General features: G+C 36.7%; 3 protein-coding genes across 3 annotated transcripts; all 3 read right to left on the reverse strand.

Annotated features, from left to right (window-relative positions):
- Window positions 1–23,131: 23,131 nt before the first annotated feature.
- LOC132101312 (anti-apoptotic protein NR13-like) lies at window positions 23,132–27,843 on the reverse strand. The gene is made up of 3 exons (XM_059506175.1): window positions 27,690–27,843; window positions 26,310–26,720; window positions 23,132–23,990 (listed from the first exon to the last, which is right to left on the reverse strand). The coding sequence occupies exons 1-3, from the start codon at window positions 27,750–27,752 to the stop codon at window positions 23,868–23,870; spliced, it is 597 nt and encodes a 198-aa protein (XP_059362158.1). The 5' UTR covers window positions 27,753–27,843; the 3' UTR covers window positions 23,132–23,867.
- A 478-nt stretch (window positions 27,844–28,321) lies between these two features.
- Window positions 28,322–46,300, reverse strand: LOC132101313 (guanine nucleotide-binding protein subunit beta-5b-like). The gene is made up of 13 exons (XM_059506176.1): window positions 46,153–46,300; window positions 45,364–45,513; window positions 43,816–43,927; window positions 42,623–42,759; window positions 41,578–41,619; window positions 40,981–41,057; window positions 40,701–40,833; window positions 39,058–39,201; window positions 38,636–38,727; window positions 33,789–33,837; window positions 33,193–33,289; window positions 29,042–29,208; window positions 28,322–28,724 (listed from the first exon to the last, which is right to left on the reverse strand). The coding sequence occupies exons 2-13, from the start codon at window positions 45,487–45,489 to the stop codon at window positions 28,713–28,715; spliced, it is 1,188 nt and encodes a 395-aa protein (XP_059362159.1). The 5' UTR covers window positions 45,490–45,513; window positions 46,153–46,300; the 3' UTR covers window positions 28,322–28,712.
- Window positions 46,301–47,742: 1,442 nt separating this feature from the next.
- Window positions 47,743–49,701, reverse strand: zgc:171509 (trypsin domain-containing protein). The gene is made up of 5 exons (XM_059506177.1): window positions 49,589–49,701; window positions 49,096–49,246; window positions 48,691–48,941; window positions 48,332–48,468; window positions 47,743–48,242 (listed from the first exon to the last, which is right to left on the reverse strand). The coding sequence occupies exons 1-5, from the start codon at window positions 49,653–49,655 to the stop codon at window positions 48,093–48,095; spliced, it is 756 nt and encodes a 251-aa protein (XP_059362160.1). The 5' UTR covers window positions 49,656–49,701; the 3' UTR covers window positions 47,743–48,092.
- Window positions 49,702–72,089: the final 22,388 nt, after the last annotated feature.

Consider the following 72,089-nt stretch of genomic DNA (forward strand, 5'->3'; position numbering starts at 1 on the left):
TAAAAAGGGAGGTGTTGCTACAATTTATAACAATATTTACAGTATTTCTCAGAGGGCGGGCTTCAAGAATAACTAATCTGAACTAATGGTGCTTCTGCGTCTTTTCAACATTATCCAAAGAAACAAATGTTAATGATAAATCCCCTATAACGTTTGTGCTGGCTACTGTATATAGGCCACCAGGGCACCATACAGACTTTTTATCAAATAATTTGCTGATTTTTTTATTTGAGTTAGTGATGGATGCAGATAAAGTTTTAATTGTTGGTGGTTTGAATATCCACCTCTACTGGGGTTAGACAATACGTGTCATGATCTACTCATTGTAGAAATCATTCTCTAGATTTAATAATTTCACATGGAATTGATGTTAATGGTGTTGATTGTGTACTGATGGTGTACTGCAACAAAGCGATGATAACTCAGATCATTATCTAGTCATGTGCAAACTCCATATAGCTAAAACTGTAAATTCTACTCCTTGTTACAGGTATGTTAGAATCATCACAAATGAATGCTTTGTAGTAATCTTCCTGATTTATCTCAATTCCGCAGCATATCCAATAGCTCAGAACAACTTGATGATGTAACAGAAACTATAGACTCTCTTTTTTCTAGCATTTTAGATATGGTTGCTCCTTTATGTTTAAGGAAGACTAAGGAAAACAGTCTGACACTGTGGTATAATAAGAACACTCGCACCCTAAAGAAAGCAGCCCACAAAAATTGAGCTCAGCTGGAGGAAACCAAAACTAGAGGTATTTCATACTGCATGGAGGCAAAGTACCCTATCCTACAAAAAAGCATTAAAAACTGCTAGGTCTGATTACTTTTCGTCTCTTATAGAAGAAAACAAGCATAACCTCAGGTATTTATTCAATACAGTGGCTAAATTAACGAACACATCAACATCAACAGGTGTTGACATTTCCAAACAGCACAGCAGTAATGACTTTATGAACTACTTTACTTCCAAGATCAATACTATTAGAGATAAAATTGTAACCATACTGCCGTCAGCTACAGTATTGCATCGGTGTGCTATAGATCCCCTGATGAACAATTCCACTCATTATTTACTATAGGAGAGGAAGAATTGTATAAACTTGTTAAATCATCTAAATCAACAACATGTATGTTAGACTCTATTCCATCTATTCCAAACTCTGGAATAATCTACCGAACATTGTTCGGGAGGCAGACACACTCTGTCAGTTTAAATCTTGATTAAAGACCCATATTTTTTAACCTGTCTTACACATAACACCCTTACACATTTCTAATATTCAAATCCGTTAAAGGATTGTTAGGCTGCATTAATTAGGTCAGCCGGAACCAGGAACACTTCCCATAACACCCGATGTACTTCTTACATCGATAGAAGAATGGCATCTACGCTAATATTAGTCTGATTCTTTCTTAGTCTGATTGACTTGGCGCCGGTACAGGATGGCTGCCTCCGTGACGTGCTCTGCATATGTTTTTGTCTTTTTGTTAGTTTGTCCTGTCTTTAGTTATATTCCTGCAATCAGTTTCACCAGGGATGAACTGCTGAACATTCGGCAGAACGCACCACAAGATGTTTTTCCGGATTTCAATTATTCAGACGTTTTACTGAATATTGTTATCGGAGGAGCAGTGGCGCTGATCAAACACTTCAGGACGCGCAGGCGGGGAAAGCGAGCGGGAGCGCTCGTCAGACTCAGGAAGCGCGGATTTCGAACGCCATTGCCTAGCATCCATCTGGCAAATCTACGCTCTCTACCCAACAAAACGGACGAACTCTTTCTGCTTTCTCGGACAAATAAGGATTTCACACACTCTGCTGCTCTGTGTTTCACGGAAACCTGGCTGAATAACGCCATACCGGACAGCGGGCTCCATCTGCCAGGCTTTCAGCTGTTTAGAGCGGATCGCGACGCAGAATCAACGGGCAAATCGCGCGGCGGCGGGACATGCTTTTACATCAATGAACGGTGGTGTACAGATGTAACTGTGTTAAAGAAGATGTGCTGTCCTGATCTAGATATGCAGTTTATCAACTGCAAGCCGTTCTATTCGCCGCGGGAGTTTCACTCGCTCATTTTGGTTAGTGTTTACATCCCTCCGCAAGCGCAAGTAATCTGGCTTTACAGAAACTCGCTGAGCACATCACAGAGATAGAACAACAACACCCGGACTCTGTTTTAATCATTCTCGGGGACTTTAATAAAGCCAATCTCTCCCGTGAACTGCCAAAATACAGACAGCATGTTACATGTCCCACCACAGACAGTAATATATTGGATCACTGTTACACCACAATAAAGGATGCATATCACTCTGTTCCACGAGCAGCTTTGGGACGTTCTGATCACCTTCTGGTTCATCTTATACCGACCTACAGGCAGAAACTAAAATCAGCTAAACCTGTATTAAGGGCCGTAAAAAGATGGACTAATGAAGCAGAGCAGGATTTACAATCTTGTTTTGACCTCACTGATTGGAGTGTTTTTGAAGCTGCTGCCACCGATCTGGACGAACTCACAGAGACCGTAACATCATATATCAGTTTCTGTGAGGATATGTGTATTCCTACCAAGACTCAACTAAATTACAACAATGACAAACCGTGGTTCACTGCAAAACTCAGACAGCTCCGTCAGGCCAAAGAAGATGCTTACAGGAAGGGGGACAATGTCTTGTATAAACAGGCTAAATACACACTGGAAAAGGAGATCAGAGTGGCAAAGAGGAATTATTCTGTAAAAATAAGGACTCAGTTCACTTCGAACGACTCAGCATCAGTGTGGAAAAGTCTAAAGAAGATCACCAATTACAAGACACCACCCCCCAGCACTGTGGAAAATCAACGACTGGCAGACGATCTGAACGAGTTTTACTGCAGGTTTGAAAGAACACCCATCACCTGCCCTGAACACCTCTCCACACAACTGTTCACACCAATAACAACTCCTGCAACCAACCCTGAATGCCTCTCCAAACAACCATTCACACCATTAACAGCTCCTGCAACCCATCCTGAACACCTCTCCAATCAAGCACTCTCACCATTCACACCTCCTGCATCCCCCCTCTCCCCCACACCTGCAATACAGATCAGCGAGGATGCGGTGCGCCAGGTCTTCCGGAAGCAGAAAAGGAAAAAAGCACCAGGCCCAGATTGTGTTACACCAGCCTGTCTGAAATCCTGTGCTGACCAGCTGGCCCCCATCTTCACAAAGATCTTCAACAGATCGCTGGAGCTGTGCGAAGTCCCTTCATGCTTCAAACGCTCCACCATCATCCCCATCCCAAAGAAATCCAAAATTACAGGACTAAATGACTACAGGCCTGTGGCTCTAACGTCTGTAGTCATGAAGTCATTTGAAAAACTGGTGCTGGCCCACCTGAAGGACATCACTGGACCCTTGCTAGATCCTCTTCAGTTTGCCTACAGAGCAAACAGGTCTGTGGACGATGCAGTAAACACTGGACTGCATTATGTTCTGCAACACCTAGACAGACCGGGGACCTATGTAAGGATCCTGTTTGTGGACTTCAGCTCGGCTTTTAACACGATCATGCCAAACCTCCTCCTGCCCAAACTAACTCAGCTCTCCGTGCCCACCTCCGTCTGTCAGTGGATCAACAGCTTCCTGACAGACAGGCAGCAGCTAGTGAGGCTGGGAAAATACACATCCAGCACCCATACAATCAGCACCGGAGCTCCCCAGGGCTGTGTTCTCTCCCCACTGCTCTTCTCCCTGTACACTAATGACTGCACATCTAAGGACCCCTCTGTCAAGCTCCTGAAGTTTGCAGATGACACCACACTCATCGGCCTCATTCAGGACGGTGACGAGTCTGCTTACAGACAGGAGGTTAAAGAGCTGGCTGTCTGGTGCACTCTCAACAACCTGGAGCTTAACACGCTCAAAACAGTGGAGATGACTGTGGACTTCAGGAGAAACCCCCCTGCACTCCCCGCACTCACCATCATGAACAGCACTGTGACTGCAGTGGAGTCATTCAGGTTCCTGGGCACCACTATCTCTCAGGACCTGAAGTGGGACATTCACATTGACTCCATTGTGAAAAAGGCCCAGCAGAGGTTGTACTTCCTTCGCCAGCTGAGGAAGTTTAACCTGCCACAGGATCTGCTGAAACAGTTCTACTCCACCATCATCGAATCCATCCTCTGCACTTCAGTAACTGTCTGGTTCAGCTCAGCTTCTAAATCTGACCTCAGAAGACTACAGAGGGAAGTCCGGACTGCTGAGCGAATCATCGGTTCAACTCTCCCATCTATTCAAGAACTGTACTTATCCAGAGTGAGCAAAAGGGCTGTTAAAATCACTCTGGACTCCGCACATCCAGCACACTCCCTCTTTGAACTGTTGCCATCTGGTCGACGCTACAGAGCACTGAGCGCCAGAACGACCAGACACAGGAACAGTTTCACTACAGAACACACTACACTTTATATTTATATACACATACACTTAATTTATCTAACACACATACTTAGTATACACTTAAATTTTGCACATAATATACATGTACATACATAACTGCATTTTTGTAATATACCTGCCTACAATTGTCAATTTGTATATTGTCATTCCTTGTCTACTTATTTGTATTTTTTGTATTTTTATATTCTTTTATTATGTGTTTTATGTTCTGTCGCTGTCATTCTGTTGTACAGCGGAGCTTCTGCCACGAAAACAAATTCCTCGTATGTGTAAACATACCTGGCAATAAAAGCTCATTCTGATTCTGATTCTGAATCTGATTCTTATTCCAAGGTCACCATAGCCACCAGATCCAGTCTGTATCCAGATCAGATGGTCACTGCAGTCTCCCGGATTCAGTACGTATCCACGCCAGATGGTGGATCAGAACCTAGAAAGAACCTCTACAGCCCTTAATGTCAGCGGAGACCAGGACAACTAGATGAGCCCCAGAGACAGATCCACAGTCAAGACCTTGTCTCCTAGACGGTCATCGGGACAAGACCACAGGAACCAGACGAGTCCTCCACACAACAACCTGGAACAACCTGCTGGTTCATCTAGCCAGATGAGAACTGGCCCCCCGACTGAGCTTGGTTTCTCCCAGGGTTGGGGACATTTATTTTCTAGTGATATCATCAACTTGATTGCACAAATACTACTTAAACTGAACTGAGCTTTCGGAATAAGGAAGGCTTCATTTCTCACTTATTGTAACTGCATGAAAAAGAACAACCTGCCAATCTTTTTTAGTCCCATTTAAGTCATCCAGGTTTGGAACAATGTGAGTAAATTGTGTCAAAATTATTCTAAGGAGGATCGTACATTTAAGCAAACAAAGTAAAACAAATGGATAAATAATTTAAAGATAGCATATTGAAAAGATTTGTGGCTGTAGGCACTGTTGGTTTAATTATTAGAATGCGGAAGCAACAAATGGGATCGATACTGCTGAGGTTTTTAATTAAAACTCTTTCACACAAGAAGCACAAGGTCAAAGGGAGACCGAGTAGATACTTGTCAAGCAGTTCATCTTTTAGCAGTGCGTAAGTGCCATCCAACTAACCACAATCAAGTGCCTGTATGAAACTCCTAAACAAAACCAACTGATCACACACATGGAGTTTTGCCTTAAAGCACAGTAGTGACCCACTTACAATGTGGAACAATAGTTTGTGGTCTGAGGATCGCATGTTTATCCGGGACTCAAAAGTAATTGGTTGTGACATCATGCTGTGAATCTTTTCATCCAGAGAGCCTGGGCCGCTTTTTACAGTAGATGAACGGATGGAGCAACATATTGGAAAAGCTCAGAGAACACTTTAGAAGAATTAAACTCACAAGAGGTGTGGAAAACTCCTAAGCTTGTAACTTGTTGAAAGCTTGAAAATGTATTTGATCTATAAATGCAGATTGTATCTTTACTAAATGTTGGCAACTGTATTACACTTATTATGTAGTAATATTATTATTAAATTATGTAATTTGATAAATGACTACTTATAAGGGTCAAATAAACACAGGCTCAAAATATAATTTATGGCAACTGATTAAAATATAATTCACATACATAATTATGAAATAAGAAGACATTATGCATGTAAATATATATTATATAAAAATAATTAAATACATATATGCTGCTGTTTTTCAGTATTCTTTGATCAATAGAAATGTATACAGCATTTATTGGAATTTAAATCTAACATTTTAAATAATTAATTTAATGCATCCTTGATGAAGAAAAATTACACTTGCATCATTTTGAAAAAAATCTGTCTACAGATTATGAATGGTAGAGTATCACAGTTTTCATAAAAATCTTAATAATAAGATTATAAGAAGTAAAAAGAATAAGAAATAATAGAAAGAAAATCAGCCAATCAGAATGATTTCTGTAGGATCATGTGTCACTGAAGACTGCTAATGGCTGCTGAAAATTCAGATTTGCTATCACATGAATAAATAACATTTACATTTAGTCATTTAGCAGACGCTTTTATCCAAATGAGGACAATGGAACCAATCAAAAACAACAAAAAGAGCAATGATATATAAGAGCTATAACAAGTCTCAGTTAGCTTAAACACAGTACACGTAGCAAGGGCTCTTAAATAATATAATAAATAAAAAGAAAACAGATAGAATAGAAAAAGAATAGAGCAAACTAGTGTTAGAGGTCTTTATATATATATATATATATATATATATATATATATATATATATATATATATATATATATATATATAAAATTGTATAATAAATGAAAAGAAAATAGAATACAAAAAGATTAGAAAGGTAGTTCTATTTTTTTTCTTTAAGAATATAATTAACATAGTAAGTGCTAAAGTTATAGGGTCAAATAAAGATGGAAGAGATGTGTTATCTTCTTGAAGATGGCTAAGGATTGAGTTGGGGAGGTCATTCCACCAGGAGGGAACATTTAATTTAAAAGTCCGTAAAAGTGACTTTGTGCTTCTTTGGGATGGCACAATCCAGCGACGTTCACTTGCAGAACGCAAGCTTATTGAGGGCAAATAATTCTGAAGTAAAACAATTAGGTAAATGGGTGCAGATCCAGTGGTGGTTTTGTAGACAAACATCAATGTCTTGAGGTGTGACATGTATTCTTTTCGGTTCATTAAAAATTAATCTTGCTGCAAAGGTTTGACAGAACTGGTTGGAAGACCTGGCGAGAGAGAGAAAAAAAATTATATATATATATATATATATATATATATATATATATATATATATATATATATATATATATATATATATATATATATATATATATATTCAAATTACATTTTAGAATATATTTAAATTGTAATAATATTTCACAATAATCCTATTTTTTTATTGTATTTTGATTAAGATAAATGCAGCCTTGGTGAGCATAGTAGACTTATATAAATAAAAACAATACAATACATTACAATAGCAATTATTGTAATGAAATTATTAAGAATTCAGAAAATCTGACGTTGTTTTATTTCAAACTGATGTTAATCATCATTGTAGAAAGATTATAATGCAAAAAATCAAAAACAATAACAATGATAATCTAAGAATATTTAAGAATAGGCTATTTATTACTTATTGGCCTGTACAGTTTAGCAAGCCACTTAAAATAAAACCGTAGAATCTGACTGTTCAGGTTATACAATCAGTAAATGTACAAAGTGATGCAAGCATCAACATCAAACACACAATAGCACATGCCAAGTAAATAATCCAAACCTCGAAGGCAAACAAAATCTTAAAACACGGTAATAACCAAGCCCAGAAAAGACAACAAAAGATGATACATTCAGCGATACAATACAATACAATAGGTGCTAGCAACACTTCACAAAGAGCATGATAATAGTGAGACTGAATAAACAGTCAACAGAAACCAGGTGAAAATAATCAGTTTCCCCATCGAATTCTAGTGATGGTGCCCTCTTTTGGTGTGCCAGTGTAAATGCAGATATTATAGACATATAGGCAGCAGACAAGAATAGCCCACTAACACATTACCTTGACATAGTATTACAACATTTGATATGCATTCAGCACTTAAAAAACATTAGTAGATCTACTAAAATACATGAGATGGTGTTCATAATGCAATTTTACAAGCATTTTACACTGAACACTTCCTAAGAGCAAATATTTACAAATATTGTCAGCCTGTGTGTTTTATTGAGTGAGTGACCTCCAGTTATAATCTCAAAAGTAAAACTGGTTGTTTTCTTTACATTTATTTTCGGGCTTTTTACCTTTATTTGAGTAGACAGTTGAGGAGAGACAGGAAGTGAGATGGATCTGGAAAGAAAAATGAACCAGGACAATGAACTCTAATACACTCCACCTGACCTTTAAATTTTAAATGTGAATCACAAAATCACTATTTTTTAAGACAACCATATACAGTGTATAGTATAGTGTTACCAGAAACCATTAATTCCAAACTTACAGCTCTGCTTGTATACTGCACATTTTGTATATTCCATTCATACGGTTTGCATTCTGTGCATTGTGTATATATATCAAATAGTATTGCAGGATACTAAGACTACTGTGGAGCATGCCATTCTGAACATAACCAGAGAATATTATGTTTGTGTGGTCAGCATGAATACATGGAGAGGTGATAAACTCCAATTCCTTCCACCTCTGCTGCTGTGAAAAGTCACCTCATAGCAAACACAGCTGACATTATTCAGTATGCTAACTTCACTCAACTGATCATGTTTCAGACGAGGTCCCTTTCTTGTTTCACCTTTGATCAATTAGCTTTTTATTTAAAAATATTACATATATGAAATGTGAGCCAAAATCATCACAATTAAAAGAACCAAAGACATAAACTACTTCAGTCTGTGTGCACTGAATTTCTTTAATATATGAGTTTCACAATTTGAGTTGAATTACTGAAATAAATGAACTTTTCCATTAAATTCTAATTCATTGAGATGTACGTACCTGTAAATGATCACTAAACTGTAACTGAATGTTGACAGATTTTCTACATAGCTTCGTATTTTTTATATTTTATCTACATTTATTATCTACGAAGCCCCTCTGGTCCCACTTTGTCAAAAAAAATAAATAATTATAACTATCTTGTGGCCTCACGATACTAACTCGTGGCCTCAAGATACTATCTGTGGCCTCAAGATAAGTAACTCGTGGCCTCAAGATACTAACTCGTGGCCTCAAAATACTAACTCGTGGCCTCAAGATACTAACTCGTGGCCTAAGTAACTTGTGGCCTCAAGATACTAACTCTAGGCCTAAGTAACTCATGGCCTCAAGATACTAACTCGTGGCCTCAAGATAAGTAACTCGTGGCCTCAAGATACTAACTCGTGGCCTAAGTAATTCGTGGCCTCAAGATACTAACTTGTGGCCTAAGTAACTCGTGGCCTCAAGATACTAACTCGTGGCCTCAAGATAAGTAACTTGTGGCCTCAAGATACTAACTCGTGGCCTCAAGATACTAACTCGTGGCCTCAAGTTAAGTAACTCGTGGCCTCAAGATACTAACTCGTGGCCTCAAGATACTAACTCGTGGCCTCAAGATAAGTAACTCGTGGCCTCAAGACACTAACTCGTGGCCTCAAGATAAGTAACTCGTGGCCACGAGATAGTTATAATTTTTTTTTTGACAAAGTGGGACCAGAGGGGCTCCGTAATTTGATACAATAAGTAGGCATGCATAAGCAGGATAATGTAGTAAAATAAACCCAATTTTAGCACCTGATCAGGATATATATTGTTTGGCACTATATCTTACATCTTAAAAAAATGCTAAAACATTCTTCTGTCTAGTACTGCATCATGATTATTCTGAATTTGCACTCAGTTTTAATAAGTAGAAAAAACCCCAGTGCTGATCCATGTGTGGATATTAATATCAGTATGAGCTGGCAAATAGAAATGTGTCATGCTCGCAGTCATGCAGTTACCAGCACAAGTGAACCATCTCACTTTCCTCAACATGTAAGGATAGGTGCTATGTTTAGTACAGCAGCATTCTCAAACACATGGGATGGGAACAACTCTTCCACAGAGTCAATGAGTGTTAAACATAAAACAGAGCCTCTCAGCTTTCATTAATAGACACAGAGAGTGACAGAGACCTTCACACACACACACACACACACACACACACACACACACACACACACACACACACACATGTATGCATGTCCTGTATGTGCTAAATACCATGTGTATGTGTCTAAATACCACATGGATTTGTGCCATTTGCCTCATTCATACAGATTCATACACATTAAAGACTAGTGGAAGTGAAGTGAGTTTAAAGTCTGTGTAGTAGCTTTATTATAAATGAAGGTTTTGTGCCCTCTAGCGACGAACCCAGAGCATAACAGTAGCTGCCATCAACAGATAAGAACTGCCTGGTCTGATGATGTCAGCAAAAAAGTTTCATTCATCTAATGCAGGGGTGCACATTCCTGTTCCTGGAGATCTGACTGGCAGAAACGTTCAGATCCGGCCCTGTGTTTGATGCAGAAAGGTAGATCTCCAGGAACAGGATTGGGCATCCTTGCTCTACTGTATGTCTTTAATAAATTAGCATTATCTATCCATCCATAGAATCCATGAGGTTGAAAATGTTTATACTGTATGCTGTTAAAATCTCTCATAAATGTAAAAGAGACAGCCTATTCATAAGGTTAAGAATAATCAAATATATAAGCAAAAATATAACAGGCTACAATCTACAGGGAATTTATATACATAAAAAAGGTTCAGAAGTTATATTGTTAAGTTCCAAAAATAATAGTTTTGCTTAAAATGTACTCATCCTCAGGCCATTCAGATGTAGATAAGTTTGTTTCTTCATCAGAAAAGTGAATGGGTGCCAGAAGAATTTCTTATATATATTGTAAATCGTAGAAAAAAATAAACATTTTTTGAAAAAAGTGAGCATGAAACATATCCATCTTGGAAACATTAGTGAGATGCAATTTTTATATGAATTAGCCACCAGTTTGCCAAAATGTAAAACAATTGCAAATTATGCGATTTTTTTTTATGGGATATTTAAAAAAAAAAAGTATCCAAATATTTTCTGGAGCTATAAGACAAGAACCGTTTTGGTGCTGTTTTCATTATGTGGATCGCAACACAATAAAAAATCATCAAATGTTTTAGAATCTATTTCTTCAACTGATGTTGAAGGAAAGGTTGGAAGTGGCTCAGTGGTTCTTGTAGGTTGTCTACAAACTGGAAGGTTGGTGGTTCAATCCATAGCTCCACCTGACCAAGTTTCGAGGTGTCCTGCTCCTGACGAGCTGGATGGCGCCTTGAATGGCTGACACCGCAGTCGGTGTGTGAATGGGTGAATGTGAGGCAACTTGTAAAGCGCTTTGGATGGCCATATGGTCTGTTGAAAGCGCTATATAAATGCAGTCCATTTACCATTTATTTACCATTTATGTTACAGAATGCACTTGTATGCATGTATCACATGTATCACAAATTCCAGAGTGATGTTTCTGAAGAAAAATAAGAATAAATCGAGCACAAAAAGAAAGAAAGAGAGGAACAATGGTAGGAAACAGAGTGTGCTGAAGCGTGGTTGGCCTACATAAAGTCTGTATTGTGAGGATCAGACAGATCAGATCTCTCAGTCTAAGTGCCCATCAGTCATAGAGAAGTTCCTCCAATGATTTTCATCTCCTCCCACAGGCTCATCTCTTAACATCAATGGACCATCATGGAAATAACCCTCAGATAGGAAAACACCTGTCTTCACGCCCAATCAAACATGACGTAATTCCAGATTCTAGCGGCATTACACACCCACGGCCAAATTAAAATAAGTGCCACAACATGTATGATTAGTTTTTTTCTGGTTTCAAGATGCAAGGGTGTGGACCTTTAGGCTGGTCTTTGAACATTCTGATCTGATTGACATTGTTTCTGCATGTATAATTTTCAACACGTCATCATTCACTGCTGCTCTTTTTCATGTAATGAGAGTGAATAGGGCTTATAGAGTCCAAAAAGTACATGAAGCCCTATAAAGGCATCATGAAAGTATTGAACTTGTGCTCTATTTGAAGTTTTTAGAAGTCATACATTATATTTGCATGAGGAACATGGCAAAATATTAATAATATTTTCTGAAAACCATATACATATATTAGTATTATTATTTTCAAATTTAGCCTCACACAAAGCTTTAATAGAACACTAAAGAATACAGTGCACAACTGATAATAGACTACTGTTAAGTTTTAAGGGTTTTGCTTCTTTGACATTATGCTTTGTTTGCTTTCATGGTATTTAAAAAAGCAACATGAACATTATTCTAAGTTGCTCTTTTTGTTTTCCACAAAAAAGTTAAAAGTTACATTTATTTATATAGTTTATATAGGTCTTTAAGTAATACAGATTGTTTCAAAGCAGCTTTACAGAAATATACAGGCAAAAAAAATGAATCATGAAATTGCTTCAGTTCATTTAGAGTGGCAGTGTTGCCAAGTTAATCAATTCTTAAACAAATTCAGCTCAGCAGTTCTACAGAAGGCAATTCAGAGAAGAAAACATAATTTTCACTTTTGGTCTGCTATTTACATTCCCAGACTTATTCCTCGCTCATGTTATTTGCTTTGTGGGGGAGGGTTATTCCATTAATAACATCTTCTGAGAATCACATTTTTTGTGTGTAACAGATGTTGTCAGGCAGTTTCTACATATTCTTATGTTGTTCACAGCTGGAAAACATGGTCAGCTGGCCCAGTGAGCTCATTGGGCGGAACACAAATCGTCCTGCCAGGACTTGTTGTAATATCAGGATTCAATGTCTGTCTGGAGCCTCCCTTTCCCAGCACTAAAGATGATTGAATCCCAGTAACCCCAATTAACTGTAAGACAGCTGACTACACGTCTTTTAAAACATGCGTTTGGTTTCCAGCTACTGCAGAAATTGCTGAGATTCGAACCTCTGGACTTTTATTGATGCTGCTAAGGAAGGCTTTATGGAAATCTGGGAATTACCCCATTTTAATAATCTCTGTAATCCCAAAGACAAACAACTTCATGAACAGGACTATAAATTACGAAGGCCAGATGTTTAGATGTATATCTTCATGAAATAGACATAAACAGTAACACTTTGTGACGTTACTGGGCTAAATGAAGGCTTGATGTCCTTAATTTTCTTAAACACAATACTCATTATCAACAATGCTCTATTTATGATTACTCCAACAGGAAATGAGGTCACTGATGTTCCCTATGAATTCTTGTAGAATTAGCGACACTCAGCCAAAGTCTCTTAAAGACAAGCCATGTCATTTGGTGGCCATCTTTGAAATGCCTCTTGGGCATCCAAGCGCAGCTTCTATCTCTTTGAATGGGGAAACATCAAATTCTTCAAAACTGTTCACTACGCTTAGTATTACATTTTTATATTTTAAATCACCAAAGAAATCTGACTTCGAGCTACTTTTGCTCGAATGGGGTTATAAAAAGCGTATTATTCAGGCGCAGTTTTAAGAGCATGTCTCAGAGCGTTGACTGTTTCTATAGCAACCGGGACTTCTAATGGCAGCTGCAGTGATGTGCTGACTTTACCGATTGGCTGTTTCATTCAGAAGGCGGGGCTTCCTGCGATTGAGTGGCCATATTAAGCGTTGCATTTTTTCCCATTCAGAACTATGCGAGTGACATGTCTTGGGTATTCTATAGTCTTTGACTTATCGCCTTTGTTTTAGAATTGTTTTGTTAGAACAGCCCTTCACACAAACACAATTAGTTAGAAACACATTGTGTGCCTCTCCTCTGGTCTGGAACGCAACATGACGCTTTGCAAAGTTTTCTGAGGAATGTGTATTCATCCATATTCTTTCATTTAGAACAGCAAGCTGCAAGAACATCTTACATTTTCAAAAAACTGCAGTAGCTACTCGAACAAGTAAAAGAGCGTACGTCTGCTCAGACACTGATGTGACTCTAAGCACTTTTCCACATCAAAGCCAGTTTTTACAAATATAAGCATTGGCGTGGATTTAAGCATACACACTGTCTAAGATCAAATCTGAGCATATGCATGCTTTATAAATGAGGCTTACTGTCTTCTTTGTCAGCCGTGCCACAAGAATACATTTTTTACATGTATTTACACTTTGATTTGAAAAAAAAAACAGTGTATCCTTGTGTCACAGCTGACACAGAAGAGCGTAAGAGGAGACAAATTACTGAATAAAGTCTTGTTTTTTATGCGTGTACAAAAAGTATTCTCGTCGCTTCATAACGTTATGGTTGAACCACTGATGGCAAGTGGACTATTCTGACAATGATTTTCATACTTTTCTGGACCTTGACAATGTATTTTACTTGGTAGTCTATGGGACAGTCACAAGCCTCCCTGTTTTCATCCAAAATATCTTAAATTCTGTTCTGAAGAAGAACAAAGCTTTTACGGGTTTGGAACGACATGAGGGTAAGTGATTAATTAAAAAAAAAATCTTTTTGGGGTGGAGTATCCCTTTAAGACTGGTTTTGTGGTCCAGGGTCACATATGAGACTACTTTAAAAAGATATATTAAAAATCTTACTGATCCCAAACTCTAAAATGGTAGTGTAGGTAAATGACTCATTGTTTTCATATTCTTTTTGTTTTCTGGTTTATTTATTTTAAGAAGCCACATGACATTTTATGTTGGAGTTAAAAGAGTATTGGTCATTTGAGCAGCTTACAACTTTAGCAACGCCACTAATAACCTCCGAATCAGCATCCTCAGTGGCCAAACCTACAAAAACAAGGATAGTTCAGCATCCCCCCACCTCTTTGATAATGCAGCATCTGTTGTTTGTAATAATGTAAATGAGGTCAATGAATGTTTAACCAGCCCCCAATGAATCACTTGGTGTATGAAATAAACACAAGCACTCTATTCCAAAACACAGGCAGCATTTTCACACCATAAGGTTACCTTGCTTTCAAAGGCACCTTATTTTGGCCACATTAAGTGCAATATGTGTTTATTTTGTGAAGAAAGTGATCCCAGAATGCACTGCCACACACTTGGTCATCAAAAATAGTACATGAGGTAAAATAAATGATGAGTATTGCTTACATTGTTACAGCTTAGCAACATGCTAATGTCAGATTCCAATGACTTTTGTTATTATTAATGTTTTGTGTTTACTAAAACTTTTATTAATCACGCAGTGGCTCCTTGGTAGCCAAAAGGCTCAACTGTGGGCCACAAAAAGCCAAAGGTGTGTGTGATATCTCCCCTCTGCTGATTGAACACATGCACAACACAGTTTTTCCAGTGGAATGAGCACACGAAGCAAATGCTTATCAGATCCCTCATATCTGGCTATCATTTCAGTGCGTGATAAAGATCAGAGGATGAAATGTGCTGCACCACTATCACCGTTACCGCACCTTGCCTTTGGACAGTGAATGATTGACACAGAGATCAGTAGAGGCCAGGAAAAGGCAACATGACACTGTAGCTTGAAACACCTTTAATGAGGCGGACAGAGTGTCCCAGACAGGTACAATGTACAGATCGTCCCTCTTAATACGGTTGAATTTTTAAAGGAGTACTAAAGAGAAGTTATGAGTCATGCTGCTTTTCACTGTTCTATGGAACATGACAGATGCCTCCAGATGATTAGCAGTTTGTAAAAGTTTAAAATAGTTTGTCAAAGATATAACCATATGTGAATTTACTAGAAGGACAAGATTATAGATTTAAATGAGAATAATGTTCACCAAAACATCTAGGATAATATGGTAATTCTAAATTGACAAACCATCTGAGAAATTGTGTGAAAAACCTTTTAAGATGTGTGATTTAACAGAAATATATTTGGCAGACATCAAATCATTGGACAATATTTAAAAATAACTTGGGAAGAAATTTTTGGGGCTGTCACGCTGTTTTGTGTTTCTTTTATTATTAAAACTTCATTTGAATGTTCGCCGGTTCCCGCCTCCTTCTTTGCCATGATTATGAAGTTTGTACTCCGTTACATACACACACACACACACACACACACACACACACATATATATATATTATTACACTTTACATATACATAGCACAGCTCTACAATTGAAAACAGTTACTACATAATACAAATATTAATGCCACATTTAATTGTAATTATTTTATAAAACAAATTCATTATCAATTTATCAAGTTTCTGGCATAGGTTTTCTTTATGAGTGATTAATAATTTTAAGAAATACAGAACTGCTCAGAATTGGTTTACACGTTTTACAACATCCCAGTGATGTTTTGCTGCACATTTATAAGAATACTACCAAGTCTACTCCGAAAATGTCCTACTATGGTTTGACGTTTTTGCAGTTTGGCCACTAAGAACAATATCTCACGTTGCGCCTATGCACACATGGCTTTTGTTCTCTTTTATGTCTCCTGCTTCACGAGTCCAAAATAGAGATCTTTAAGATTGTTCTTCTCACAGAAATACAGCAGGAATGTCAGTCAGGATAAGGGCCCACCCAGCGTTCCATAAAAACGGCTGATAAGACCACCAGCCGGTCTGGATGATAACGCACCATGATCCCAGACATGGGCCAAGTTCATATTGTTCCAGCTCATTTTCAGTACTTCTGGTTCTTTCCTTAAGTCCTATAATTAAACACCATTTAAATAGAGGAGAGCCACAAATACATGCTGCTGCATGCTGCCTTAACACTTAAAAATAAAATGACATAGGACGAAACTAGCAAAACCATTATTAATTATGTTTTAAAACATCTTATTTCAACGTCTTCATCACGGTCTGAGGTAAACGTTTTGTTAGTGATAAGTGTTGGGTGTTCTAAGTGTGGACTTATCTTTGAGAAAAGGGTGAGACAAGTCACATCTGTGATGTCAGAAGCAGCACAGGAACAGGATACAGCTCAGCGCTTTAATTGAATTCTCAGAAATGTGACAGGAAAAGGCGCTCTGACTCTACACAACACATGGGTGCTAGACCAAAACCGTCAAATTCAGCTTTGTTCGGCATCTGTCAGCTCTGCAGGCTGATACGAGAATGACTGAATTCTATTTAGTCTTGCACAGTGGTCTCAACCACATTTCCCCCAACACTGCATATCTGTTAGGGGGCTACATTAACTTGATCTAGCACAGCTAGTCTTATACTGTGTGATGTGTTTGATCAACATTTGCATGTACATTTTATATTTACTAATGGAATATTAAAATTTACTTAATAACCATGTGGTTGCTAGGTGGCTGCCTAATGGCCCAAGTCAAAAAGAGTAGTTTGCATCACTGGATATTACTGTAAGTCGTTTAACACATTTATATCGTAACAGTTTTCAAGTATTATGTGTTTAGCTACTTACATTTTACCTTGCATGCTTGCATTCTTTCACTATTAAAACATTGCATTGAGTGCTGACAGGATGAAGAATTTTTGCAGGCCAAAACACAAACATATGGAGCTCCACACATGACATGCAAGAAAAAATAAATAAATCACACGCACAACTAATTCGTTCCCTCGATTTACTAAATCGTCCCGTCGATTTACTTAAACAAAACGTAATGTAAAACAAGTTTGCATCAAAAAATGTATTTATTTATTGGTTTGGTCTGAAATAATGTCTGTGGTTAACACAAAGTCAAGATATTTTTATGTTTTATTTTGCAGTTTTTTAAACCTTCTATTTGTCTTGAAAATGCAGTTGCTAATAAGTGGCTAAATGAGACTACAGAGGTTGTGAGAAATGAAACGTTATTATACCAAACAGTCAAAACCCGCATTCTTTGATTTGATTGGCCATCTCAGTCATAGCGACATTGATGAGTGCTGTTAAATGACTGAAGCAGACCAGCCTAAAATGTAAATGTATTTGTTATCCTAATGACACACAAAGCTGTGTGTAATGGAGTGCAGCAGAGCAGCATCAAGGTTTTCAAATATTGCGAGAGACAATTCATATCGGATTATTGAAGGCTACTTGTACTAACCCTTAGAGGAATAGTTCACCCAACAATGATCAAATGGTCTAAACTGCTATTCACATTTATTGTACATTTCCATACCCTGTATGCCAGGGACCTCCAATCCTGCTCGTGGAGAGCTACTGTCCTGAAGTATTCAGTTCTCCAACCCTGCTCAACACAACTGCCTGTAATTATCAAGTAATCCTGAAAACCTTGATTACCTGGTTCAGGTGTGTTTGATTGGGGTTGGAGTGGAAATTCTCCAGGACAATATTGGAGGCCCCTTCTGTGTCAACACCTGACTCATTTTGTTGGTTTCAGTAATTTTCAGAAGCATACTCTGAGCAATATAACTTTCCTTTGGGTGAAGTGAGTGTTGATTTGAATTACCAGAATGGAATCAGAATGCTGGGAAACAATAGCAGTTCATACCACTTTTTCTTTGTGTTTTATAACACACACAAAAAGTAGCATGTTTTCAGGGCTAACGTATCTTTGCAGAACCAGTTACTTACAATACTATCAAAGACAACACACAACTCAAAGAGATCTTTGATGCAGGAAACTGTGGAATGACTTCAAAGAGAAAACTGATGTTATGATTTTAAGCATCATGGGAAAAGATGAAAAAGAAACTGAATAAAGGCATATGTTATGATGAGGGATAAAGCATGTGCAAAAAAATATTTATTTGCTTTCTGCAAATGTATTTGTTTTGTTTTTGTTCCAGTATGCTGGTATAAATTGCATACTGAATGCCACTAAATGTTCTGTCTTGGGTTCCAGCTGAAGATCAGTGTGTTAGCTCAGATGAAACGTTAAGCAAATGCAGACATGACACAAAGAGACAAAGAGCAATGTAAAAAAATGAAGAAAATACATCCTTGTTCTGGTTCCCACATCAGATCTGTGAGTGAGGGGGGTAAAGGCTAAATCGGAAGAGCACATGCAAAGCACTCAGTCCATCGATGCAAACTATGAGATAATGTAAAGCTGTGTAAATACAGACACAGAGTCTTTCAGTTATTGTACAAATTCTAGACAGGACTGTGTGCCATTTAGAAATGAATCGAGAATGCCTTGAGCAGAATGTAATTATAAAAGAATGAAATAGAAATTTAAAAAGAAATGCTTTTCGTTTTCAAAATCAATTACCTATAAACATGCTCATACACATAAAATCTGAGGTATTTATAAACCCATTGTTTAAAATTCCTAATTTCCATACCACAAATCTGTGTTCATTTTAATATGTTTGTTGCAAAATGACTAAGATCAAAAAATAATTTGCATTGCAATTTACTCAATTACTTTTCATGCCATTCAATTTCTGCAGGATGTGGCCACATCGTTCGAATCCATGAATTGAAAGAAAGCCAACCCCAGTGCTCTTTTGGATTTGTTAAACATGTATGCACAGATCTGTCCTTAGAGCATGTATACAATGAAATAAAGTTTTTTTTGTTTCTTTGGCGTTTTTTTACGTGGAGTGCTTAGGGCTATGTCAAGCTCTAAGTAGTTTTCCTTGTGGCAGATCGGAAGTACAGCAGGTTTTTGTAAATACACACATTTTAGAAATGATCTTAGATCCCATGACAGATTTTATGCTACATTTTATAAAAGAGGCTCTTGGCATAGGGTAAAACAGTCTTAAGCCCCTTTCACACTGCACATCGGACCCGGCATATTGCCGGAACATTGCCGGGTCGCCTTCTGTGTGAAAGCAAACGCGTCCCGGGATTGATTCCGGCATTGAACCCGGGTCGGGGACCTAGTAACATTGCCGGGTTCAACCCTGGATGAGCGCTGTGTGAACAAAAGCCAGATCTAATGCCGTGTCATACTGATGACGCACGTTATCGCGCGACTCTTTTACCGGCTGTTTTGAAGGAAGATCAACGTTCGCGACAAAAAAATATGTGCAACTGTAATGAAGCAGAGATCAGTTAGTTCCTCACTTTCCGCACTTATATCATTCGCTTGCTTCAGTGAAAGTATAACGTGCCTAACGTTTTCGACTTGTACATTACACGTCATGCTCTGATGTCACGTGTTGTCGTTACGGGATCTTTACGGGTTGTGTGCGAAAGCACGCACATATCCCGGGTAATCACTGGCAGTGTGAAAGTGCAAAATCTAGCGACCCGGGAACAATTGCCGGAACTCTTTACCCGTGTATTTGCCGGAATGGCAGTGTGAAAGGGGCTTTAGAGAACATTTGTTTCTGTATTTCTGTTTTGTAGCATTGTCAGCATTTGGTAAATGGAACAGCTGGAATGCTCTGCTGAGTCAGTTGTACTGGAAACCAACACAGTTTGGTTTAAAAAAGCAGAAAGAGAAAGGAAAACATGTAATCTTGGCTATAACAATGGCACTGCATGATTGTAGTCAGTTTGTTGCTCTGTCGGCAGATACATTTTTGCACACTGTGAGCTCTGAACGTTCACTGAACAGCATTATATGAAATAATGTTTCCCCTGATCTAGACAGTAGGGAGATCATATGGAAAGCAAATGGAGATGTTTGCGTAAGTCTCCTGCTTCCCAGAAGCTCCTTTTGAAGAACAAGAACTCAAGTAATATCACAGGAGTCTCTGTAAATTCAGTAAGGTCTTATCTCTGATTAGGCTTTCCAAGACATCAAAGTCTACAATTCAAAAGAAATATACACCTCAATATGAATTCAAACATTTCTTTTCAAATGTTTGGTTCTTAACTTATTCCACTGAAATGCTGCATTCTTCCAGACTGTCTCACATCTGCCAACCAGCACTTATTTATCCTCCAGAACATTTTGTGTATGACTACAGCTGGTATGATAAAGACTAAACAGAATTACTCTCTCAGCATGTGTGCTTGTGTGCAAAACATGTTTGGATATGTGATAGTCAGCAGAATGGTATCCAGTTTCTTTTAAGTGGAGGGATTTTTTTATTTTATTTCAAAGTACATAGAAAACATACTCAGTATTTTTACTTCAATAAGGGAAAATTGAATTATCCAGGTACCATTATTCTGGTAATAAGCTTTAAACAATGTAAACAATTGTTGACCTGGGGGGACTTCTAGAAAGTAGGTTATGCCACATACCTGGACACGTTTGTGTATAGGTAAATGGATAACCTCACATTTCAGTTCCAAAAACTGAGTTAAGTTTTAGGGTATGCAGTTAGCCATAGCAACTCATGCTCTGAACATAACTTGCTCCAGAGTTTTCAGGGATAGCTTACTTCAGATGTATTCATCCAATTCCATGGTGACTCGGCTGTGTCTGAAATTGCACACTCTCTATAGTTGTTTCCCAAGGGGCTACATCCTTCAAATGCTAATGGTTTTTCACATTTGAGATAGTTAAGCCTGGGTCATTCTAAACCTCAGGTAAATGGTATCCCAGGTTATCTTGTTTACACTTTGCCTGGTGTTAACAATTACTCCTGGGTATTTACAGGTGCATTGAATTAAATAAATTCAATACACACAGACTGAAGTAGTTTAAAAGTCTTTGGTTCTTTTAATTGGAACCCAAGGTCCTAGAGTCTGGAGGAAGGGTGGAGAAGCTCATAGCCCAAGTCCAGTGTTACATTTCCACAGTCTGTGATGATTTTGGGTGCAATGTCATCTGCTGGTGTTGGTCCCATGTGTTTTTTGAAAACTAAAGTCACTGCACCCGTTTACCAATACATTTTGGAGCACTTGATGCTTCCTCCTGCTGACCAGCTTTTTGAAGATGCTGATTTCATTTTCCAGCAGGATTTGGCACCTGCCCACACTGCCAAAAGCACCAAAAGTTGGTTAAATGACCATGGTGTTGGTGTGCTTGACTGGCCAGCAACTCACCAGACCTGAACCCCATAGAGAATCTACGGGGTATTGTCAAGAGAAAATGAGAAACAAGAGACCAAAAAATGCAGATGAGCTAAAGTCCACTATCAAAGAAACCTGGGCTTCCATACCACCTCAGCAGTGCCACAAACTGATCACCTCCATGCCACGCCGAATTGAGGCAGTAATTAAAGCAGAAGGAGCCCCTACCAAGTATTGAGTACATGTACAGTAAATAAACATTCTTTCCAGAAGGCCAACAATTCCCTAAAAACTTTTTTTTTTAATTGGTCTCATGAAGTATTCTAATTTGTTGAGATAGTGAATTGGTGTGTTTTTGTTAAATGTGAGCCAAAGTCATCATAATTAAAAGAACTAAAGACTTAAACTACTTTAGTCTGTGTGCACTGAATTTACACGAGTTTCACAATTTGAGTTGAATTACTGAAATAAATTAACTGTTCCATGACATTGTAATTTATTGAGATGTGCCTGAATACATTGACGTTTCAGACTCTACATTCCCTAGAATCTCAGTTAATGCTTTTATTTGCAGTGTCAGTGTTATTAACTAAAAGAACACTGCATGTGACCTATTTACATGAATGCTCTATAGCATTGCATAGCATCCTTATATATTGCCAAGTGCTGTGAAGTTTTCTCTGAAAGGAATTTTGGACTATATATAATAATAAAACTTCTTAACTCCAATTGACATTTTTCCCAAATGCTAAAATGTTCATAAAGTACAACACACTGTGATTGTCAAAAGCATGTGAATATGAGGTAGACAACATGTCAGTTGCCAAGCATTGAGTCGTTAAAATTGTAACAAATGCGTTGTTTATCGCACAAGTTTTAAACCGCAAGGCGGGATTAACACCACAAAAGCAGAAAAGGGTGCTTTGAGATAGCGGAACATACAGATGTGTTTTTGGAACTGATAACCACAAGTTATAAAGATTTGAATTAAATCAACCCACAGTTTAGGCTTTATATGACACTAAGTTAACCTTGCTTTCTAGGATACCTCCAAGAAAGTTAAAATTTGACCATCATCATGCATGTTTTTGGTTTCAGAAGGTCCCTTTGTAGCCCTATAATGTGCCATTCCTGTATGCTGTATGTGGACTACTTCTATGCACCGAATTAGAAATGCTGAGAATCTCAGGTGGTCTGTAATAACACATCTTGTGGCAATTATGCAACAAATACTTGTGTTGCAAAATGAACTGTGCTCTGAAGACAAAACCTGGGTACTTATGTTAGAGAAGCAATCAGAAATAAACAAATTTATATCATCATTTACATACAAAATAAAACCTTAAGTACAAAAAATTGTTTCACAGTAAAATTATTTTATTAAGAAGTTAATAAATAAAAATGCAAAAAATATAATGTTTTTACAATTGTTGGGAATTGCCTAAATAGTAATAAATTGTTCTCAAGAGATAAATAAATACATTTACAGCATAAACTTACAATGGGCAAAATATCACAGATGTTTGGAACCAAACAAGCTAGCACCTTTAAAACAAATGACTTCCAGGATGAAACTGAGAGACATCCCAAAGGTGTAAATGATCATATGTAAACCACCAGTCAAGGCAAAAAGTGGTCTAACAAAGATAATTGCTCTGTCATTACAAAATATATGCATTTTATCTCTAATGTCTTACAGTGGTTTCTGACACAACAGATTGGTGGGCATCTTGTTTGCAGACTGAAAGAAACTTTACAAACAATAAACTGTGGTGTAATCTTCACAAACTGTAAATACTATCTAAACTAATTTGATTTACACAGGAACAAGTGACAAAAGCAACTATAAAATAAAAAAGCACCATGTTAGATATGAAAAGATTTAGTACTTCTATCCTTTTCTCCTGAAAGTCATGTGAAGAGTGTACAATCAACAAAGAATGACTGTTTGCTGTAATTACAGGTGCGGACATGGAAAAAAAATGTGCAAAAAACCTGAAGACCAGAACTGTTTTGACTTCTGCCATATGACAGAAAACAGAAAGCAGGTGTGGTGTGTATGAAAGAGAGACAGCGAGAAAACCTAAAAACATTAGCGTACTAAGAGAAAGGTTAGACCAGCTAAACCCACTCCTGCTGCTGCAAACAGTGCTGTCTTCATGGAGGACTCTTGGTTCATCTGTCTTGCATTGTGGAAAAACCTGCAGAAACCCTCCTACAAAAGACAAGAGAGATCAGGATGAGATTCACATTTTGCTTCCCATTCGATACAGTTAGATCAGTATGTTGGACCTCATTAGACAAAGTATCTAAAATGTCAACAATATACAGAGAGATTGCATAATAGCACAGCCTACTTACACACTCAGAATATATGAGAGCATTACATAACCCTGCTCTCAGGAGGAGCGGCACATACATCTTTAACATTTCAAATTAAATATTCCTCAGAATTCCTACTGCTTTGGCCAAATGTATCTGACATAATCCATGCACTCCTGACAACAGGCATACCTAGTATGCCAGTTTCAGAAGCAAACTGATATTTCAAGGGTTAAATGTAGATATGACAGTTTCAAAAGCAGAAGGCAAAAGCACAGGCGTGCGTGACTGCTGTTTGTAACTGCCTAAGGACCAGAACAAACAGCAGAAGGCTTGAAGAGTCAGCCTGAGCAGCTGTCTTCAGACAGACACCTGCTGCACTGGTCAGAGTCCAGGTGCACTAGCTCACATTCATATGCTGCACAAACTCTGAGTGAATCATGGAGTATGGTAAGCAACTGTATGGTAAACACAATAGAGTAAATGGCTGAGTGGCCATCGGCTCTGCTTTCAACAGCTGCCAAATAAAAGAGAAAGAGAAAATAGGGAAGAGAGACAGAAAGGGTCAAACCAGGACTCTCAAACTCTTCATTCATGCAAATACAAGCTGGCATTTTCCTTAAGCCAGCACATTTATAATTTTAAGACTACACTATGACACCACTAGTGATGTTTTAAAAGAGTATATTTGCCCCTCATGACATTCCAAATCTTTGACTTTCCCTTGCGGAACACAAAAGCAGAAGCGCAGCAGGTCCTATTTTTCAATGTACTCCAAGTCATCTGAAGGTCATACAAAAGCTTTCTGTGAGGAACAGACTGACATTTTTAATCTTAATTTGCTTAAAATCTTCCTCTCTGTCAAAGCTTATTCCTCTGCATTCAAATTTGGCACATCTAAAATGGCAAACACGATTACTTATCGTATATTAATGGCTTTAGACCTGAAATATGATGAACAAAAGTTGTATAGACTACTTTTATGCACCTTTTTTAAAGCTTGACAAATTGGTCCCTATATAATTATATGGATAAGAGCAGAAGGTTTGTGAAAATTCATATGTGTGAGATTTTGATGCTCAATTACTCTAATAAAGTTGACATGAAATGAAAAATATTGAACTGTGGTCACATTTACCATTGTTTGGTGAATTTTCACAGGCAAAATCAAGTCATTTCAATAGGAATCCACACAATCGGGAATTTTGTGTGAGGGCAAAAAGATTTTGAAACCGGTTCAAGCTGGACTTGTAAATTTGCCATGTTAACCAACAGAAATTTGCTTGATTTGAAAGTGACTGTGCTCTTTGCATGGCTACACTATTGACAAAAAAATAAATAAAAACACAATTGCCTTTTTGCCCACAAAATTTGACCGTTACTACAAAAACATTAAGAAAGTGGTATTTTTTTAAGCTACATAAAGTGCATTCATTAAACATTATCTTTTAAACAATAAACAAATCTGTATTAAACCACCCTATGGCTAAACCATTTGCATTTGACTGTGTTGACTAACATGTTCCGCAGAATCATGAGTGTAATTACAACAGATATCAGTCTGCATAAATAAACAACATCTCCTGGGGTTATTGAGGGTATTTAAAGTTGGAACAAGTATTGCTTTCATAGGTCAGTGCCTAGGAGTCTGAAGAACCGGACGCCTACACAGAAAAAAGTCCATGGTGAGACATTTGAGAGCCTGTTTAAAAGTGTTTTAAAGAGCAGTTCTGCTTCCCCACAAGCATTCCCAGGATTCTTTGGCTTGTCTCACTCTCTAATTGACAAAAACAGGGTGGCCACAAGAAGGTATACACTGCCCTACTCGAAAAACTAGACCAGCATATCACTGACACTGCAATACCTTCCAATGACAGTTTACAAATGTGCATATTGAAGTATACAGATAGGAAAAGGTCAGAGATTCTGGTATGAAACGCTGTACAAAATAGGCTGTTTTTCTCGGAGTAAAAACGAAAGATCAAACGATGCACTTTAAACACCCACGCAGTTTCATATTAAACCAGAACTGATGTAGAAAAAAAAGCCCTCACTAAATGCCTCGCTAAAAGTTGAAACTTGACAACTACACAGGGTCTTCCTACTACCTACACATCAACCCTGTACCGCACAAACAAAAAATATCATGGCTTTAAAACCATCATTTACCAGCATAAAGGCATCTGCCGCAGTCTACACAGCTAATGCTTACCCAGCCTCCGTTTTCCACCAGCCAGTCTTGTTTTTCCCCTCCAAGGTAATCAGCGATGGTCTCGGCCAGTCTCCGGGAGCACTCTGAATTCTCTCCTCTGGACAGGAGCTCACTGGCCAGCACTCCAGTGAAAGTAAAGATGGAGACCACCCTCCCCCAGTTCAGTTTCCCATCTACCACCAGTTCCCTCATGACTCTCTGCAGACACTTGCTGGGGTCTGATCCGCAGACGTCCAGGAACTCCTGGGAGAGGGATCGGAATTTGGTTCTGTGCTGCTGCTCCATCTCTTTGGCCAGGTATCTCATGGCTTCTGCTGACTCGCTGGGAGGAGTCTGTTGGATCCCGCTGCAGAAGCCGATGTAATCTTCTGCCAGCATCAAAGTCTGTTCCCTCAACCAACAGGACATTTTCTAAAAGGCAGGGTCATAAAACATTAGACAGGGTTTTGTAATATTAGAAATCTTGTTTATCACATGTCCATTCATGCAGCTAAACTTAGTTAAGAGACTAGGGAATATGTGAATGTTTAACACGAATGTCACTCTACAGTATTTAAATAAATTATTATACGAAATAACATCAAAATAGTAACGTTTTAAACGAAACATTTTTAATTAATTGTTATTTTGCCATGTTATTTGTCAACGAGGCCTACCTTTTAATGGTTTGATGTAAACATCCCTCGCAAAAAAATTACCATAGTAGGCTAAACACAATTTCGACCAAAATGTTAGTTACTGCTGCTATTGTCACTTCTGTCAAATCATAATTAATACTAGGTAGGCTACTATGTATATTGTACTTATCATTCAGGGTTACAAGTTTTCAGAATGTTTTCATTTTGTATCATTTGTTAGTTATGGCTAAAACCTTTACCAGTTATAGTAATTACTCATTTCATTTCAGTTGTACGTCATTACGGGTTAATTCAAGCAAGCGCTTGCGTTCATGTGTCTATGCAACATTAACAGATCGCAGATAAGTTCATAAATGCGTAAATTATTCATAATTACTGCGTGTGTTAGCCTGTTTGTTTGGGTTCAGGCCTTCAGGCAAAACATAATAACATTTAGATTCAACAATGTCCACTGTAAACCTGCTTACGTCACTTTTTGTCGCTAGTATTAACACAGAATCCATATGAATAAGCAGAATTTGATAAAAACAGCACTGAGAAATGAAAGGCAGCGCACGCAACACTGTGAAACACAAAGCCGGCTGCGCCATTGCGCACGAGAATACAAAGAAGCGAGCCAACAGAACGGTTTTAAATATACGTTTTTCTCAATACATTTCAACTTAAGTCTGATTTTTAAAGGAATTGTATAATGAAATTGATAATTTCTCTCTATAAAAGTGAAAATAATAATGCAGCTCACCCTCCCAGCGATGTCAGACTGCGCTCTCCACCCACAGTTGCGCAAACAGCAGTCAGATCTCATAGGAGACGCTCCGTCACTCCACCCAGTGCACACGCTTTATCAACGTACGTCCCCTTTCCTTGCGCAGACACGCCTCTCGCGTCAGGACGCTTTCTTTTCATATTGTACTTTCCATTCAATATTTCTGATACAGAACGATTTTCTGTTTTCAGTATTACGACACTATAAAATGTAATCATTGGCAGTTTTCATTGATTCCCGAAGAATTGTAACTTGCGTAAAAATCTTTTCCAATTATGTTTTGACGAATATTTATTTTATTTATTTTTTCATTTTTTAAGTGTGTTAACATTTCAGTTTTGAACTCGTTTATCACACGGTATAAACACTCAAACACACACAAAAACAGGAAAATACCTTTAATTCTCCCAAATACAGTGGCAATATTTTATAAACCCCAAACAATAGTAAACATATAGTTTATATTTTCAGGAAACTGCTAACAATACTGATGTGGACAAACAAATCAATCAGCTAATTGGGATTATGATTATATTACACATGATGTGAACACACACACATACACACTTTAAACACTTATCTATATATATATATATTTGAATTCTATTGCAAGCAAAACTCATTCATGAATGTAAATTTCAAGACTTCTAAAAAAATACGTATTTGATCTAGACCAAATGCACAAGTAATCCTACTAAAATATATCTAAAAAAAGTATAGTTATTTATCTTAAAACATTTATGTTTTAATTAAAAAAAATATTTTACAAACGAATTATTCAACGGCAATCCTTTTCAAATAGTGTATTATATATATATATACTTAAATATATTTATATATTATTATTTATATATTTATTTATTTAGTGAGAATCCATGGAAAAGAGACATCTAATTGTGCTAAGATAACTATAAGGACCTCTAGATAAGTCCCACTGTGTGCTGTGATACTGAGAAGCCAAAGTACAAATATCTTCTCACACTGCTGCAGAAGAACTCTTCAAGCCCAGATCTGCAACAAAGAAATGAGATAAAATTAGGAGATAAAATAGTTCAGTGCAAACCAAGATGATCACCATAGCATATGATAATTCACAAAAGAGGAACTAAGAAGTTTCTATTCTTTACACCTTATAAAGGTTAGACAGAAAAGACCACGGGGAAACTATAACCTATGTTGAGTAATTCCCCTACTGCTCTCAAGGGACAGACATCACAGTAAGTGTAAAACACCTATATATAGTTCCTGATGCCAGTAAAGACCAAAACCATACTATTCAGTATATTACATAAGTCACTTCCCCCAGAGAACCTGAAGCGGACACTAACCCGCAAAGTGTTGTCCCATGAGCCTGAGCAGAACGCGGTCCCATCAGGGGACACTCTGACGGTGCTGACCCGATTTTCATGGCCAAAGAGAATTGCCACTCTGGTACCTTTCAGGACATCCCAGACGTTAATGGTGTAGTCATTATATCCTGCAAACAGCAATCGACCTGTAAAAAAAAAAAAAAAAAAAAAGTATAGGTAACAAGGGAAAAATGTTGTTGTTTAGTATAATATTAAGTCAAGTAACATTTACTTTATACAATAAAGATTGTCAAAGCAGCTTCACATGAATAAACAGGAATATAATATATAATAATGTTGCAAAATTAAATCCAATTTTGGCTCTAAGGCAGCTAAGATAGTACTGTCTCAGTTTAATGTTGATTCAATTTAGCTCAGTAAAAAAAAAATAGCAAAATGTATTGGTTATGAAGCAAACTTAATTCAATTATAAAGCAGCTCTGTAGTTAGTAGAGCTGATCAAGTCAGATCAAAATTAATTTAGTTCAGTTCAATAACAGTGCAAAGTTCATTAGTTATGAAATGAGTTTAAGTTAGCTCTACAGAAGGACATTTTTTTAGCTCAAAACAGGTCAATGTTAATTTATTTCAGCTCAATAACTTACAATGTCTCAACGTTCAGAATTCAATAACAGTAGAAAGCTCATCAATTCCTAAACAAATCTGATTCAGCTATAAAGAAGCAGTATATGAAAAAATATTATCCAGCTCAATTCAGTTCAAGTTTTGCTTTCCCTCTAGTGTCAGTGAAGTGGATTATTACAGAATATGTCTTATTTGTCTTTTAATTGTCTTTTGTGTAATTTATTACAAACATAGTGAAATATTGTTCGTTATAATGCCACAGACAAATTTAGTTTTATTTTAATCAGTCCTTTTTGTCATTTGAAAGCTAGATTAAAGATTTAGGTTCTTAAGGCTTGGGTTTTTGTGGTACTTTTATGGACTTTGTTTAATATTTTTGTAGCTTTCCACTGTCAATCCCCTTTTATTGCATGGAACAAAACTTCGGCTAAACTTCTCCTTTTGGGTTCCACAAAAGTCATACAGGTTTGGAACAACATGAGGGTAAATAAATGATGACATCATGTTCAACCCTTCTATTATAACTTCTGTATGCTTCGTGTTTTTGAAGACTATGGTTTATCTTTATACTCTTCTTGAGCAATATAACTGTCATAAGTCTAAATTCCCTAATGAGACACATGTTAGACACATGCTATCCTCACAAGTGTGGGCATCACAGCTGAGGTAATTGCCTGTTCTCTCATTTGACTATGTTGAGTAACTTTCCTTGGAAACCCTTGGTTTCATTAGAGCAGATATCTGTCAGTATTAACCATGTGTCATGTGTACTAAAATAAGGAATTAGCAGAAACCTGTATAGTCAGTGCACTTATACAGTGCCTTGCTAATGTATTCATACCCCTACATTTTTTTCACGTTTTTTTATTTTTTATGTTGCTGCCTTATCTTTAACTGCTTTAAATTACTTTTAATCCCACATCAATATACACTCCACACACTAAAATGATAAAGCAAACCTTATACACGATAAACAGGTTTTTATACAGGTTTTTAACATCTTTGCAGATTTATTGAAACGAAAAAAACTTAAATGATTCTGTTGCATTGCATAAGCATAAGATATCTGGAACAGTTGAATTTAGCTCAGGAGCATTAATATTGCTTGTAAATGTTACTACACGTCAAGTGAAGTTAACCTGTGGCAAATTCAAATTTGGAAAGGCATACATGCCTTAATAAAAGGTCTAACAGCTGCTAATGCATATCAGAGCAAATACCAGGCCCTGAGGTCAAAAGAACTTCCTGTAGAGGTCAGAAACAGGTTTGCATCAAGCCACACATTTGGAGAAGAATTTAGAAAAAAATATACTTCATTGAAGGGTCACAAAAGCATGGTGTGTCTATTACCCTTAATGGAAGAAGTCTGAAACAACCAGGGGTGCATTTCCCAAAAGCATAGTTGCTAACTAAGTTAGCAACTTTGTTGGTTGCAATACAATTTCCCATTGCCAACCAACTAAGTTGCTAACAGGTTAGCAACTATGCTTTTGGGAAACGCACCCCAGGACTCTTCCCAGAGCTGGCCTTCTGGCCAAACTGAGCAACTGATGGAGAACCACACTAACAAGATGGTCACTATAGTTAGGCTCCATGATCATATGATGGGAGATACAAATGGAAGAAACCTACAGAAGGACAAACATCACTGCAACACTCCACTGATCTGGGCTTTATGGCGTTGTGGCAAGACTCAATCCTTTCTTCAGTGAAGACACATGAAAACACACTTAACATTTGCAAAAAAAAAAAAATTCCCCCAAAGGACCATCAAAGTGTGAGATACAAGATTATGTGGTTTGATGAACCTCAATTCCTAACATTATGTTTGAAGGAAACCATCTCCGCTCATCACCTGTGGAGTACCATCCCAAAAGTAAAGTGTGCTGGTAACAGCCTCATGCTGTGGGGCTGTTTTTCAGCATTAGGGACTAAGGGACTCATCAGAATAGTAGACAAGCTCAATGCACCAAAATATTGATATTAGCTTTAATGAAAACCTAGTCGAGAGCATTCAAAACCGCAGACTGGGCAGAAGGTTCACTTTCCAACAGGACAATGAAGTACACAGCAAGAGTGGTTTATAGACAACTCTGTGAATTTCCTTAAGTGGCGCAGCCACAGCCTGAGCCTGAACCCAATCAGGTATTTCTGGAGAAACCTGAAAATGTGCATCTGGCCCATCCAACCTAACAGAGCTTGAGAGGAGAAGAGATGAGGAGAAGAATTGCCCAATGTTGATGAGCAAAGCTTGTCGCATCAAACAAAAAAGACTTGAGACTGTAAAGATGCTTCAGCTAGGTGTACTTATTTCACCTAGAGCAGTGTATAAGAGTCACATGTAACTGAGATGTCACAGCAACTTTAATGATCGATGCCCAGTTCAAGAAATAATTTTCCAAACAATGAAAATTCTGTCATCATTTACTCACCCTCATTCTGTTTCAAACCAGTGCGACTTTATACTGTTAAAACATACAGAGAAATCTTGCTCTTTGGAATGCAATGAAAATAAAATGGTTTTCAAGTGAATCAGCTAGGCTTCATGACACATACATTCTATAAGTATTCTAGAGCAATATTATTGCCTTTTTTTTAAACACCATCCTCTAATGTCATTCTTATACAGATATTACGCAAAAAACATGTCACATCATGTTAGACATTAATGACGATATAGTCAAAAAATATGGATGTTTGATATCAAGTCTGGCATGACAGGTTTTTGAAGGGATGGTTTACCATGTTTTAATTCCTGTATGACTTTCTTTTTTTCTGTAGAACACATATATTTTGAAGAATGTTTCAGCAGTTTTTTGTCTATGCAATAAAAAGTCAATGGGGTCCAAAACAACAAGTAACCCTATTAACTTTCACTTGAATTCCCATATTCTTTTGTATTCCACAGAAATAAATAAATAAATAAATAAATAAATACAGGCTTGGAACAAGATGGGGTTGGAACAACATTTAGATTTTTGGGTCAGCTATCCTTTTAACTTTTCATATTTGGAGGTACAATCACTCAGTTGAGACTTGAGAGCTGATGTAAATTGAGGTTGAGCAGCTGATGTAAAGATTTCCAGTGAATAATGAGTACTTATTTTATTTTGATGGTCCCTTTGAACCTGTTCACTTTAACCCTAAGGGTCTAATACCCTACTAATACTATAATGTGAGTTAGCTGACATGTAGTTTTAAAGGTAGCCTACTTAAAGTCAATAGAATGTCTAAAGGGTACCATCAAAATTGTAAGCTTAAATGTTTGTTGTCACACAAAGTTGTCATATAGGCTTGAAATATAGCAGACATATGGAGCGAATTTATGACACTTTTGTGGCTGGTGCTTTTATGGTACAGTCCTCATTCAGTTTAAAAATATGAAAAAGAACACCTGGGACATTCTCCGTTTGTGTTCAGTGAAAAAACTAAGAAAATTGGAATGGCATGAGGGTGAATTAATATTTGTTGATAATTACATTTATTCATATACATTTTTATTTTTAGTTGAACACTGCTTTAAGGGCCTTTGTCCACTTTCTTACCACTGAGGGAAAAGTCCACACTAGAGGCTCCAAATATGATACTCTCTTTGGAGTAGATGGCAACCTCACGGTCAGCTCGCAGGTCATACAGGCGACACTGAAACAACATGAAAGTTCACAGTGAGATCAGTGTAAACATACAGAATCTTATTCATTGAGTCTCAGTGATCATTGGCTGACTAACAGGTGACATGATATGATTTTAAAACAAGGACACACTGCATGGACCTTGACCTGGATTATAACAACAGCAGCCTTACTAAATCCTAAACACTCAAACATCTATTCTAATGCACTCTCGCACATAATCAGTCAACTGAGTATCTCTTAACCTAATTTGATCAACATTATTAAATCATCAAGTCATCAAAAATTCATTGTGTATCATTATCTAAACCAATTATCATGCCATTGATTCAGTCTGGCTCAGGAGGGTGTGTTTGGAGGAGGGGTATTAATCAGTGGACACAGGGTTACAGGTTTTACACTATTGATTGTGAATCTTTCTGTCAAAACTTTGTAATCTCTGAGAAGCCAACTGATTGTTTTGAACTGATATGGGGTAACTGGTGTGTTGTAATATAGTAAAAACTTACCGTAGCGTCATCAGATCCAGTTGCAAAAGCATCTCCGCTAGGGTAATACCTGCATTCATATAGAAGGTTCAAATTTCCATAGGCAATTAAAGATAGTTCACCTTAAAATAAAATTCCGGTCATTGATTACTCGCCCTCATGTCATTCCAAACCTGTAAGACCTTTGTTCATCTTCTGAACACAAATTAACATATTTTTGATGAAATCCGAAAGCTCTCTGACCCTGAACTACTGATATCATATGGACTATTTTAATGATGACCTTATTACTTCTGGGCCTTGAATGCATCAGTTGCATCACTGTATATGCTGGGTAAGAAAGCTATCAGATTACATAAAAAAAAAATCTTACTTTGTGTTCCGAAGATGAATGAAGGTATGATGGGTTTGAAATATTTTTTTGGGTGAACTATCCCTTTAAAACACATAGACAACACTATGTCTATGTCCACACTACAGATTCCCAATTCTAACTCTTTCCTAAATGTTTTTGGGTTTGTGAGGTTGACCACATGCGCTTTTATAATTTTAGCACTGTATATGCTGTGCATACATGGCACAATTATGTAGCACCCTATTACAATAAACAAGTTTTGTAATATTTTTGTAATAACATTTGGCTATTTTCAGAGGTGGAAAGAGTACAAAAATATTCTACTCAAGTAAAAGTACCATTACATTAATGAAATTTTACTTAAGTACAAGTAAAAGTACCAGTCTAAAAATCTACTCAAGTAAAAGTAAAAAGTAGCTCATTTAAAATTTACTCAGAGTAAAAATTACTTAGTTACATTTTAACAGTGGGAGGAAGTCAAAATGGGACAGGCCAAGAGTGTCAAACTCAGTTCCTGGAGGGCCACAGTCCTGCACAGTTTAGATATAACCCTAATTAAACACACCTGATCCAGCTAATCTAATCATTTAGGTTTATTTGAAAACTACATGATATGTGTGCTGGAGCAGGGTTAGGGCTACGGCCCTCCAGGAACTGAGTTTGACACCCCTGGGATAGGTCTATTAATCTCAAACTAGTTGTTTTTAATTAAAGGAATCGGTTATTTAGAATAATAAAACATTTGGGCTGTTACCAGGCAAATCAGTATCAACAAACTCATATTTTAATGCAGAGGAAATGCAGAAGATTCATTGGAAGTGGCATTTAGATGTATTACACTGTTTAGTGCAGGACAAGAATGCATTTAACCTGCAGTTACAAATGCATGAATAATGTTTTGATATACAAGACATAAAATGTTGAATACTCATTTGAAATGATAAGAAATTAATTATTTAAAAAAAATCAAAAGATACTTTAAATGTGAAATTAAAATGACCAGTATGTGTCAGCAAGTCACTGTTAATAAGTGAGTCATTGCGACTGAACCAACTCATTTAAACGGTTGATTCATTCAGGAACGAAACACTGTCACGTTGCTCAGAGACGCAAAACTGTGCTTTGGTGGCTGTGTTTGGAATTATTTTCTGTTGTAGAAATAGAGCTAAAAAAGGCAATATGGTGTCTAAAACGCAAGTATCTTAATTAACTTGTTTACTGAACTTGTTTACTGAACTACAAAAATAGCACACTCCTCACCACGGTCTTTTTAGCTAATTTGTGCAAAACCTCTTGCTAAAATGTCAAAGCTTCATTTTAACCACCAATGCAACGAATTATTTAGCTTACCTCTACATTCTTGCGAAGGGTTGATGTCTTGTCGAGATTTTATAAGCTGCTAGTTTGGTCTTCCTAGGCAAGTACAGCTTACACTGCATAATATAGCATACATATTGCCAAGGGTTCACTTCATTTCCTTCGAGTTAAACTTCAGAATATGACGGGGTTTCGTTTTCAGCGGTGTCTGCACCACTAACGCCTGTTTTGTCCGTCTGCATCTTTCTTGTGACTTTAGCGCCAGTTTGCCCTCCTGCCCATTATTTACTGACGTAGTTTCCAGGGAGCGATTTATTTTTTTTATTTTTATTTTTTTTACTCAGTAATTAATGTGTTTTAAAATGTAGCCAAGTACAATACTTCAAACAAAATACACTTAAGTAAAAGTAAAATTACACATTTAAAAAATTACTTTAAAAAGTATTAGTACACAAAAAAGCTACTCAATTACAGTAACGCGAGTAAATGTAATTCGTTACTTTCCACCTCTGGCTATTTTAGCTTTGAACATTGGTAAAAAGTACATCAAATCAAGCATACAGGCGTTTAATCTCCCAATATAAGCAATTTAAGTACAATTGGGATGTTTCATGTTTTATCATGACACTGACTGTACCCCTATATACAAAGAAAGGCCCATTTAGAAATGCTTCACTGTAACTGATGTGGAAGAACAGGTTTGCATAAAACCCAGACATGAACCCAAATTGAATGTAAATGGTAACTGCAAGTCAAAATCCATATTCCAACATCAGTCCCTGACCTTGCTGATGCTCTGTGTGGAAGTGAATCCCCACAGGCATGATGCAACATCTAGTGGAAATTATTCACAGATGAGTGGAAGCTGTTATAGCAGCAGAGGCCAACTAGTGCCTATGGTTTTACATTTAAACATTTAATACACATATGGGTGCATTTCTTGGATGACTATGTCTAACGACACCAGTAGAGTAATGCATCAAACACTGAACATAATACAAACATGAATAGTTAAATAATAACTTAATACACTTAAGATAGTACATGTGTGTTTGTTGTTTATATGCAGTACTCCAACAGTCTTTGCACTCACATTATTATTATTAATTATTATTATTATTGTTGAAAAAAAAGTTTTTTTCTGTTTTTTTTTTTTTGTTCAGTGAACAGCAGTTATTGGAAAATATACAGTACAGACCAAAAGTTTGGAAACATTACTATTTTTAATGTTTTTGAAAGAAGTTTCTTCTGCTCATCAAGCCTGCATTTATTTGATCAAAAATACAGAAAAAAATGTAATATTGTGATATATTATTACAATTTAAAATAATTGTTTTTAAATTTATTATACTTTAAATTATCATTTATTTCTGTGATGCAAAGCTGAATTTCTAGGATCATTATCACATGATCCTTTAGAAATCATTCTACTATGATGATTCATTATCAAAGTTGGAAACAGTTCTGCTGCTTAATATTTTTTCAGAACATGTGATACTTTTTTAGGATACTTTGATGAATAAAAAGTAAAAAAAAGAAAAAAAGAAGCTATGTTTTTAAAATATAAATATTTTGTAATAACAATATACACTACTGGTTAGTAATTTTTTTTTTCTTTCTTTTTTTTTAAATAAAATCAATACTTTTATTCAGCAAGGATGTGTTAAATTGATAAAAAGTGATAGTAAAGAAAATATATTATTAGAATATATATTATTAGAATTTTTTTATATTTTGAATAAATGCAGTTCTTTTTAACCTTTTATTCATCAAATATATTAGACATCAGAACTGTTTCCAACACTCATAATAAAATCAGAATATTAGAATGATTTCTAAATGATCATGTGATCGACTGGATGTTACATGTGACACTGAAGGCTGGAGTAATGATGCTGAAAATTCAGTTTTGCATCACAGGAATAAATTATTTTTTAAAAGTATATTCAAATAGAAAACTATTATTTTAAGTTGCAATAATATTTCACAATATTACTGTTTTTTCTGTATTTTTGATCAAATAAATGCAGGCTTGATGAGCAGAAGAAACTTCTTTCAAAAACATTAAAAATAGTAATGTTTCCAAACTTTTGGTCTTTACTGTATATATTTTGTAACATTTTCTTTACCATCACTTTTGGCTAATTTCACGAATTTGATCAATTTCACTTCTGAATAGAAGTATTTACTACTTGTTTTTTTTCTTTTTTAAGTTTTACATAATGTTTACCCAAATGTTTGAATGATAATATGTCACCTTTTCCACAAAAATATTAGGCAGCACAATTGTTTTCTCCAATTATAACATTCTTTTCTAAATTCTTTAACACTAAATCAACATTTTAGAATGACTTCTGAAGGATAATGTGGCACTGCAGACTAAAGTAATGACAGCTATAAATTCAGCTTTGCCATCACAGGAATAAATTACTTTTTGCAAAATATAATAATAATTATTGTTATTTTTTTAATTGCAATGATTTTTCACAATATTACTATTTAGAGCAAATAAATGTAGCATTGGTGGGCATAACAGACTCCTTTAAAAAAAATCAGAAAATGTTAATTATTCCAAACTAGGGCTGTCAAATTGATTAATTGCAATTAATTCCATCCAAAATAAAAGTATGTGTTTATATATTGATATATACACACACACACATGCACATGTAAATATTTATTACCTATATACATGTATGTGTTTGTATGTATATAAATACATATACATACACAGTATTCATACATAAATTATGTAAACACAAACTTTAATTTAGGATGCAATTAATTGTGATTAATCGATTTGACAGCCCTACTCCAAACTTTTGACCAGTAGTGTATATATACAGTGTACAATCTATTATATAATCTATATCAATATGTATATAAATGTTATAAAACTAAAGGCTGCTTTTATTGTCCTTTAGCTTTTCATGCCAAATAAGCAATTATGATAAATGTTGATAGATTGGAATAAAAACACTTAAAACCCGACTGTTTACAGTGAAGTCAGATTGTGAACAAAGTCTTATATTTCTCTGATTTATTTCCACATAATAAAGCAGCAAAGATCAGATTAAAAAATATCAGATTCAAATAGATATTTGCTGTTCACAATGTTATTCAGTGAGTGTAAGGACTGTGATGTGAACATAGCTTAAGAGGATTATCAGAAAGTGGCAGGCAGCGGGTCACTCACTTCACACTGTTGATGTCGGACTCATGCGTTTCAAAGGACTGAACATTCTGTCCCGAGCGCATGTCCCACACATTAGCTTTTTTATCACAGCCCTGAAACATACACACAGCACTTTAGAGACCAGCAGAACAACACTTACACACAACAGGGTGTATCTCAGGAGAATGATGTCCTAAAAATAGTTACGTTGTGACTGAACAACATCCTAACATGTAAAATCAATCCACATGACTTCTAACGTTAATTATGGCCATTTAGAAATGATTATTTATATCTATTGATTTCTTTCATCTTCATAAACTGAAATGAGTATTTCACTGATTCTTCTGTAAGGACAGTAATCTCACATGTGTTATGTGGGTGGGGGGTTGGGGTTTGTGTGTATAACAGTATATGCGTCAATGGTGTTTTGAGGATCTTACCCCTGATACAAAGGTGTTTCCTGTTTCAGAGGGCGCGAGGTTCAATGAAAGAACATCCGCTGAGTGACCGTGGAAACTCTGTAGCAGCTGCCCACTCTCAACATCCCATAATGCACATGTCCCATCACCACTTGATGTGAGAATCTGCAACACACACACACACACACACACACACACACACACACACACACACACACACACACACACACACACACACACTTCTTTGTTTGACTTGAATAAATGGATAAGCAGGTGTAGATCACTATATGTGATCTATATGTAACCTTACATTTTATAATTACCTGAAAAGAAAAAGAATAAAAGTATATAAAAATACCTGTGTCACCCTCTACAGGAGATATTGATTATTACCATGTCAGGACCACAAACACATGAAGCAATACAATATTTGTTGTTTCCTCAACTTTCTTGAAGAAACTACATTAAAACCACCAGCATCAGGTTGATGACACAATGTTACATTTTATGTGAATTATCCCTAATTATCTATTAGTTTGAGAGTGTAAACCCTAAAAAAACATAATCACTGGAATCAACTTCTATAAATAGATGTACTGAATCCCCTGTCTTGACGAAAACAAAACATTTCACTTCGTCTTTTTATTATCTTTGTCACTGACAGGAACATAATCACGAAAGAGGAACAATCCGTGATGTGAGATGAGGCAGAGAGAGAAAACCCCCAACCATTTTTTCGAAACACTCATGACAAACACAAACCCAACAGAAAGCTGTAGTGATTATTTTTAGAATTAATTATTCCAAATGACTGTTACGCTCACTGAACAGACCAAATCCCAGGACCCATGCTATAAAAGCAATAAAAAATGCTTTTCTTACTGATCTATGACAAGGTTAGTTTTAAAAGCAGAAATCACATAAGGGGAACTTCAGGGGATTGCTGTGATATTTGCTATGAGAAATGTGCTTATGTTCTGTAAATATCTGCTAAATCATTACAGACCCATCACTGCCACAGACACACTGATTAGAGCTGAATTATTAAACCATGAATTCATATAATTTGACCATTTCAGCAAATAGTGCACTGTGTCTCAAAAAAAAAAAAAAAGAAGTTAAAAATAATTTCCTTCCTTTTTAGGGCTGTGAATGTAATGTGTTGGTGTGATTTAGAAATAAATGAATAAATATATACAGTCAGTGCAAAATTCCATGAATGCAACCTCACACAGGGTCTGATGCCAATTCAAAAATAATGTGTTTAGCACTTATATATATAAATAAAGCACACGAACGAAAAAAATCAATGAACACATTTTTGTAAAGAGCAATTGATTAAGATGTAAAACCTTTAAAGCAGCAACAGTTATTACCTCATTAAATAATGGTGTAACATAAATTTATTCATAATGAATATGACATTACCACTCATGAAATATAGAAATTAATTTGTGCTATAAATCCAGTGGTAATAATGATATTTGTATAGCATTATTTACCCTATTCCTAACTCTCAAATAAACTTTAAAAAGCTAAAATTAGTGAAGAACACATCAAATTTCCTAAAAAGTTGTTTTTTACCACTTTTTAATATATCTGTGAGTGTTTCCAAAATGTAGGCCATCACAAGCATAACCAACCCTGTTTACACACACACTCACCTGCATGTCAGAGTTGGTGAAGCTGCAGGATGACAGATAGTTGGTGTGCATGGCCACAGATTTCTTTTTAGCTGCCAAGTTCTCATTTTTATCCAAAGAAAGAGGATAGACGGAACATTTATTATCCAAACCACTGAACAAAAGACAGAGAAATGTTAACATTTTGTAGAAATGCACAGAGATAGTACATTTTATTTTAGTTAAGGTTAGCAGTGACCTACGAAATTATGAAACTTACTACTACTACTAATAATACTTATGACGCTCTCATGATATTTACCCACAAGCCACAGCACAGCCAGAAGGGGCATAAGCACAAGCCATGACCCAGGTGCAGGGCATAGTGACCGCATGCTCCTACATAATTCACATCACAAAATATATTTTTTTTACATTTTGATACATAATATACATGAAAATGAAAAATGGACGACTAAATGAAAACTAAACAACTGCATTGAAGATGTATGTATGCCTAATTAATGACTAAAATTATGTTTCTGTTCTTTTTTCATTTCAACAAACCACATACACAAATATGAAAACTTATTTAAACTACTTTTCTCCATACATGTTTTAAACCCATGCATAAAAAAACATGCAATGAAAATGCAGGTTCTTAAAATAACACTAAAAAATACTATGTACACATATGTCTGAGTATTTCAATGGTCCTGTATATACAAGAAAAAGATTCTGCATGTCTGATGTGTTAATGTGTGTGATTATATTGCTGCCAGATTAGTTTGGCACTAATACCCTGAGTTTCCATTAGAGTGCATTACAACTATAAAACATGCAGATTATTATTTTGAACAGCTCTAGCACTGCAAAATATCACCCAAGAATACTGTGTGACACAGATAGAAAGATTTACCTTATTGGTTGTATATGCATCCCACACAATGACTTTTCCATCCTATAGGAGAGATTTAATGTTTCAGTAAAGATTCTTTTTTTCTATTTAAAGCAACAAAAAATGAGAAAAAAAGAAATTCTAAATAGCCGATGACAACTAGATTAAGAAGCAAGCAAGAGAAGAGAAAAAAACTGTTAAGGGGAGGGGGTGTGTGTTAGTGGTTAGGTTTAAGAATGTGGGGTGTTTACATGCTTGTGGAATAGGTGTGTTTTCAAATGTTTTCAGATAGGTCCTTCAAAGTATCTTGGAGAGGTAAGGTGTCCAATCGCAACATCTAACTACTGGGGTGCCTCAGGGCTCAGTTCTTAGACCACTTCTCTTCTCTGTCTACATGGCATTATTAGGTTCTGTCATTCAGAAACATGGCTTTTCATATCACTGCTATGCTGATGACACTCAACTCTACCTCTCATTCCATCCTGATGATCCAACGAAAGCTGCTCATGTTAAGTGCAGTGCTATCAAACCTTCACAATTAATCCAGAACACAGCAGCAAGATTAATTTTTAATGAGCCGAGCCGAAAAAAATGCAAGTCACACCTCTGTTTATTTATTTGCACTGGCTACTAATAGCTGCTCGCATAAAATTCAAGGCATTGATGTTTGCCGACAAAACAGCCACTGGCTCTGCACCCCTGTTATGTGCCCCCTAGAAGCTTGTATTCTGCAAGTGAATGTCACTTTATTGTGCCTTCCCAAAGAGGCACAAAATCCCTTTCACAAACTTTTTAATTAAATGTTCCCTCTTGGCGAAATGACCTGCCCAACTCAATCCGAGCAGCTGAATCCTTAGCAATCTTCAAGAATTGGCTAAAAACACATCCCTTCCTCTTAAGCTAACTGAGACTTCTTACAGGACTTGTGTATCATAGCCCTTTTGTTGATTTTGATTGCTTCCATTGTCCTCATTTGTAAGTCGCTTTGGATAAAAGTATCTGCTAAATGACTAAATGTAAATGTACACAAACAAACAGTTGTTAGGTACTGTGATGATATGATTACCTGAGAGGAGCTGACGATTCTTCTCTTGTCCCGGCACCAGTCCATGCACAGCACTTTATTTCCATGTCCTTTTAAGGTTCTCCTAGTCTTCATGACAAATTGACCTAGAGCCTCTATCTTCTCTGCCACTTGATGCACTGAAGTCAGAAAACAAATCTCCATTAACCACAGCACCACCTGAAGCAGCATGTTTCCTAAAACTCATCTTAGCATTAGCAAGATACTTGTATTACTGTAAACAAACAATATCATCCTATATTTCAATAGTAAAAATGTACTTTGAATAAATTACACTGAATTTTTTTTTATTTTTATTTTTTATCTAAAAATAGAATTATCGCTATTGTTGCATTTTGTATGGTAAGTATTGTCTTGATGTACAGATGACATTAATAAAATGTGTTTACTTTGAATTTGCTCATTTGAAATCATCATCACTTTGTTGGGAACTTGTACCTTTTATATTGAAAAAAAAATGTTTTACTAATCAGTGCAAGAATATTCCAAGTAAACACATATACTACCACTAATCAATTTAAAATATTTTTCAAATTTTCTAAATTTTCAGTTTTGTTGTATCAAGGAGTTTTAAACAGAATGTTTATAATAGTTTACAACTGAAACATAATCAGGTCTTTAAAAGATTTGCCACCATATCAAAGGCTGTTATGAACAGCCACATACTGTAAATAAGCACAGACATAAACATAACATACAAAACACAGACAGTCAACTCCAAACATGACAAAACAACCATAAATCCAGTAGAAAAAACAAAAAGCATATTGAGTGCCAGCATAGTAATGCAGGAAACTATAGCAGATAATATGTATAAATACAACACATTTCTTTAATGCAGACTTTGCACTAAATTTTGCCACAAACCTCTAAAAGACAGGGCAACAGTTCCAAAAAAACATGACCTTTTAAAAACAATTTCGAATATCTCAAATGTCAAATATGTTCAAATTTATAGTAGGCTATACAGGCCTGAATCGTAGTTACATCAATTTAAAGGTTATATTTAAATTGAAATCTTTACGTAAGATTTATATCCTAGTTCTCGTAGTTCCACATTATTCTATGGATAGATCATATGGACGTAGAAAAAATGCATTAATGTCTAACCTTCATGCAGTCTAGCTAGGTATCTCGCCGGGTTTTGACACACAGCCGCTGAGTGTTTTACTCACGTTCGACGTCGTGTAGTTTAGCTCTCTCCTCTTCTAGTTTGCCTTTCAAAGTCTCAGACTCCGCTTTCAGCGTGTGGATGGTTTCACCTTTTGCTAGTCCCTGACAGGCCATCTTTACAAAACACAGATGGATGACGGATATGTCAATAAATATGCTCTTTATTATGAGCCGAGACCGATACAGCAGTCTGCAAAGCTGATGATGCTCTGACGTTAACGCAAGCGTCACGTGACACATCAACACCATCAGCATCACATTTATTTCTGGAGCTCACTGTCTGAAGCCCAAAATCACATTTACATTCGATTTATATAATTTAATTCATTCTTTTTTTAACCGTTTCTAAATCTTTTAGCTACATTTTATTTCCATTAATTTATTGCGTTCGCTGTTTGTAAATTGATTAGTATTTCATTGGTTACTTTTGTGACTACAATATATATATATACAAGTAAGTAAGAGAGCTGCTCTCTAAGAGCCTAAGTGTGTTTTCAGAAAGCTCACAGATAAAGAACTTTGCACACGTGTTTTTTGTAAGTGATGACATGAGGATTTGGTTTGCAGCATCTGACATCTCTGACAAAAAACTCTGAGCCATTAAAACAACAGGACAAAAGTATCAGCGTTAGTCAGTGTAACAATTTAACAATATCAAATTCTTAAAAATAAAATAAATAATACTGAAACAATAAAATATTTGCTTCAAGATTTACTTTCAAAACAGAAAAACAGCAAGTTTTTTTTTTTAATTAATTAACATCCACAAGTCCCCCATTAACAAACGATGATAATAAATCCAACATAAAATACATTCACAGATCTGTATTATCAGATGAAAAAAAAACAGAAGAAATAAATCTAATCTAATAATAATAATAATAATAATAATAATAATTTAACCTCAAAACTGTCCAGGTGGATAAATCTCACATGTTAGTGTTATAATAAAATAAATCAAGATTATTAAGCATTTACATTCCATAAATCTGGCGAGAAAAATTAACATCTTTCAACAGCAGTAGGCTAATGCATATCGATGCAGTTACTTTCTTAAAACAAGCAATGACTTTTAAAACCATCCAAAACATTGCAAAATGCATTTTTATAATTTTTTTTTTTTAATAGACCTAGATTGGGGACAATTATCATGTGTTTCTGTCCCAAATCATACTCTTCTTATGTTCATTAACATTGTTGTTGATTTTGGTATCATGTTTAGTACTTACTGTCTTGTGATGGCAGGACGTGTTTAGTTCTATACTTAGAAATATAAGTGCTGTGTTTCATGTACAAATTGCAGAGGTCTGTGTATGGTATAAGGTGATATTTCATGAGTGTTTTTGTTATATACTCAGAAGTATTCATGTAATGTTATTAGTTTGAATACTGATATTGATTCAGTATTAATATATGTATATTCACTAAATAAGTAATACAATTAATGATGGCTGATATGACAGAAATCATGTCCTGAGAGACGAAAGCCTTAAAATACACATTGTGTTGTTGAACTGATCCTGAAGCAGCTAAAGTGTGTGATAACATACCAGCTCCACACACAGGGAGCAGTAGTTGATGGGCTCATTCTTTAGATAAATATTCATCAGAGGTTTGTTCTGACTGCAGTTATCACACGGGCCAAACGTGATGGCCAAAAACGTCTGGTCGCACATCTTTGCGTTTGGTTGCGGCTGGACCTGAACACATGAGGAGAGAGAAAAAAGTGTATTCACAATAACCAAAATCCACACACAAAAACCATGAATGTAACACTATTTGAAAAAAGACATACTCTCTGATATGCCCTAACCATATGTCCTATTTTAACGGAAAATGCATAACCACCGGGAACTTGTCAAACCATTTTGTGGGATTTTAAATGTTTATTTTTGCCATGGTTTGTGCATGTACTATACAAACAAAAAATTAGCTGTTAAAATGAGAACAAAATGGCAAACAAAACAAACATTAAGTATCTTGGTGTCAGTGTTTTATCCAAGTGTTATGAACTAGTAGGAAATGCTGAAGAAATGCAACTAATAAATAATTAAATACAAATACACAAAATTGAAAGTACAAATGTTTAGTTTTGCAAATGGAAATACAGAGGCCAATTAATGGTCATCAATTTATCTTTTAATAGCAACTGTAACCAATAACAGACATTTTCATTTTACCAGAGTACAGTAATGTTTGACTGCACTCACTCACTAACTCAATCTGTTTACCTGAACAGAGCAGTAAAAGGACATGCTTTTGTTTCATAGGTATCTGTAAACACTAACAACATTGTCCAGATTTAAACTATACTGTAAAATCAATTTATTTAAACTTACCTTTCAAAAGATGTTTGTATCAGGTGTGAGCTTGCAGGCTGCAGTCTTAAGAGTTAGGAAAAAGGGATTGAGCCGGAGAGAAGCAAACAATAAGCTCCTTACTTTAGCATTAAGGTTTTAACCCTAGAGAGGTTTCACCAGCAGAAATAGTAGCCAGTCAGAGAGAGACTCACAAATAGTACTGCTTAAGCTGGTTAAAGCTAAGGCCCAGTACTTCATCAGTGAAACAGCAGCAAAAATAAATAAATAAATACAAATACTTATGTGGTCTTCGAATGGCCGTTCAGATTATAACTTTGGCCTTTATTGAATCAAGTAAGAGAGGAATCAACACTGGCTTTAAACTGACATTCAAGCAAAACTGTGAAAAGAGCAAAACAAAAATTCTGAACTGCACACAGTCGTGCAAAATGTTTTAAACCAAATCATGCAGATTAAACCCCACACCTTTTGACCTGCTACGTGCTGCAGAGATTAAAAGAGAATGACAGAGAAGAGGAGAGGCGAGGAGTTATAGTTTATGAGATTTCTGTTTTAAGTCACTAGAGGGGCCTGTTTTGACCCTCTCAAACATAAAGAGGCTAGAAACGTTCAAATTGCTTAATGTTTCTCTCTACTGTTTTCAAGGTGGGACTATTGGAATTGTTTTTATTTTATTTTTATTTTTTTTACTTCTGTCAGGCACAAGTGTATCACCATAATGTTATTTTATTTATTTTATTATCATACTGGCTCTGCACTTTTTCTAACCATTTATACTAGCAAAATGTTATCATGTTTGCTTGAAGTTAAACTTCACCCAAAAAAGGAAATTCTGTAAACATTTCTGTCATGTAGATCCAAACTGATTAGACTTTTGTTAATCTTAAAAATACATATTAAGATATTTTTAATTAAACATGTGAGGTATCTTTCCTGCTATAAAAAGGCATTAATGAATCCATATGAACTAAATGGCTATTTAATTAAATATGCTGTATTGAGAACAGTATTCATCCAAAATTAAGGACAAATCATAAACATTGTGATTTCGTTGTGTTTTAACCAAAGTTTGTTTTTCAGGATTCAAGTTAATACATTAACCCAGTGTGAGACAAAAATCCCTGTTAACAAAAATACATTCTTACTCCTTTTGATAATGTTCCCAATAAGAACATTAAAGACCACATTTAGCGAATATTCCATTTGATTATTTTGCAAACATTATGGGGGTCTAAATAGAAAAGGTATTACATGTAAAGAATTTTTAAAGAACCATGTTTTTAGGGTGTAGGTGGAGAATAATTAATGGTTGTGTTTGTCTATATTTGATCCATGAGTGGATGACAAAATAACCCAAACTGTTTTACTTTAAACCCAACATTTCATTTCAGAAACATGCATTCAATTTGCAGGCCAAATGTAATTTTTGTAAATTTGACAAGCCAGCAGATGGCCCTGTTGTCAATACTCTGAATTATGTGACACTGCAGCACACTCACATGATGTGGTCATGTACCATGCCAGGGTGATGCTGTAGAAATTTAGTGTTAGAGATGGGGAGCAACCAGAAAACTATAAAACATTCAAATAAAAGAAAGAAACGCATACTTTTTTTTTTTAGAATGAATTTAATTCAAAGATTAAGATATACAAAGATGGTGCACTCAAAAATGCAAAAGAAAATAGAAAAAGGAAAATGAATAGTCTCGCTTTCTAAATAGAAGAGCCAATCACAAACTGGTGAAGGCAAGGCATCACTGCAGCTGCTGTTAGAAGCTCTGGTTGCTATAGAATTGGATGTTTCCTCATTAAAATAGACAGGAGCTGTACTTGCATGTCTAAAAAAGCTGTCTGAGAGGCATTTCAATGTTGGATGACTTGCCTTAAAGGGACTTGGACTTAATTACAGATATTAAAGAAAAAGAACTTGTAAAGGACCAACCAGAATGAATAAACCATTAGTTATTAGCTATGGTGGATTTGATCCAACTAGTGTACTGGCACACCTCAGCATAAACCCCAGGATATTTTGGTTTAGCACAGCCGTTGCCAAAGGAAACAACACCTTTCAGTTGTCCTTTGCACACTACAGGGCCTCCTGAATCCCCCTGAGAAGAAAATTGGAAAAATGAAAATGAAAAACGTGCATTCGTATGCAAATTTCAAACATATAAAAAGGTAGAAATCAATTACATACCTGGCATGAGTCTTTCCCTCCCCTAATGAATCCAGCGCAGAACATGTTTTTAGTTATTATTGAACCATATGCACGCTTACACACCTTTTCTGAGAGTACAGGCAACTTCAAACACTGCAGGGTGGAAGCTATGCCATCTGGAAAGAGAATATGAGCAGCGTTAAAACTTTTCATCTTCTACATATCTAATGGTTGCATGCAGCCTTGACGCAAGCATGGAGCGAGGCCCAGTGTGAGTTAGTGCATGTGAACACTGACTGAAAATAAAATAGACAATTTTAGTACAAAATAAAATAAGTTTTAATGTAAGTTTTATTTTAAAGTATATAAACAGGATTTTCATTATTCAGCCATCTAACCTTCAGTTCTGCCCCATCCAGAAACCAAGCACCTCTCTCCCACAGAGTGGCATTTTTTTGGCAGAGGGATTGGCTTCACATACTTGTTGAGGGTGGCAGGTTGTTTCAGCTTGATCAACATGATATCATTGTTATGAGGCTGATCATTGTATTTCGGGTAAGGAATCATCTTCTCTGCTTCGATCCTCTGCTCTGTGTTTTCAGCAGTTACCAAATTGTGCCTTCCAAGGCGGACGCTGAGACGACCTTGCCTATAAGACAAGCAACTCATAAATAGATTTCAAACTGAAATATTCCACAGTAAAGCTGGATTCCAGTGTTCAATAAACTAGTTAATGGAACTAAAAGGTAGGCTATAGTGAAAAATGAGATCGATGAAGTAAAAAAGTGAGGTTATATACTCACGAGAATGTGCAGTGAGCAGCAGACACAACCCATCTATCATTAATCAAAGATCCTCCGCATGAAATTCTATTATCGGAAAGGAAAGCTTGCCAGGGCTGGGAGTGGGGCTTACATTCATAGCCTCCAATGATTTCATCTGCTGAGCTGAAAGCTTTATAAAAATGTATTGTTCTTTTATTAACAGTAATGTTTAAAAAAATTATAATAAAGGTCCGTGTAAGTATAAACAAACAATCAATTGGCATATTATTTCAGTATATTATTTCTACTAATTATAAGTAACTTTGCAAGTAACTCTCATTAGAATATTTGTAGACTGTTAAGCTAGAGTTAGATTTAGTAGAATGAGTTGACTATAGTCTGTTGGGGGACCATCAAGATAAAAGTGTTAGTAGCAGACAGTCTACTAATACTGATGAATGCTAGTTGCAAAGTTACTTATAGTATCAAAATAAAGTGCTACCAGAATAACTGATAAGAGAGATCTACATACCCACAACCACAACCAGAATAATGAACACAGAGGTCTTCATTGCAACTGAGGAGAGTAGAGAGCACATCTGTTAAGTCCAGGAATAGCATTCACGTTTTTAAGCAATCGATTTTACAATGACGCCTACAGAACAACCAATAAGATCATGACTAATGATTTGAAAAAAAAACAAAAAAAAAAAAACATGTGGGATAACCATTTTTTACACACTTTTTACACAGTTTTGCATGGGAATGATAAATGCAAGTGTTGACTTAGTATGAATCTTATACAAAAAACAGATGTAAAAAATGCAGTTTCACAACTTAAACATTTTAGTATGGTTTAATAAATACAAAAAAAAAAAAAAAAAAACAGGTTTCTAACACATTTTTCTTTTCATTTCAATTTTTTCATTTCAGTTTAAAGTCCACAGCAAACAATATTGGGACTGTTATATGAAATGTAAATATATGTATTTTAGCACACCAGGGTGACTACAAACATGAAATTGTCCAGCGATGGCTTCGTGCTTCACAGGAACATAAATATGAGGGAAAACAAAGGCCAAATTACCTTCATTATCCATTGCAATAAGAAAAAAAAGAAGAATATAATTCTTATGTGCAGCTCTTGTAGAAAGAAAGAAGAAGGAAGTCACTCCACTCTAGAAGAAGTGGTTTGATGTAAGCCTTCTGGTGAAGGTGGTTGACAAAAATGGTCTTGCTGAAATGCAAGTAGGCCAGCTCTCTGTATTCAAGCAGTGCTGTGAAAACAAGCATTATTTTTGCTTGTTTATTTCTACATTTTATAGTTTAATGACATAAAGGAGAAAAAAGAATAGATTTGGCAAGTTCACAGGAATTCATAAAGACCAAGATGTAAAAAGTACCCTCGACATAGGTTGGTGCAGTGGACCAGATCATGAAGAGCTTTGGTGATATTAATTAATATTAACACAGGTCATTAAATGAATACACTGCAGTGTGTACTGTATTTTGAGCAATATAGTTAACAATATAAACCAGAGTTTGAAAACAAGACAATATAATGAACAACAAGAAAATCAATCCACAAGATATGAACATCTGTTGGTTTCTCTTTTATGTTTGTAATTCTTTCTTTTCTTATTCTATTTTGTCTTTGGTTTAGTGTTTCCCAGCACTGCTTGTTTACATTGTCCTTGGCAAACTTTGAATAAGCAACACAGCAAAATGAAATAAAATTAAATATGATTATCATACTATAAATCTTTAAAAAATTTATCAACTGAAATGTTCATCAATAACAAATACATTAGATTTACATTCAGTGGTCAATGACTGGTTCTCTTCATAAAAACCCTTTGTTTCTATGAATATGGGCTGTATGGTTCCTTGAGATTTCCAGAGTAAAACGGTTGGTTCAATCCTACCAGTGCAAAGAAGTTTCCAAGCAAAGCAGAATGTTTTCCCACTTCTATAAGGGTAGATGTTCGCATAGCCCTCTCACTGAGCATATCTTCACATAAATGCATATGAGTGCATGCAAATTAGCATTTGATCATAGAATTAGCATTTTAGCATTGAATCTACCATTCACATTTCCATATTAAATAATCCCTATTAGTACTCAGAAAATATGTTAACACTCTCCACAACAACATAAAGATACATCTTCAAAATAAACTCACCCTATATAAGTCTGGTTCTGTTTGTCATTCTTTGCGAAGTCTCATGTGGTTCATTGGTGCAATTTTAAGCCTTGTTCCATGTTTCTTCCATGCCCTGGTTCCTGGTCCTGTTACTCTGCCTGCCTTTTAGATCAACCCTTTGTCTGTTTTAACCTGCTGTTATTGTTTGGATTTATCATCTGTGTTATGACATTTGCCTGTACTTGGACTCTGTCTGTTTGTGGATTACCCTTCATTAAATGGACTGCATTTGGATTCTCTATCTTTGTGGCATGGAACAGTTCATTACACAGATATATTATTGGTCATTTTTATTATACATGGTCAACTCGCTATGCCTATTAATAAATCACTTTCATAATCGTATGAAATAAATTATGCAAAAGAAATTACCCAATTGTATTTCATTTTTAATATATAAATATGTGTGTTCTAAATAAATCATAGATTAATAAATTAAAGGTCATGGAAGGTCATTTATTTCAGTAATTCAACTCAAATTGTGAAATTTGTGTATTAAATAAATTCAGTACACACAGACTGAAGTAGTTTAAATCTTTGGTTCTTTTAATTATGATGATTTTGGCTCATATTTAACAAAAACCCACCAAATCTCAACAAATTAGAATAGTGAACTGTTGGCCTTCTGGAATGTGTTCATTTACTGTACATGTACTCAATACTTGGTAGGGGCTCCTTTTGCTTTAATTACTGCTTCAATTCAGCGTGGCATTGAGGTGATCAGTTTCTGGCACTGCTGAGGTGGTATGGAAGCTCAGGTTTCTTTGACAGTGACCTTAAGCTCATCTGCATTTTTTAGTCTCTTGTTTCTCCTCTTGACAATACCTCATCGTTTCTCTATGGGGTTCAGTTCTGAGTTTGAGTTGAGAGTTTGCTGGCCAGTCAAGCACACCAATACCATGGTCATTTAACCAACTTTTTGGTGCTTTTGGCAGTGTGGGCAGGTGCCAAATCCTGCTGGAAAATGAAATCAGCATTGTAAATTTTTTTTTTTTTTTTTTTGGTCTATTGTGTTCTCAAAAAACACAATAGACCAACACCAGCTGATGACATTACAGCCCAAATCATCACAGACTGTGGAAACTTAGCACTGGACTTCAAGCAACTTGGGCTATGAGCTTCTCCACCCTTCCTCAAGACTCTAGGACCTTGGTTTCCAAAGGAAATACAAAACTTGCTCTCATCTGAAAAGAGGACTTTGGACCACTGGGCAACAGTCCAATTCTTCTTCTCCTTCGCCCAGGTAAGACGCCTTTGACTTTGTCGGTGGTTCAGGAGTGGCTCAACAAGAGGAATATGACAACTGTAGCCAAATTCCTTGACATGTCTGTATGCCTTGACCCCCGCCTCAGTCCATTTCTTGTGAAGTTCACTCAAATTCTTGAATCGATTTTGCTTGACAATCCTCATAAGGCCTTGGTTCTCTCGGTTGGTTGTACATCTTTTTCTTCCACACTTTTTCCTTCCACTCAACTTTCTGTTAACATGCTTGGATACAGCACTCTGTGAACAGCCAGCTTTTTTTTGGCAAAGAATGTTTGTGGCTTACCCTCCTTGTGAAGGGTGTCAATGATTGTCTTCTGGACAACTGTCAGATCAGCAATCATGATTGTGTAGCTGAACCAAACTGAGAGACCATTTTGAAGGCTCAGGAAAGGCTTGGGGCAGCTGTCTCCAGGCAAACAGTTTCACATTGGGTGAGGTTTGTTTGTTCAAGTCTTTGTTTATTGTTTGGATTATTGTTTGGATTATGCACCATTGTAAATTAACTGCTCTTGGGTTCATCTACACTCGCCTCAGTAGACTACTAGTTACACTAGCCTACATATTTAAAATGACTGGACGATTAATTTTTAACTGATAAATATACCAAAAAAACATTATAGCACTTGCTCACTTAATCATGACATTAACCATGGTACATAAAAATAAATAAAGAAAGAAAAACATGATTATTGTACTCACCATGGTAAACATAAATTAACCACGGTACACTAACCATAGTTTTTCGTGGTAGCCTATTTGTAGCAAAACTGCCGTTATACAAATGGCAGGCAAAAAAAAAAAAAAAAAAACATAACACACTTTTACTATTATAATACCATGGTTAAATTTTTATGAGGGCTGGTGCAATGGAAATCTCTGAACATGTCTAGTGTGTGCAATCAGAAATATCCTGTATCCGGAAATCTCTGTGCATATCAAGTGGGTTGTCGTGTACGGGGACTCAGCACACTTGCCTGGGAAATTTTTGTACACAGCTCGTACACCTTAAGTGTCACTGAAATTTCCCATGTCAGATTTATCAACAAAATGTACACCCCCAAACTCTTAATGCATTGTGTTTCCTTCTGGAGCATCAGTTATCAATGTTTTTACCTTTTATAATAGTTGTGTACGAGTCCTTAATTTTTCCTCAGAGTGAAAAGATAGATCTCAAAATTACTAGTCATTTTCAGACAGGGGCCAAATATGCAGAAGATGCTGAAAAACAAAAAAATTTGCTAGACTTGGAGGATTCTTCTGAAGAACAGCAACCAGTTGAACTACTCTGGACTCATGAAAAATTATCCCAAAACAAAAACAACTCTGGGTCATCCAGTGTATGTAAACCTTTGAACAATTTTTTTCATTTTCATTTTTAGAAAATCAGTAAATGTAAATATCTATTATATAAAGTTGATTATTTATGACGGTACTAAATAAAAATTGCATACATTATAATCCCTCTTATTTTGTTAAAATGATTGTATATTCTGCTAGGGCACAGAGGGGCAAACTCAGTCCTGGAAGGCTACTGTCCTGCAGAGTTTCGCTCCAACCCTAATTAAACAGACATAGAAATTACTATTTTCATGCAGTGGGTGTTTTGGGTTGATTAGCTGATTGGCCAAAATCATCACAATTAAAAGAACCAAAGACTTAACCTAATTCAGTCTGTGTGCATTGAATTATATATATATCAATCAGGACCGCTTCCGTCAAGTATATTTTATGACTATTATATTGCATACAGTTAGTGTTGGCGGTGAGGTTTTGTTCTGGGCAACACTCCACATGCCTGTCCAAGCAGCCATGCTTGGACAGAGCGGGGAGAGCAGCAAGACAAAACCCCAAAACAACCATATGCCAAAACTCCCCAACACAACTGATGCAATTTGAATGCCCAGCAATGAGAAATGTTGCTTGATACTATATTTATGGGTGAAGCATCACCCAAACTCGGAAAGAAAGCATACAACAAGCATGTTGTTTTAGCTGCTTTTGCAAATATTTGAATGTATGGGGGAAGCATACACCCCTAGCAGCAGCAGCAGTAGCCTAATACAACGGCAGTTTGTATATCATACAATTTAAAGGGACACTTCACCCATTTGCATTTAGCTTTGTATTGTTAGAAACCCAGTCATATATTATAATGATCATGGATTTTTCCTTTATTTTTCCCTGAGATGAGAGAAATAAGGATTTAAGTGTTTTACTTCCTGCTTATTATGACGTCAAAAAATCGTCATTTTGCGTCATAATAAGCAGGAAGTCAAAATTCATTGAAAAGTGTAGAGACTACAAACACTAGCTTATTATTATTCCAGGGGGTGGGACCCACTCACCCTACAGGCCTATTACAGATCAGTGGGTGGGACTAAACTTACAGAAACGAAAATGAAAATCCGCCATCTTGTTTGGAAGCTATGTAGCTAAGCTAACAAGCGCTTATGGAGTCAGATTTACGAGAATGGCTGGAGGAACAACTCATGATACGGAAGAAGAGGATATTCAAAGTCTGTTGCTCGAAACACAATATAGCGCAGAGCAGCTGAGGCTGATGGAGGAACAGGAGGCGGCAGCTGCAGCCGAGGCCGGAGACCTGCCTGTCGCGTCCGAGGAGCCCGGGCGTGCTCGAGCTGGTGCGGACTGGTGGTGCCTGTGCTCTCGTTGTACGCCTACGGACACAGAGCTAGAGTCCGTCTGCTGCCAAGAATTTCAAAGATGCCAATTTCTCCTCGAAGAAATGTCTGAGGCAGACAAGGACACGGATGTTTGCGTTGTGAACCATCCTAGTTTCGCCCCACAAATGGACAGAGGCGTCCTGGAGACATATTTCAGAATTCCGAAGGTAAACTGGAAACGCCAGCCGAAGCCTGCAGGGACAAATGGACGTCTAACTGTAAAGTAAGTGTTTCAATTTTATTTATTATTCATTTCGTGAAGCCATTCGAAGCCATTTGGGGATAAACAGACTCGGCTCACAACCTTTTAAGTCAAAAGCGACCGTGCATCAGTTATCCCCTAATGTCACTGAGTTAGGAGGTGAGGCATTTGCTCAGGTAAAAAGACCAATGTCGGGCATTCAAACGCAGTTAACTCAGAAAATTTCAGGTTCTAAGAAGGGGCAGGATGATTGCCAGGAAGCTGTAGAGTTCTCGAAATTAAGAGCAGAAGTAAAAGAGTTGAGAGCGCAAGTCCAGGCTATGGAGTTAGCTGTGCCTAAAAAAACATTGTACGCTGACTCAAGTACTTCAGAACTTGCAGAGCTGAGGAAACAAGTAGCTGCATTAAAAGCTCAAATGGTTACAATGGAAGCACAGACAAATCGAACACCTAACCAGTTAGGGTCCCGTGGAAACATTGAAAAGGTGTGGCCTAGACAGGTTGAGTCGAATGAGAGTGGAACAGGATTGCCCCGACCTCGTCCAGGGTATTGTTTTCCCTGCGGCGAAGATGGGCACATGGTTGCCAACTGTGAAAATGACCCAGACCCTTCCAAAGTGGCCAGGAAACGGTGGTTGTTGAGAGAGAAGCAAGCCCAATGGGACTTGCAGAACCAAGTAAAATCGCAGCAGGTAAACTCCAGGCCGTTTCTGCAGTAGGGCATGCAGAGAACGGCACTGAGTTTCAATGCCCTAAAAAGAGCAGGAAATCCTTTGACACGTGTTCAAAAGGCAGAATGTCAGGAAGGTTGCCAAAAGGATTAGTTGGGACAAAGTGCACTGCCCAGTTGTGCATTGATGGAATACAGGTGAATTGTTTATTGGACACTGGGTCCCAAGTGACCACGATTCCGTCCTCATTCCACAAGGCATATTTAGCAGATCATCCGGTGAAGCCGTTAGATGCCTTGTTGGAGGTAGAGGGGGCCAACGGGCAGTCTGTGCCCTATTTAGGGTATGTAGAACTAACTTTAACCTTTCCTAAAGAATTTTTGGGGTTAGAGGCCGAAATTGATACTCTAGCATTAGTGGTTCCTGACTTGGTGGGAGTGCAACAGATATTAGTGGGAACAAACTCTTTGGATACCTTGTATGATACTCATGCTCAAGGAGGAGATGTTGTGCTCAACCCAGCTTTCAATGGGTACCGAGCTGTGCTTAAGGTTCTGAGTGCCAGGCATAAGCAGAGATGTGCAGAGACCTTGGGGCATGTAACATTGGGTGGAGACAATGCTGAAATGGTGCCTGCGGGTGGTAGTGCAGTGTTTGATGGTGTTGTTTATCTGAATAGTTGCCTTTCAGAGAGCTTAGCAGTCATTGGGCCTTCTGAGTTGTCTAACTTACCAGGTGGGTTAGTAATTGCCAGTGGTTTGCAAACCCTGCCCAGCAAACGTTCCGTTCATGTGCCTGTGTTGGTTAGAAATGAAACCCATGCCGACATTGTGATTCCTTCTAAAACAGTGTTAGCTGAAATGTATTCTGTTCAGCAAGTGATAGAGGCTCCCCAGAAAACTGATTACTTACAAGCCCGAGCAGAATCACCAGAAATGCAGATACACATTGATTTCGGTGACTCACCTTTGCCGACAGAATGGAAGAGTCGAATCTCTGCCTTGCTGAGCGCGATGCCTGAAGTTTTCGCTTTGCATGATATGGATTATGGCCATACCGACAAGGTGAAACATCGCATTAGGCTCAGTGATGAGACCCCTTTCAAACACAGGCCCAGACCGATTCATCCTCATGATGTTAGTGCAGTCAGGAAACACTTACAGGAGTTGTTAGATGCTGGAGTAATTAGGGAGTCTGAATCTCCTTTCGCCTCTTCCATTGTAGTGGTAAGAAAAAAAAGATAACTCTGTACGACTCTGTATCGATTTCAGGAAGCTGAACGCGCAGACCATTAAGGACGCGTATGCCCTTCCAAATCTTGAAGAGGCGTTTTCTGTGCTTACGGGCTCCAAATGGTTCTCCGTTCTCGACCTGAAATCTGGATATTATCAAATTGAGATGGACGAGCAGGATAAGGAAAAGACGGCCTTTGTGTGTCCCTTGGGGTTCTGGGAGTTTAATCGGATGCCCCAGGGTATAACAAACGCCCCAAGTACTTTTCAGCGCCTCATGGAACGTTGCATGGGAAGCTTGAATCGGAGTGAGGTTCTGGTCTTCATCGATGACCTGATTGTATTCTCAGAGACCCTTGAGGAGCATGAACGCCGTCTACTACAAGTCCTTAACCGATTGAAAGAGTACGGCTTAAAACTTTCTCCCGACAAGTGCAAATTTTTTCAGACATCTGTACGGTATCTGGGTCATGTTGTGTCCCAACATGGTGTGAGTACTGACCCAAGTAAAATAGAAGCCGTAAAAACCTGGCCAAGACCACAAAATCTTAGAGAGTTGAAATCCTTTTTAGGATTTGCCGGGTATTACCGGAGATTCGTACAGGATTTTTCCAAAATCGTTAGACCCCTTAATGATCTCACAGCTGGGTATCCCCCAGTTAGGAGGAGAACTAAGTGTAAGCCAGTAAATTGTCCCTACTTCAACCCAAAAGAGCCGATAGGGGATAGATGGACCGTTGAATGCCAACAAGCGTTTGAAACCACTGAGTAAATTGACAACTGCTCCAATTCTGGGTTATGCCGATCCCAGGCTACCTTATCTATTGCATACTGATGCCAGCACCACCGGGCTTGGTGCTGCTTTGTATCAAGAGCAGGAGGGACAGCTAAGGGTCATTGCGTATGCCAGTCGGGGTTTGACTCGTAGTGAAGCGAAGTATCCAGCTCATAAGCTGGAGTTTTTAGCGCTTAAGTGGGCGATTACTGTTAAGTTTAGTGACTATTTGTATGGGAGCGAATTCACAGTGGTGACTGATAGTAATCCCTTAACATATGTCCTAACTTCAGCCAAACTCGATTCCACAAGCTACCGGTGGTTGTCCAGTCTGTCCACCTTCAACTTCAAAATCCAGTATCGAGCCGGTACACAGAATCAGGATGCAGACGGATTGTCTCGACGTCCAAATGGTCAGCTCAGGGATGATTTGGAGTCCCAGAAGGAATGGGAACACATAAAGCAGTTCACTTTAAACCATCTAGGTGAGGCTGAACAGGGACAGCAGGTTCTGTTTCCTGAGGTGGTGAGAGCTATATGTGAGAGGAATCAGATTTACCAACCTTCTCCTGTAGCGTTGGTTGAGTCCTTAGCTGTGACTGCAGTTGTATTACCACAGGCATTTATGGATGAGTGTAACCATGGTCTACCTGCCATTCCTAGATTGTCTGAGGATGATTTGATGCGTAGACAAAGGGAGGACCCTGAAATTAGGGAGGTCATTGAATATCTAGAGTCTAATGAAAAACCACCCAGAGTGAAAGGGAAGCCATTGGAAATGGTTTTGTGGCTAAAGGAATGGAATAAGTTTGAAATGAGAAACGGGTTGTTGTATCGGAAGCGTCTGGACCAAGAAAAAGTACAAAGACAACTAGCATTGCCGAAAGATCTCAGGGAGATGGTACTTACCTGTTTGCATGATGATATGGGCCACCTAGGCGTGGAAAGGACCCTTGATCTTCTTCGTTTCCGGTTTTATTGGCCCCGAATGGCCAATGCTGTAGAAAGGAAAATCAGAAATTGCGAGCGTTGTGTCAGAAGAAAGTCTCCTGTGCAGAGGGCTGCTCCATTGGTAAACATACAGACCAGCAGACCATTAGAGTTGGTCTGTATGGACTTCCTGTCAGTAGAACCCGACAGCAGCAACACTAAAGACATTCTGGTCATCACTGACCACTTTACGAAGTACGCGGTCGCCATTCCTACGCGAAACCAGAAAAAGCTCAGACAGTTGCTAAGTGCCTCTGGGACCATTTTTTGGTACATTATGGTTTCCCAGAGAGGCTACATAGCGACCAAGGGCCAGATTTTGAGTCCCATACCATCCGGGAATTGTGAAAGATCGCTGGCATTCGCAAAGTAAGAACGACGCCATACCATCCTAGGGGAAACCCTGTAGAGCGTTTTAATAGAACTTTGCTGCAGATGCTGGGTACTCTACAGAACAAACAGAAAGCTCACTAGAAAGAGTATGTCAAACCGCTAGTACACGCGTACAATTGCACCAGAAATGATGTTACTGGCTACTCCCCCTATGAGCTCATGTTTGGAAGGCAGCCTCGTTTGCCGCTGGACATGGCTTTTGGCATCCTGAATGATGAATCTGGTCAATCCCACTCAAAGTATGTAACCTCTTTAAAGAGTAGGCTAGAAAAAAGCTACAAATTGGCTTCCGAAAACAGCATGAAAGTAGCTGAACGGAATAAAAAGAGGTTTGACAGAAATGTAGTCGCTTCCAGTTTGGAAGTGGGAGATAGGGTTTTAGTTAGGAATGTCCGTTTGAGAGGCAAGCAGAAATTGGCAGACAAATGGGAATCTGATGTATACATTGTGTTAAAGAAAGCACAAGATGTTCCTGTGTATACTGTTTGTCCTGAAGGGAAAGAGGGTCTTGTCCGTACTCTGCACCGAGACCTGCTCTTACCTTGTGGGTTCTTACCTGGTGTTGAGACAGACGAGACAATCTTACCCAAAGTGCATCAAAGATGTCGAGCAAGGGTTCAGCTGGGTACGGAAAATGCTGGTGAGGCAGGAAATTCAAACGATGAGGAAAATTCTGAGATTGAGTCACCTGATTATTTTGTCCCCAGAGAATTAGTAGAAGTGGTTACACGTTACATCCCACCTGAGAGTTCTTCCTATCATTTGAGGAGTCCCCCAATCACAGACACCGTTAAAGCTGATATAGCAAATACCAGCCAGACAAATGTTGATCCCTTGAAAGAAAAACAGTTTGAGGTTAGTGAGGTAAACGAACAAGTGTGTGAAGTGAATGAGAACTTACCTGTGAGTGATGGAGTGGAATCTGAAAATATGGGAGTTGATCCTGGAGAATGTAGAGCAGACGACACTGTGTTAGTGTCTGGGGAGTATGATTGTAGTAACTTTGAGTTAGTGAATGAGTCCCTGGAGGATGTAGTGCTGAATCCAGTTGAAGAACTGAGGGTTGTTCAGGATGAGAGTAATGGTCCTAGACCTGAAATAGTCTCTAAAGAAAGTATCTTAAGCTAAGGGGTGACTGAGAAAGAAGACCCACACTCTGATAGTTTTAGACGTTCCGCAAGGCAGACCCGACCACCAAAGAAATTTCACTACCCTCATTTAGGGAATCCTTTAATTTCAGTGGTTCAGTCCTTATTACAAGGACTTAGTACTGCTTTTGCTCAGTCCGAAGAAAATTCAGATTTGTTTTGGAATAAAGGTGACACGGTACCGGGTGACCCTCTGTCAGTATTGACAGAGCAGCCATATGCATGCTCGAAGACGTGCATAAGATCAAAGGGGGAGGGTGTAACCCAGGTTACCAACAGCATTAACACGTGAAAAAATGAGGTGAACATTTATTATATTAAGTATTTATTATTTATTATATTAAATGAACATTTATTGTCACTTATACGTTTTCACTTATAGTGGTACATTTAATTTCATGATAATCAAAATAGCCAAATATAATATTTTTTTTTGTTTGGAAGACTGACCAATGAGAATTGAGAATGTTGAAAGGCGCATTTTTTTTCAGGCGTGATTCGGATCTCTCCAGTTATGAATTGAGTATTTGTTTGATAGAATTATAAAAATTGATTAAGATCGAAGTTATATGTATCCGGAGATGATGTGGCAGGAGGAGAAGTAAAGTTTGATGTGAAAAACTAAGAAGAAGTGATTGTCGTGTCGATTTATAATGTGTGACGCAGTTGCAGAGAAGCAGTTGCAGAGAAGCAGCTTTGCGCGCTCACATATCAAATAGTTGTTTGAGGAAACTCAGCAATGATCAGATAAAAAAAAGATCTATAATTAGAATTGATTTTTACGAGAAGAGTTGAGCAAAGGAATGAGTTGTACAAGAGTTTTTAAGACCTAAAAGGATTATATGTTCAAGTTCATCGGGTCTTGGTGAGTTAATTTACACTTTTATTTCATGTAATAAAATGTGAAATGTCATTGAAATGCTCATATACGTGATGAAGTTTAAATGAAAAAACTGTTTAAGTTCTTTTATTAGTAATGTATTTTTCTTTATGACCGCAATTGGTGAACGAATGCTTGCACGTTGCATGTAAAACGTGATCGCCATTTTGTATGTTGTGTTCAACGATGGTAAATGATGTGATGCATGTATGTTATGGAGAAAATACTAACAAGGATTTCTTTGTGACCTTGTATTCAAGGTCAGGTTTTTTTTCCTGTTTTCTTTTTTCTCTTTTATTTTTCCTGATCTTGTTTCTTCACCATCCTGTCGGAGTGCTTGTGAATCACTGAGTCGATGCTACATTGAAAGCGATGCCTTCTGGACTGGAGTTCCTGGATTCCTGGATTTCGTTCTGACTCGTGTTCGCGGAGGGAGTCGGGACTGGCGAGCCGCACGGACCTAACAGAGTTGTGATTGCATGAAACTGACAATTTCATTGCCGATGGATGGTAGGAAATTGAACTAACGGCACTTACATTTTTTTTCACCGTTCAATTGGAAGGATTAAATTAAAGGGAAGAGACCGAGAAACAAACAATACCATTGTCGTAACAAATTCACATTCACAAGGTTGTGAATAGAACTGGAGAGACTGTGAGACCAACTCGTTTTGAAAACAGGTTAAATCCCTGTGAAAGGTATTTAATGTGAATTTTTTTTTGGGTTTATTTGTTCTTTTCCCTTGTCTTTTTGTATTAACTGTGTTGCTTGATCGAATGTGATTGCTTTTGTTTATTTCATTTTATTTTTCTATACTTTTTGTACATTAGAAGCAAGGTATCAAACGAGGAATTTAACTCTAATAGATTATATTCTAACTTTAGATTTTCAGCCATTTGGTGAATTCAGCATTACTGGTGGTGACTAAATTTGACTTAATTATTATTATTTTTATTTTTTTTCTTCTTTAAAGAAACAATCAAATTCGAGTGAAACCTAAAAGGGAACCAACAAAAGGTTAATGTATTAATTTACATAAACAGTGTTTAAAAGACATGTGATTATACTTACCTTTTGAGTCATTTAGGGTATAGGGTAAAAAGAGGTTTATAAAGAATTTAATTTTTTGTTTGAGAAGTACAAATTGTATCTTTTTTTTTCTTTACTGTATTTTTTTTCTCTCTCTTATACATTCCAGTTATTCAGTTTATTTTACACAACACAAACATAATACAATCAGTTAAATATTCTACCTTGTGTGAGTGACTCATTATTGTTGTGACATCCTTATTCTCTACAGACGAATTTAGTCTTCTGATCTGACTGGTCCATACTCAGACATTGCGTCTGTACCAAATTGAGTGAAGGGTTACAAATGCATGTCCTTAGAGCGATCGCATGCTCTAGCTGCGTATTGCTCCAGGTGTATGAACACAAATGTATAAATGCTGCTGCAAATATGCTTAATATTCGTTCCTGCAACCGATGCAAAACGATGTTAACCACCAGGCAACATACACAGCGATATGGATTAAAAGAGCATTCACTTATCTTAGCTGCGGATTTCAGTTGTTCTGAAACAAACTGCAATAGTTTGATTTGCAAGCACTGATGCGATCAGTTAATTGCAAGCAGCGATGCGATGGAAGAGACACTGAAGAATGGGAATTTAAATAGACCGCATGTGATAGGTGTCAAGACTGGATTGGTACATGTCAGGAACAGCTGACTGATGGCTAAAGCAAGCGTGACTAACGTGGCCTGACTGAACTAACGCGATTAGTCATGTTTTATATATATATATATATATATATATATATATATATATATATATATATATATATGATTAATACAAATGTGTGTATTCTGTGGTTCTCTGGTTTATGTTGCACCATTTTTTTTCTTTTAGATAGATCGTGTACATTTTACACTAAGCATCAGTAGCGAATGAATTCAGTCCAGCTGGAGTGGTTGTTTTTATTGGTGGTAGTTCTGTACAGCTTGTGGGGGCTGAAAAATTAAGGTTTGAATCTCTTGCTCTTCCATATGGACAGTGTCTGATGAGGTTTTCAAGGGTTTGCAGAGCAGGTTTAGGCAAAGTTTTTGCTTTTGCATTTTTTGCAACTGCATAGTCCTATACAGAGTATTACATACAATATGATCTTGTTTGTTTTTGAAAAATCTGTGTTAAGGCATCTCTCTGTTATGGACCGTTCTGAAAGCAGAATTTATACAAACATGTATAAAATGCTTTAAAAACTTTAACAGAGATGTCTAAAGGGTATTTAACAGGCCTGCACCCCACATAAGATTTTTCTAGTTACTAGTAGTCGTTCATTTGTCATTATTCAACTAATCGCAAGTTTATATTAAATTAACACAGTCTAATCCATTTTGAGAATTAATATATTCTGTGATCAAGCACATGATTAAGTTTGCCACAAAGCATAGGCAGAAGTGGCCTAATAATTGTGAAAAAGTAGACATAATTATTTATTAATAAACTTTTGTTTTCTTGTCGGAAAAAGAATAAATGCTGTGCACTTAGCGTCATGCGTGCCACGCAAATCTTGCATTCTGATATTTTAAGGAATAGAATACACATTTAATTGTGGCTGCATTTTTTTTTACCTAAATTGTATGGAAGCATGTAAAGACCCTTTAAAATAACCTAAGTTGTCAATTAATTAAGCTCTTTTTTACACCGTGTACACGTTGTTGATTATAATGAGAGAACCCAAGTTTAAACGTGAGGACGTTTTTTTTTTATCTGTCCATTATTTTCAGTTTCAATGATTTCGAGATATTAATTTTATATTATATTATATTATATTAATTTCTTGTTTTAATTTGGCCTAAATAATGGAAGCGAAATTATTCAGTGCCTCATGTTTTACTAAAATAATGGAAATAATTTTATAAAACAGGCAACAATTTCTTAATAAGTGAACAGACATATATCTTTTCCCCAAGTAGTTAAGGACAGGTAAAGGACAGGTAACGAATAACAAAGAATGTGTGTTTTATTGTTTATTTTTTTCTAAGAAACGAACATAACATCATAAGTAGGGTAATAAATTTTCATCTGTGAATATTAAATATTTTAACACCAGTTTTTCTTTAATTTTTCCTTACTGCAGCCATCAAATGTATCAAACCAGCATGGCAAAACTGACGGCTATTTGCAAATATGTGAGTTGACGTGTTTTTTTTGATAACTTGTGGTTAAAGCACCACTCAGCGGGCAAAAGTTGCAAATGCACTTTGCAGCCGCGCCGGCGCTTACAGCGGTAAAAAAGCACACTCTGGTTGGCCACCTACTGTAATTCTTCAATAAGAGATACCAGAGAATGTTGTGAAGCAGTTTGGTATAACAGTAGCCTACTGGTTGAATTGGTGGAATTGGCATGACTTGGCACCATGTTAAAATTAGACAACAAATCTCTTGGGCAATCTCTTGGGCAATCTGGGTTTGTGGTGGCTGTTTCGTTATCAGTGGTACTGAGTTTAGGGAAATAAAGAAAAATGTTTGTTACACACAGAACCTATACTCACACACACACACTAAAATACTGTACTGTTTTAAACTTGGAGTTTAATTCAGTATTTGCTTTCATTCATCGTGTATACTTATACAAGTATCATTAAAAAAAAGGATGCAAGTATTAACTTTTTAAATTTCACATTTAAAAATTTAGTGTTTAATCATGCGAGATCAAAGCTTGTCACAGCTTTGTTTTTCAGTGGCTCTGGCTTTAACTGAAGCTCTACATTTTATGATTTACGCCACATTATGTGCACCAAAACTGTATTTATTGTTTAAATTTCGCAAAAAATTGGAAAGCTGACACTGTTTCATATCGCAAGCAGGTTTGCCAATTTGGCTTTACATGGACAGTGTGAGAGCGTGAGACAATCAATCAATAAGTCAACATTTATTTATATAAATCCTTGAGCTGCAGAAAACTAGATGCCATCCATGCCCTTATTTCATCCAAACACTCAAACAAAGTTGAAATATTGGAGTCATTGTCTTAGGGTCAAATACATCTGGATGTCATCAGCATTACTATGATAAGCCACATTCATTTTTCGACAGATTAGAACCAAAGGAAACATATATAAAGAGATCAACACAGTACCAAGACATGAGCCCTGAGAAACCCCAGAAGAAATAAACTGTACATTTGAAATTGAGATTCCTAGCTCCACCATAAAGAATCTTTCATGTAGATAGAGTAAGATGAAAACCATTTTAAAGCAAGCCCCTTAACACCCCACCCCCCCCCCCAACTCCTGCAAACAGTCAAGAAGAATCCTATTACCAACAGTGTGAAATGCTGTGCTAAGAAGTCTACAGACAGCAATAAATCATTTGACACTTTGAGAAGAACAGTTTCAGTGTTGTGTTGAGACCTGAAACCAGACTGAATTTTTTTTACAAATTTAGTTTTAATTTAAAACTGTAGAAAGTTGATTAAGAACCACATTCTCCAATAACTTAGTCAAGAAAGGCAGTTTTGAAATCGGTCTGTAGTTTACACAGACAGAGCCATGGAAGCGTGTGTCTCATGTCTCATTGAATAAACTATCTCACAGATATGATACACTATGCATGAAAATCCTTTTCCTTTTTTTCTTTAAACTGTGACATGGGATGCGCTTAAGCGCTTTGTATAATGCCTTTTATCATGTCACAATACTTTTGAGCAATGGAAGATTATTAATAGCCTTAATTGTTGTCTTCTCTTTCATACATTGCTGCCTTATTACTGTGCCATAAATTTGAAAGAAATGTATTTTAATCTTATAGTATATTAATTAATATATCAATATATTAGGCTACTTGTTTTTCATGAATTTATTTTACAACAATACAAAGATCAATGTTTAACATTTTACCAGATTTAGCCCTACACATATTAGATTTTATTTATTTTTAATTTATAAATTTGTAATTTATTGAACATCCTTGAGACAGTCAAACCAGGACAATTTTGAGATTTAGCTCAAAAATGTAAAATAATAATAATAATCAATCTATTAACAAAGCAGTTTTCATAACAATGGGTCCATGTAAGACAAAGACATTTTAAATGATGACAATATTATTTGCATTTTTTATCTTGTGTAATACTGAAAATGCTATGTCATGTCAACAAACCATTTAAACAAACTAAAGATTAAGCGAAATTAACCAGGTTAGGGTTAAAAACCTGGTTATGAAAATTAAAGTAGAGAACATAATAATAATAATAATAAAAATAATAATAATAATAATAATAGAATAATCAATTTTCTGGGCTAGCATGATAGGCCAGTTTAAAATGCAAAAATAACAGATTTCAGAAACATCAAAGTGAAGTCAAAATCTGAGACCCGACACAAGACAGGGTTCACAAGAATGAGACTAGACAAGATTTTAACACTATTTTAAGAAATCTTCAATGTTGAAAAACATGCCTGAAAAATAATAGGCTGCATGTGCATTTGAAATGTTTTAAATAATGCCATCTCAGTTCTGCTTTCAGAGTATGAATTATAATATGCAATAACAGACAATACTTAAGCACTGTAAAATATTTTGCCACAAACTCAACTAACGGACTTCTCTTTTGTATGAATGAGTCTCTTCAGACCTATAGAATTGTACTTGCAGGCTATGTGTTTTCAAAATGTTTGACATCCTATCTGAACTTTTTTCCAAAAACTGATCATTAAAATAAAAAATATATAAATAAATAATAAAAACAAAGAGGACAGTTAATTCTTAGTCTTATTATTTGCAACCATTATCAATGTAGGTTACTCTCTCAATATTCAAATCTAAACGGAAACACAACCAAAATTTTCTTCAAGCGTGATACAGAGCTAAAAGGTTATAATACATACAAATTCTATTATAGTGTGCATACTAACTACAGCCTAGATATTGTATGCAGACTAATTTTCATGCATCAGGGAACCACAGCCGCTCTTAAACTGTTGGTATTAAAATTGCGTTTGAATGCACGCACACATCCTTTTTATTTTCACTTTCAATTTCGCGAGAACCAGGGGTGATGAGCGCACATTGCATTCTACATGATTTGTCAGACACTAAGAGTGCGCATCCACAAACCTTTTTTATTTATTCATATGGAAGTGCAGCTTCAGAGAATTCTCCAACTCAGCTCTGCCGTTGCCATCTCCACCATCATCTCGCCTTAAGCCATTGTCACACTACAGTTCGGAGGTTGCAACGATCGTGATATGACATCATGCTCTGCAGAGTCTTTTAAAAAATTTAATTCACCACATTAAAAATAATAGTACACCTAAAATGTAAAAACATACAATCTACTCCACTTCCCTGCAGTGCTGCAGTTTTAAATGTACGTTATTTTATTTTAAGATCGACAGTCATGCTGTGACATAATGATCTGCTGTTGGTCACACAGTGCCACTTGATGCAAATTCACAGGCCAGAGTTCACCAAGTTTGAACTTTGGAATGCAGCAAAATCTGAAAACTTTTCCCATGGGCTTGCGTGCCCAGTCTGATGCATTTGCGCATGAATGGAAGTCAGTGAAACAAAAAGTGTAATTGTGACTGCGGCTTTACTCCCATGATTGCTGTCTGAACTCCTGACATAAGGGCCCTATGCAGCCACTTATATCACTTATTAGGTAGGGCTGGCACTGTGTCAGTGTTATATTTACTACAATTTCGTCTAATCTTGTATTGCATAACCGTCAACAGTCACTGCCTCATTAAACAAAAAATAAAAATAAACTAATTTGAAGTCAAGAGCCATTTACCATGTACCCAAGTTAACTGAATAAAAATTACATTAACATTTTTTGTACATGTACTATATGACAGGAATAAAGACAAACTGGTTGTTAAGTAAATATGGTAATGCTGTTTATTGAGTTGTTTCATCCTTCTTTGGTGAGATATTGTGAGGTTTCTTTGAATTTATTCATACGCCAAAAAGTGGGTACTTCGGCCAACAGTTCCACGAACTATGAAAAGGTTGCTCTGGTGCAAAAGCCCCTATAAATATTGTGAAACCGGCCCAGAGGAGGTTGAACTTCCTCAGGTTGCACCACAGGACTGCTGAGAGGATTACTGGTAATATGTATATATTTTCTTTGGTCATTATTCTTGTTAACTACATGTGTCATCAAACTTAAAGTACTTTATATTTATTTTAGTGACAGTTGCAGCTTGATTACACCAAGAGTTTAGGACAGATCATTATACAGATCATTTGAAAAATATATATTTGTTACACTTTATGAGAGATCTTTATTAGAACTAAAACATAATATCAGTTTATCAAGAGAATTATTCATAATAAACAGAAGGATCATCATATATTTTAATGGTTGTGCATGAGACATTTATTCATCAGTAAAGGGCCACACCTCAACCAATCACCTAACTTCCTAAATGCTTAATATATCGGACCACCCGATATTGTACTGATTGTCTCTTTCTCTCAAACCTTTCCTTTCCCTTTCTCATCCATCCATCTTTTCTAATCATCCCTTATGTCTCTTTCAGCCTCCCAATCGCTCGTCTACATAAGACGATACCCTTACTCTGAGTCTCACCGGCCATCAAATCAACCTAACCATCTAGACGGCCGGATCAACCTGACCATCTTGCCATTCCCACTCTTAATCCTCTTCCTGCTGATCCTTAACATTCTATTTAATAAAGCTATTCCTCAGAATTCTTGGTGGTGATTGGCAAAACAGAAACTCATGAAGTTAGAATATATTTTTCAGTATAATTTAATGTATAAACTTTCTGTCTGAGGATCCTCAAATGCAAACTGTGTGTATTTTGCATTGTACGTTTCTGTTGGGTTTTACTTTCTTTGATTTACATTAATTTTTTTATTTATTTATTCTTCAATAAGAGATGTTTATGGAAACTCAAGGTTCATGGGATATTGTTGTAAAGCAGTCTGGTATAACAGTACTTGTTGAATCTGTGGCATTGGCATGATTTGGCATGATACGTTAAAATCAGTCAACAAATCTCATTTGGCAATCTGGGTGGAGGCTGTTTCATCATCAGTGGTATGGAGTTTAGGTAAATAAAGAAACGTCAAAATGTTTGTTACACACAGAAAGTATGTATACACACACACACACACACACACACTAAAACACTGTGTTGTAATATTGCGAGCAGCTGGGTGCATTATGGGTATTTGTTTATAGTTGATTTATGCGTTATTTAAAGGGTAAGTTCACCCAAAAATGAAAATTATGTCATTAATGACTCACCCTCATGTCATTCCAAACCCATAAGACCTCCGTTCATCTTCGAAACACAGTTTAAGATATTTTAGATTTAGTCCGAGAGCTTTCTGTCCCTTCACTAAAAACCTATGTACGGTATACTGTCCATGTCCAGAAAGGTAATAAAAACATCATCAAAGTAGTCCATGTGACATCAGAGGGTCAGTTAAAATTTGTTGAAGACTCAAAAATCCATTTTGGTCCAAAAATAACAAAAATAAATACTTTATTCAGCATTGTCTTCTCTTTTGGGTCTGTTGTGAGCACGTTCAAGTCTAGTGATATCCGGTTTGCGAACGAACAATTCGATTTAACCGGTTCTTCTTGAACCAGTTCACCAAATCGAACTGAATCGTTTGAAACGGTTCACGTCTCCAATAAGCATTAACCCAGATATTACTTAAGCTCAGCGGCGGATCTAGAAAATTTTGCATGGGGGGGCAAAGGGGTGGCAAGAGGTCTTGGCAGGGTGGCAGGGGTACATGGAATCCCTATATATGAATTGCTTTTAAAAAAAAAACACACAAAAACACTTTTAAACTACAGTAGTTATTGTTTAATCATGCCCTTACACACTACAACGTTTTTTAAATTCACAACACACACACCAGTTATGTTTAGACTACTTAATTCTATTGTATTTGTTATTTCCCCAGTTGTAACCTGGTTTCATTGCTGTGATATCTGAGAGGAATTGGATTTAATAGGACTGCTTAGGCTTAGCTAATCAAATGATCGATCTCCTAACTGGCACTGTATTGTGTGTTGTAACGTAACAGCCCAAACTAAAATTGGGTATTTTTATTTAAAGTAATTAATTAATTATTAAAGCGATTTAAGGGAATAAAGAAAAAGAAAGGCTTGTTGTATTAGTGAAATAATTGTAACTATTTGCAACTAATATTTAATTTTTAATTTACATAAATGAATCAAGGAAATTATAGCATATTTTCAATTCAAAAAGGCAAAATTTAATAAATAAATAAAAAAAGTATTGTAAAACAGTCAAATATTTAATTATCTACTTACATTTTACCAGGCATTTGTTAACTTATTTAATAATTTTGACATTGATGAGCTAGACCGCTGAACTTTTAGTCTTCCTGACAACAAACAGAGCGTTGCGTAATGTAGTGCATCAGAGCAGCATCAATAATAATATCAAGTGAATCTCTTATCTGCATCTTAAGTTTATTGCCAATAATAATGACAGGTTTGCGAACGTGAACTCGGTGAGCTCGCGCAAAACACATCTTCAGCACAGCGACTCATTTAAACGCCTCTGATTGGCCGATGTGATCAACAGACATGTCTGTGATTGGCTACAATGCTCAACGTTGCAAAAGCACGTCAAAAGTATCTTTAATGCAAAGGGAAAAGTATAAATAAAAATGAAATAATGCACTGTTCATGATTAGTTAATCGCGGCCGCTGTAATCTTATTCACATTTGTTTTTCTGATGAATAGCTTTTGCTCTGTGAGAAAGACAATTTAACAAAATATTCGGGGCTTTACTAAAAACTTTCGGGGCTTAAGCCCCATTAGCCCAGCCCTAGCGCTGCCCCTCAATATTTTATATTTTTTATTAAGCTGTTCTTGTCTTTACTAAAATCAAAATCAGGCTAATCAAAGAGAAGAGTGCTCTTACAAATCACGAGGGAGCAATTTGACTGCTGATTTTGCCTAACGTAATAGACTCGCTGTTTTTGCTGATGCTGAATCGTCTTTAGCATACAATACATTCATTACAAATGTAACTTTAAGTTAAACGTGTGTTTAAACTACACCTGGGGAAACTCACTTCACCTTTAGAGGATCTGTCCGGGGCAGCTCAGTCTCTGGTTGCAGGGCCACCGCATCGAAGCAGACTCGCTGTGTGTATGAGCCAGACTGAGCGAATTCCGCTCTGCACGTTTGAATCAGGGACGAAACTAAGAATTTGAGGGGCAGGGGGGAAGGGCGAATAATACATTTAAAATTAAAAATTAAATTGTTCACTTTTGGTAAATGTATTGGACATAGTGGTGGGTTGTTTTTGTAAGTACAGTTTTTGGATCATTAAAGTTAGGGGGGCAGCTGGGGGGCACCTGCCCCCCCTTGCCCCCCTGTAGATCCGCCCATGCTTAAGCTGTTAACTTTTTTAACGTGGCTGACACTCCCTCTGAGTTAAAATAAACCAATATCCAGGAGTAATTTATTTACTCAAACAGTACACTGACTAAACTCCTGTGAAGAGAGAACTGAAGATGAACACAGAGCCGAGCCAGATAACGAACGAAAGATTGA

Source organism: Carassius carassius, chromosome 23, assembly GCF_963082965.1.
Source record: "Carassius carassius chromosome 23, fCarCar2.1, whole genome shotgun sequence".
NCBI classification, from domain to species: Eukaryota; Metazoa; Chordata; class Actinopteri; order Cypriniformes; family Cyprinidae; genus Carassius; species Carassius carassius.

What these genes read in the sequence shown, in the direction of transcription:
- zgc:171509 (XM_059506177.1), bottom strand. Translation starts at nt 49,655, where the DNA reads ATGTGCTCTCTACTCTCCTCAGTTGCAATGAAGACCTCTGTGTTCATT. An exon ending in TATTCTGGTTGTGGTTGTGG is followed by an intron (nt 49,247 to 49,588) that starts GTATGTAGATCT and finishes ATTTTTATAAAG; the next exon opens with CTTTCAGCTCAGCAGATGAA. An exon ending in GCTGCTCACTGCACATTCTC is followed by an intron (nt 48,942 to 49,095) that starts GTGAGTATATAA and finishes CTTGTCTTATAG; the next exon opens with GCAAGGTCGTCTCAGCGTCC.
- LOC132101313 (XM_059506176.1), bottom strand. Translation starts at nt 45,489, where the DNA reads ATGTGCGACCAGACGTTTTTGGCCATCACGTTTGGCCCGTGTGATAAC. An exon ending in GGCTGTGCTGTGGCTTGTGG is followed by an intron (nt 40,834 to 40,980) that starts GTAAATATCATG and finishes TCTTTTGTTCAG; the next exon opens with TGGTTTGGATAATAAATGTT. An exon ending in CTGGATCTGATGACGCTACG is followed by an intron (nt 33,290 to 33,788) that starts GTAAGTTTTTAC and finishes ATGTTGTTTCAG; the next exon opens with TGTCGCCTGTATGACCTGCG.
- LOC132101312 (XM_059506175.1), bottom strand. Translation starts at nt 27,752, where the DNA reads ATGAGATCTGACTGCTGTTTGCGCAACTGTGGGTGGAGAGCGCAGTCT. An exon ending in AGTCTGACATCGCTGGGAGG is followed by an intron (nt 26,721 to 27,689) that starts GTGAGCTGCATT and finishes CCTGCCTTTTAG; the next exon opens with AAAATGTCCTGTTGGTTGAG. An exon ending in TGGTGGAAAACGGAGGCTGG is followed by an intron (nt 23,991 to 26,309) that starts GTAAGCATTAGC and finishes TGTCTTTTGTAG; the next exon opens with GAGGGTTTCTGCAGGTTTTT.